Source organism: Elaeis guineensis, chromosome 6 (genome assembly GCF_000442705.2).
Source record: "Elaeis guineensis isolate ETL-2024a chromosome 6, EG11, whole genome shotgun sequence".
Lineage (NCBI taxonomy): Eukaryota > Viridiplantae > Streptophyta > Magnoliopsida > Arecales > Arecaceae > Elaeis > Elaeis guineensis.
The window spans coordinates 45,796,052-45,868,140 of NC_025998.2; the positions used below are offsets into that span (position 1 = coordinate 45,796,052).

At 43.1% G+C, this 72,089-nt stretch overlaps 1 pseudogene; it reads left to right on the forward strand.

Annotated features, from left to right (window-relative positions):
• The first annotated feature begins 15,671 nt into the window (after positions 1-15,671).
• LOC105035514 (uncharacterized) lies at positions 15,672-20,593 on the forward strand (annotated as a pseudogene).
• The last annotated feature ends 51,496 nt before the right edge of the window (positions 20,594-72,089 follow it).

Here is a 72,089-nt window from a genome sequence, read left to right on the forward strand (position 1 = left end):
GTTGCTTGGACAAATGCTTGGACTTATCCACCCTAGCAAGGAGATCTAGGTGTTTGGATTTCTTCATCTAAAGCCTAGAACTTTTCCTTTTAGCTATGGTCCAGTTCAATCTACCCGTCTTCCAAAAATTGTGGTTGTTAGTAGGCTTGACCTAACCATACTTTAAGGGATGCAATCCGATCTACTTGAGCATGAATCTCATCTAGAACCACTTTATATACATTCGAAGCATTTGTTTTCTTCTTCTAGGAAAGCAACTTTAGCTACCAATCCATTTATCTAGGATGTCAGGGTGTCAATTTCTCAGTCAGACTAGAAGTGTGGTGGACGAGCAAGATGTAGATCAGTTTTTCTTGAAGATCAGAGGTTTGGTCCACTAAAAGATAGCCTGAACACTGCATAGATATGATTGCATTCAGAAATTTAGCCATCCTTGCAAGAGAAACAAATTACAATACTTTGCACTAGTCTCTTGGCCTTCTATATCTTGGTTGAAACTTGGAGAGGGGGAATTCGAAGGGATTTTGGTCAAATGAGCTAATAGCCTAGTTTTAGTATAGAGTTGACCATGGGCTAAGCTTGGGCACAAAAAATATCAAAAATTTTAAATAGGCTTAGCCTCAAGTCCAACTAAAAAATATAGTTTAAGCCCAAGGCCCACTAAATGATCAGCTCCATCATAATGATGTGCAGAGACTAGAAGATTAACTACTCATAGCTTATAAAAGTAGATTAAGCTAGAAAAACACACTTGGCTATTGAGAAGACATAATTAATGCTTCATGGCTAGCATCTGAAGAGCTAGAGGGTGTCGCTTTAGGAGAGAAAATTAAAGGTTGTATTAATGGAATTCTAATTAACTCTTTGTGTGATTGGAACTCCTTGATCATTGTATCGATGGTAGGAATTGAGGGATGTATTGGCACTTAGAGGAGGCTCCTGCAAACTTTTAAAATGAAGGGGGTGAGGAAATGATCAAGAAGGATGAGTCAATTTCTTTATCTGATCGATGATTTAGACCTCTTAAGGACTCAATTTGTAGTGAATCAGCAATATCAGCACATAGCACCCTCATTGAGCCATCCATCCTTTGAGTCCTTGCTGATATCTAGCTCTATCATCAATTTGAAAGATCCAGCTTTGCTTGTCCCTATTAAGCACCTTGTTCTACTACTTCTTAGTCGCAGTAGGAGAGGAGGAGATGGCTTGGATTTATAAATCACTACCTTTCTGCTCTTCAATCTTTATTGGTGTTCTTTGAACTAAGAGAGTTTTTTGGAGCTACAAGCTATAAGAATTGATCAAGTATAATTTGAAAATGTACATGATTTACATTTAAACAAATTAGATCAATTTGGTCAGAAGCAAATAGATATTTTACTTTTGACAGAAAATATAAACTTGCATGCTAATGGTGAGGAAGATATGTCATTGGTCAGCTAGAACTAGAAGGAAGATCAATTACCAAGTCATGAGATGAGGAGATGTTGATTCGAACCAAGATAGTGATAACACTCTCAGAATAGAGCTTGATGATATAAGCATTCCATTAATCCACAAATTATCTGATCATGGCAGACCAAAGGTTGAAGGGGGCGAAATTATAATCCATACACAATTACTCATAAAAGAAGTCAACTAGTGAGATCAAATGCTCCTTGAAATAAGTAGCCAATCAAAAATTGAATTCAAAGAATAGAAGGGCAATCTAGGAAAGCCTTGGAATAAGGCTGAACTGGTTGGCAAATAAATTGGGATAAAAATACTCAACCAAGCATTTATTCTTCACCGATCTTTCTATAATTGATCCAATGTGAAGATCTCTAGGAACTAAGAAATCTCTCTAGAGAATCCCCATAGTTTTGGTTTGTTTTACGAACATGTCGACTTGTAGGAATACGTGCACTTACCTAATGCTGCCAGTTGGAGTGGAAGAAAACAATGCTGCATAGCCCTATTTATGAAGGAGGATGAGTTCATAGCATGTTTAGCTGCAATGCAAAAGGTAGTTTGACTAAGAAAATTTCTACGAGATTTGGAAGTTATTGTTAATATTTCATAATCAATAAATTTATTATGATAGTGAAGCAACTCTAACAATCTCAAATATCATAGCAAGTTGAAGAATGTTGATATTAGATATAACTTCGTTAAAGATGGCATAGTGTAAGAGGTAGTCTTACTGTATATTTCTATGCAATGAACAGTTTCATATACCCCAAATAGATATAGCCCTAGATGTATATTTGTTACACATTAGATCTCTAGGATTGCATAAAATATGATTTATGTTATTTTGGGTCACTATGATATGTGTACATTGTATATGCATTATTATTAAGATCAGTAATATTTATTCAGTATATCTTCTGATATGTTTATAATATGCATGATTGAAACAATATATGAAGAAATTAGCACATGCGCATGCATATGTAACATAAAAGGTATGTCATGCATGTTAAGATTGGCTTTCTAATATGACTAATTGCTTGTAGAATTTGATAAGCAAGTAAAGATGAGACAATTTAAGCAAATGCCCTCTAGAAAGGGTGCATAGATTAAGTAGAAAGTCTCCTTGGTAATTGATCAAAATGAGATCCTAGTGATAATAAAGAGTCCTATGTAGATGCCCCACTATCCATATAACACATATAAAAGCCAGATGCAAGTTCTTAGTTTGGCACCTAAGAAAGGTGAGAAATTAGAACACTCAAGTTAGGTGCTAAATAGCAACTAAACTACAATCTATATGGTGTTTATCAGAGCTTCATATATATTTCTTTGAGGAGAAAGTAGATTGTAATATATGAATATCACACCACATGTGCTAAAGCAACCAAGAAGGGGAATGAGTAAATTTATCTTTATATCCTCACTATGTGAGACCCTTGATTGCTGCTTTAGCATATTAACAACAATATGAATTATTCAACTTGCAGGATGTTAATTCAAGGATTGATTGTAATGATAATAAAATATTGAGTACAAACAGTATTAATTGTATATTTCAAGAATGATTGTAGGCTTTCTTAAGTGCTCACAAAGATACTGTTGGTGCAAAAATCCGCCTGCGCCGGAGAAGCTGGAGATGAGGAAGCCGTGGTCGCCGCCGGGACCTGCAAGGGAAGTCTAAACCGGAGGTGGGGTTGCTCCGGCAAGACCCTCCGACGCTCAAGTCAGTTCTCTGCCTCAACAAGAATGGAGTGCTCGAACGGAGAATTTAGCAGAGTTTTTAGATAAGGCAAAAGAGCTTAAAAAATAACGTATCTGAGTCTCCCCTTTTATAGGCGGGGGAGGCAACGGACTGATGGCGACGTGTGTAACCGCCTGGTAGTGGGCCGCCCACGGTCAGGAGAATTGATTGCGAAAGATAATGGAGCAGACATGTGGGCATCACCTCGACTTGCCACGTGGAATCCGTTATGAGGGGTGGAGCAGCGTCCGTCGTCAGGAGAATCGCATGGTATCCGTCGCAGGAGGTGGAGCAGGTTCGTGGCCGTTACTGTGGCCTGCCAGAGGGATAATGGAGCTGTGCGGAGTCCGCCACAGGAAGTGGAGCAGGGCGGCTATGGCTGCTGCGGCTGCTGCGGCTTGTCAGGGAATGATGATACTGCGTGGAGTCCGCCACAGGAGGTGGAGCAGGGTCACGGCCGTTTTGAGGTCCTGTCAGGGGGCGTGGATCTGTCGATTGAAGCTCGACAATGGTCGGAGCCGTCGTGAGCGGAGCCCGGCTCCCGTAGGAGTCCGGGCGGAGCTGTGCTGATGGCGGCAGAGCCCGGCTCCCATAGGAGTCCGGGCGAAGCTGTGCTGATGTCGTCGGTGGAGCCCGGCTCCCGTAGGAGTCCGGGCGGAGCTGCGCTGCAAACAAAGTCAAGGGTGAAGTCCGACCCTGATAGGAGTCCGGATTGAGCTTACCAGCAATTGATATTGAAAGCGGAGCCCGGCTCCCGTAGGAGTTCGGGCGGAGCTGTTTTGATGTTGGCGGCGGAGTCCGGCTCCCGTGGGAGTCCGGACGGAGCTGTACTTGCTGATGGCGGTGGAGCCCGGCTCCCGTAGGAGTCCGGGCGGAGCTGCGCTTGCAGATGGCGGTGGAGCCCGGCTCCCGTAGGAGTCCGGGCGGAGCTGCGCTGATGTCGTCGGTGGAGCCCGGCTCCCGTAGGAGTCCGGGCGGAGCTGCACTTGCTGATGGCGGTGGAGCCCGGCTCCCGCAGGAGTCCGGGCGGAGCTGCGCTTGCTGATGGCGGCGGAGCCCGGCTCCCGTAGGAGTCCGGGCGGAGCTGCGCTGATGTCGTCGGTGGAGCCCGGCTCCCGTAGGAGTCCGGGCGGAGCTGCGCTGCAAACAAAGTCAAGGGTGAAGTCCGGCTCTGATAAGAGTCCGGATTGAGCTTACCAGCAATTGATATTGAGAGCGGAGCCCGGCTCCCGTAGGAGTCTGGGCGGAGCTGTTTTGATGTTGGCGGCAGAGTCCGGCTCCCGTGGGAGTCCGGACGGAGCTGTACTTGCTGATGGCGGTGGAGCCCGGCTCCCGTAGGAGTCCGGGCGGAGCTGCGCTTGCTGATGGCGGTGGAGTCCGGCTCCCGTAGGAGTCCGGGCGGAGCTGCGCTGATGTCGTCGGTGGAGCCCGGCTCCCGTAGGAGTCCGGGCGGAGCTGCACTTGCTGATGGCGGTGGAGCCCGGCTCCCGTAGGAGTCCGGGCGGAGCTGCACTTGCTGATGACGGCGGAGCCCGGCTCCCGTAGGAGTCCGGGCGGAGCTGCGCTGATGTCGTCGGTGGAGCCCGGCTCCCGTAGGAGTCCGGGCGGAGCTGCGCTGCAAACAAAGTCAAGGGTGAAGTCCGGCTCTGATAAGAGTCCGGATTGAGCTTAGCAGCAGTTGATACTGAGAGCGGAGCCCGGCTCCCGTGGGAGTCCGGGCGGAGCTGCACTTGCTGATGGCGGTGGAGCCCGGCTCCCGTAGGAGTCCGGGCGGAGCTGCACTTGCTGATGGCAGTGGAGCCCGGCTCCCGTAGGAGTCCGGGCGGAGCTGCACTTGCTGATGGCGGTTCCGTCGTGGGTTCCGACTGTGGGTATTTTATACCCAACACCAGTCCCCCTACATCCGAGTTTTGAATTTCAAACGAAGGAAGTACACAGAAGTATAGTCGGAACCGTCCCTTCGAATCCCGCTGCCGCAGTCGCACCCCCCGCGTCGGGCTCTCCACCCCCTGCCCCTGAGGTCTGAGACCTCCGACCTTGTATCTTTCTTTTGTCGCCATATTTTCTTTCCGCTTGTCTTCAAAATTAATCAATAAAGTCGAACTTCTTATTGTGGATGGCCTTTCCTTCCCCCTGCTTCTTCTTTTCTGCCTTTCTTCTTGTAAAGAGTTGGTCTCTGACGTTTGCATCTTCCGATGGCAGTGTCCTGCCGAAGCACTTCCCTTGCCCCTGGGGGTCCCGCTGAAGTCAACTATCCAACGACTAAAAAAGGAGGTCCTCCACCTGACGAAGAAGTTGAAAAAGTCGGAGGGCGAGCTCTGCCAAGCAAAAAAATGCTACTCCGAGGCCGCCGCTGAGGCCGCCCACTTCAGGAGTCTTCAAGTGAAGGCAATCATGGACTACAGCCGGAGGAAGGCGAACTTTGCGAAGGAGCTCGAAGAATGCACGAAGAGCGCCAGCGACCGAACTTGGGCTCAAGAAGCCAGGATCAGCGCCCTTAAAGTGGAGCTGTCGGCTGCTAAGAGGAGGATCGGCCAGCTGGAAGAAAACTCATCCCGGCTCACAGCGCGGGATGAGCAGATATGGTCACAAAAAGTTTCCGACCTCCAGAGGCAGCTTCAAGACGCTGAGATGAGCCACGATGTGCAGCGGGCCAGCTGGCGCCGACAGGTAGAGGAGCACAAAGGGAGATTCCGTCGAGCGGCGGACGAGGTAGTCCGTCTCCAGAGGCAGTTGGTTACTAGGGCGCAGCTTGCTAACGCCCAAGATAACGAAGAGCTCCAAGCCTTGAGAGGCTCTGTCGAAGGGATTTCTGTCTCCCTTGGGGAGAAGACAGCTGAGCTTCAACAAGTAAAAATCCAACTGAGACTTGAGCGGAAGGCCGTCGCGGACGCAGAGGCGGAGTCCGATGTTTTGCGGAAGTGGCATCGGGAAGCGGAGGCTGAGAGCCGGCGACTTCGTCAGGCGCTCCAGGATATGCTGCAAAAGAAGGAAGAACTAGAGAAAACGGTGGAGACCCTGAGGCAGTCCTGGTCGGGGGATGGAGGTGATCACCTTATGTTAGAGGGAGCAGGACCTCCTTAGAGTTCTTTTGTAGTCACCTCTTTTTTGTAGCTGCCCCCCTTTTCTTTTCTTGTCATTTTGTCCCTCTTTTTCTGGCCGTCCTGACCCTGTAGTACATATATCAGAAATGAGAAAAAAGCATTTTGTGTTACCTTATCCGTGCGTAGCACCAATATTGTCGTTCGTTGACCCTTTCTCGTTGTTTGGCCTGTTTGGCTTAGAGGTCGTCGTGGGAAAGAGCTCTTCCCTTCCATCCGATCTCGTCATGTGGCCGAGCCTCGCCACCGTTTTTAACCCTTGCTGGCGAAGCGGCGGATGGAGCCCGGCTTTCTTAGGAGCCCGGGCGAAGTCTTTCTTGGGGATGGAACCCGGCTCCCGTAGGAGTCCGGGTGAAGTTTACCGTGGCGGCGGAATCTGGCTCCCGTAGGAGTCCGGGTGAAGCTTTCCTGGCGGTGGAACCCGGCTCCCGTAGGAGTCCGGGTGAAGCTTTACATGGCGGCGGAACCCGGCTCCCGTAGGAGTCCGGGTGAAGCTTTACATGGCGGCGGAACCCGGCTCCCGTAGGAGTCCGGGTGAAGCTTTTCATGGCGGCGGAACCCGGTTCCCGTAGGAGTCCGGGTGAAGCTTTACCTTGGCGGCGAAACCCGGCTCCCGTAGGAGTCCGGGTGAAGCTTTACATGGCGGCGGAACCCGGCTCCCGTAGGAGTCCGGGTGAAGCTTTACCTTGGCGGCGGAACCCGACTCCCGTAGGAGTCCGGGTGAAGCTTTACCTTGGCGGCGAAACCCGGCTCCCGTAGGAGTCCGGGTGAAGCTTTACATGGCGGCGGAACCCGGCTCCCGTAGGAGTCCGGGTGAAGCTTTAACTTGGCGGCGGAACCCGGCTTGAAGGAACCAGATCTAGGGTTTCAGGGTTAGATCTTGAAACTTTTTCAAGATCATACAGCGGAAGACTAAAATAAATCAAAATTTATTTTCTAAGATCAAAAAATCCCTAGATCTAAGATCCTATTACATGATTATTACATGGTATTAAATCAGAAATTAAAATATATATAAATATAGTATGAACTACATGTTGATCATATCAACATGTTTCTATACTAGCTACATCTAATGTATGTATTAAATAATAGATCAGATCTATTACCTTGCAAGTTAGACGCTCTAACCTCACTGATCCGGGCTTAAGGATGATGTTTCAAGCCGCACACGCGTCCGGCCTCTAGGAGTCGTCCACACGAGCCCACGAATCTCGATCAGAAGTCCTGCTTCAGGAAATCAGCACAGTATGCTAGTACTGCGCTGATCCTTCTTTGATGGTTGATCAAGTGCCTCCTTCTTCTTGATTTGGACTCTTCCAAAGATGGAAAGTAGAAGGAGGAGTTTCAGATCTGAGACGCTCTCAGGAAACTCAAGATGGAAGGAGGAAAGATATGAAAATAAAAACCCTAGAAGAAGACCCTCTTCTTCTTCACGTTTTTCTCTCTAGACACCCAAACTTGTGTCTTTTATATCTCCACGACCCAAAGGTATTTCTCTCTGATTTTTGGATGGCAGAAAGGCCTCTCAAATATCTATCTCCCCTTAAAATTTCATAAAGAAACTCGTCTTATATAGAGAGATATGATAGAGTCCTTGTCTCGGTCAAACACCTAGTCAAGGCTTATCCAAACATGGCAAGTAAAGGGACGCCCAACTCTTGAGCACCTCCTTCATATTTTCGTGGATGGATCAACAGAAAAGGGTACACAATGTAAACCCTAAAAGCCACGAAAATTCCAAAAAAAAATTTGGATAAATTCGGTGCAAAATTGAAAGAGTTTTGGATTTCTAAAACTCTATCTCATAGAATTCGAAATCCAAACTTATTCCTTTTAGATTTGATCCAAATCACCTTCCATGTAAGAAAGAAGAGAGGAGACCTTTTGTGAACGTGGGAGAGATCTGGGAGAGGGCTTTTGTCGCACAAAATAAGTGGAGATTGGCGTTGAATAAGAGAGAGGGCGTGGAGAAGGTTTTTGTGGTGCAAGGTGGAATCCTAGTCCTACTAGGATTCTGTCTCATAACTTGTTTTAATTTGGTTTCCCAAACCAAATCAAATCAAAATTAGATCAACCCAATTAAAATAGGTCTTAACCTAATTAAGAACTTAATTTAATCAGATTAAATTAGATTTAAATCTGATTTAATTTTCTAATCAAATTAGAAATTAGATTGACCCAAGTCCTAGTTGAACTAGGACTAGTCTTTCCTTGCACTTGGCTTATCCAATAAACCAATTGGACTTGATCCAATCAAGCCCAAATCAAATCTAATTAAATCATATTTAATTAGACTTAATCTCAGCCCATTGGCTTAATCAAATTAAGCTAATTAGCAATCGAATTGCTAATCGATCCTCCTGCAACACTTGCACTGGGTTAAATGTCAATCGTATTGATTATTTAACCCTATAATGATTCTTAATCGTTGATCAACCATCCGATCGGATCATGAACTCTAATGTGTGTGACCTCATAGGTCCGAACCTAAGCCGGTAGCATAGAAATAAATTCCTATACCAATCGAAGTGACCATCTAGCAATGGTACCCGACGTCCGGATAGGTCGAATGTGTAGAACAACATCCTTAGAACCCATGCGGATATAGTTTTCATATAATTCATCCCCTTGACCAAAATGATCATAGGACACCCCAGAGCTCAACTGTCAACTCTGATCAGGTTGTCCACATTGTATTTCAAAATATCAAATCCATCTGATGGATTACCCTGGCCAAGGTTTTGCTAAATTGAAATACAACGACTCATTCTTCTCCAACTCTTGGAGTGGTCAATCCCATCTCGATCACACTCTGACTTCGCAAGTACTTGACTGTGCCCAGAAGCCTTCCTTCCCTGAATTAGAAATTCAGTTAGTCCAGTACCAAAGCACAGTGAGTTGCTTGCAAGTCACTGAGGTGATCTCAAGTCTAAGGGACACTTATACCTATATCCCATCAGAGACATTCTCGACAGTAGAATGCTCTGGAGTTGGTCACGTTCAATGACGATGTACCCTTACATCTCACCTGTATGCCATACCAGTGTCTCCACACTCCTTGGTTAAGAGGACAACCAACCCATATGGCCTACAGCGACCTATGCTTGATAGAAGCTGTCGTCCTTATTAACAGCCTATCATTTGGTCGTGAACAGTTTTAAGGACTAATCGATAAATCCTCTCTTTATCGAACTTAAATAGTCCTAAGAACTTCATCATAACAACGGAGTTCATTAGAAGATGAAAGCTTATGATGAAAATGCCAAATATATTTTATTTATTAACAAATCAATTACAATACTTGGTTGCTCAACCGTCAACAGCTTGACGATTGGCTTTTTGGGACACATTTCCCAACACGGCTCCCGTAGGAGTCCGGGTGAAGCTTTACCTGGCGGCGGAACCCGGCTCCCGTAGGAGTCCGGGTGGAGTTTACCTTGGCGGTGGAACCTGGCTCCCGTAGGAGTCCGGGTCTTCCATTTTGCTTGAGCCGGCGCGAGGTTCTCGTTATCAGCCTGACTTGTGGGGGCGCGTTAGGGCGCTGTAAGGCCTCTCCCCCCTCCGGTCTAAAAGAACCGGGCCTTCAACTTTGCTCATGCCAGGACGAGGTTCTCCTCCTGTTCCTGACATGGCTATGGGGGCACATTAGGGCGTTGCAAGGCCTCTCCCCCCATCCGGTCTAAAAGAACCGGGCCTTTGACTTTGCTCAAGTTAGGGCGAGGTTTTCCTCCTGTCCCTAACAGGGCTGTGGGGGCACATTAGGGCGTTGTAAGGCCTCTCCCCCCATCCGGTCTAAAAGAACCGGGCCTTTGACTTTGCTCAAGTTAGGGCGAGGTTTTTCTCCTGTCCCTAACAGGGCTGTGGGGGCACATTAGGGTGTTGTAAGGCCTCTCCCCCCATCCGGTCTAAAAGAACCGGGCCTTTGACTTTGCTCATGTCAGGACGAGGTTCTCCTCCTGTTCCTGACATGACCGTTGTTTTTTGGAGAGGTCATATCCAGTCATAATACATCCGCGTTAAGCAGGAGGAGTGCGTTAGCTAGAAAGAAAAGTAGATTCAAAATGAAACAGTAAGCAATACATTTACAGTTCTCCCGCTCCTCCTTGAGGCCCTCCGGCGATGGAGTCGATGGTCCCGATAGGAGGCCGATCCCCGGGCTGCTCCTCCCTCTTCTGCGGTTCGGGCGGTGGGAGGGCTCTTGGCCGATCTCCTCTACCCTCAGGCCTGCGGCGGATGAATCTGTCGAGCCGACCTCGCCGGATGAGCTCCTCGATCTCGTCCTGGAGCTGGATGCACTCTTCGGTGTCGTGGCCGTGGTCGCGGTGGTAGAGGCAGAACTTGTTGGGGTTGCGCTTCCCGGGGTGCGTGCGCATCCTCTCCGGCCTAGGGATCAGCTCCCTGACCTTCATCAGTACCTGGGTCTTCGAGGCGTTGAGGGGGGCGTAGCTGCGGAACTTCCCTGGCGGGGAACCCCGCCGAAACCTGTTGTCCGGGCTTCTCTGCCTGCGTGCCCGGGGTGGAGTATGGGCGCGCTTGTGCCCAGGAGGGGATCGGGAGCGAGGCCGGACTTCCCTTGGCCTCTTCTCAACTGCGGGCTTGCCAGAATCTCCCACCTGACGCTCCCCCGCAGTCTCTTCATCCTTCATTTTGAAGGCCTCTTCCGCTCGGGCATATCCTTCAGCCCGAGCCAGCAGATCAGCAAAATCCCTGGGGTACTTCTTCTCCAGGGAGTACAAGAGATCATTCTTCTGAAGGCCACCTTTCAGGGTGGCCATGGCAACCGACTGGTCCAAGTTCCGGACCTCCAACGCCGCGATGTTGAAGCGGTTGATGTAGGCTCGTATGGACTCCCCTTCCCTCTGCTTGATGTTGATGAGGGACTCCGAACCTTTTCGGGGATGTCGGCTGCTGACAAAATGGGCCACGAATTGGTGGCTCATTTGGTCGAAGGAGAAGATGGTACCCGGCTTCAGTGCCGAGTACCAGTTTCTTGCTGCTCCCTTCAAAGTAGACGGGAAAGCCCGGCACAAGATGGCGTCGGGGGCACCATGAAGCAGCATCATCGTTCGGAAGGCCTCCAGGTGGTCCACCGGGTCCGACGTCCCGTCGTAGCTTTCAAACTGGGGGAGCTTGAAATTCGGCGGGATCGGTTCCTGCATAATCATTTGGGAGAAGGGAGGGTCAGTGCAGATATCCTCACCATAAGCGGGAGGCGCATGGCGGAGTTCTTCGATCCGTCGGTTCATCTCCTGGAGCCTCCGGTCCAGGAAATCCTCTCGACTTCGAGTCTCGAGGGTTCTTTGGCAGAACGGGGGCAGGGATCTCCCAGGGGTGGAGTCGTGGTCCGACTGAGGGCTCTCCACCCTTGGATTCGCCTTCTCGGGAAGGATGGGGCGGCTGGCCCAGGTGGCCCGCCCCACCGTCGGGTTCTGGCATTCCGGAGATGCCCCTTCCGGATGCGCTGACGCCTGCGGCGGCTGCTGCTGCATCGCCTGTACGGCCTCGATGAGGCCCTTGACCTGCTGCGCCAGCAAGTCAAACTGCTCCGCGCCGACCGCCGTCGCCGGAGGGGGAGGAGGAGCTGGCTGAGAAACGGGAGGGGAGGCCGGAGCCTGAGATCTGGCCGTGGAGGCCGTGGACCGCCGGGTGGACGCCCTGCGCGGAGGCATCGGGTGTCGATCTCGCATGGGAGGATTAGAAGTAGATGACGGAGAGATGGCCGGAGGTGGCTCCGTTGAGCGCTCCTTCAAGAACAAGGGTGCTGCGAAGACACAGGGCCCCTTCCTCTAGCGCCAATCCTGTTGGTGCAAAAATCCGCCTGCGCCGGAGAAGCTGGAGATGAAGAAGCCACGGTCGCCGCCGGGACCTGCAAGGGAAGTCTAAACCGGAGGTGGGGTTGCTCCGGCAAGACCCTCCGATGCTCAAGTCAGTTCTCTGCCTCAACAAGAATGGAGTGCTCGAACGGAGAATTTAGCAGAGTTTTTAGATAAGGCAAAAGAGCTTAAAAAATAATGTATCTGAGTCCCCCCTTTTATAGGCGGGGGAGGCAACGGACTGATGGCGACGTGTGTAACTGCCTGGTAGTGGGCCGCCCACGGTCAGGGGAATTGATTGTGAAAGATAATGGAGCAGACACGTGGGCATCACCTCGACTTGCCATGTGGAATCCGTTATGAGGGGTGGAGCAGCGTCCGTCGTCAGGAGAATCGCATGGTATCCGTCGCAGGAGGTGGAGCAGGTTCGTGGCCGTTACTGTGGCCTGCCAGAGGGATAATGGAGCTGTGCGGAGTCTGCCACAGGAAGTGGAGCAGGGCGGCTATAGCTGCTGCGGCTTGTCAGGGAATGATGATACTGCGTGGAGTCCGCCACAGGAGGTGGAGCAGGGTCGCGGCCGTTTTGAGGTCCTGTCAGGGGGCGTGGATCTGTCGATTGAAGCTCGGCAATGGTCGGAGCCGTCGTGAGCGGAGCCCGGCTCCCATAGGAGTCCGGGCGGAGCTGTGCTGATGTCGTCGGTGGAGTCCGGCTCCCGTAGGAGTCTGGGCGGAGCTGCACTGCAAACAAAGTCAAGGGTGAAGTCCGGCCCTGATAGGAGTCCGGATTGAGCTTACCAGCAATTGATATTGAGAGCGGAGCTCGGCTCCCGTAGGAGTCCGGGCGGAGCTGTTTTGATGTTGGCGGCGGAGTCCGGCTCCCGTGGGAGTCCGGGCGGAGCTGTACTTGCTGATGGCGGTGGAGCCCGGCTCCCGTAGGAGTCCGGGCGGAGCTGCGCTTGCTGATGGCGGCGGAGCCCGGCTCCCGTAGGAGTCCGGGCGGAGCTGCGCTGATGTCGTCGGTGGAGCCCGGCTCCCGTAGAAGTCCGGGCGGAGCTGCACTTGCTGATGGCGGCGGAGCCCGGCTCCCGTAGGAGTCCGGGCGGAGCTGCGCTGATGTCGTCGGTGGAGCCCGGCTCCCGTAGGAGTCCGGGCGGAGCTGCGCTGCAAACAAAGTCAAGGGTGAAGTCCGGCTCTGATAAGAGTCCGGATTGAGCTTACCAGCAATTGATATTGAGAGCGGAGCCCGGCTCCCGTAGGAGTCCGGGCGGAGCTGTTTTGATGTTGGCGGCGGAGTCCGGCTCCCGTGGGAGTCTGGGCAGAGCTGTACTTGCTGATGGCGGTGGAGCCCGGCTCCCGTAGGAGTCCGGGCGGAGCTGCGCTTGCTGATGGCGGCGGAGCCCGGCTCCCGTAGGAGTCCGAGCGGAGCTGCGCTGATGTCGTCGGTGGAGCCCGGCTCCCGTAGGAGTCCGGGCAGAGCTGCACTTGCTGATGGTGGTGGAGTCCGGCTCCCGTAGGAGTCCGGGCGGAGCTGCGCTTGCTGATGGCGGTGGAGCCCGGCTCCCGTAGGAGTCTGGGCGGAGCTGCGCTGATGTCGTCGGTGGAGCTCGGCTCCCGTAGGAGTCCGGGCGGAGCTGTGCTGCAAACAAAGTCAAGGGTGAAGTCTGGCTCTGATAAGAGTCCGGATTGAGCTTACCAGCAGTTGATACTGAGAGCGGGGCCCGGCTCCCGTGGGAGTCCGGGCGGAGCTGTTCTTGCTGATGGCGGTGGAGCCCGGCTCCCGTAGGAGTCCGGGCGGAGCTGCACTTGCTGATGGCGGTGGAGCCCGGCTCCCGTAGGAGTCCGGGCGGAGCTGCACTTGCTGATGGCGGTTCCGCCGTGGGTTCCGGCTGTGGGTATTTTATACCCAACAGATACATTAAGTCAAAAAAAAAGATCTTCTCAAAGAAATCAAGTCAAAAAAATTTTCAAGATGAATTACAAAAGTTTGAAAGGCCACGTTATGAAGAAAATAAATCTAGAAATATATTTACAAAAATATATCAAGTCAAGGAAGAAATTTTTTCAAAAAAATCAAGCCAAAAGACTTTTCAAGATGAATTATATATGTTTGAGATAGCACACTATGAAGAAAGTTAAGTTAGAAGTAATAAGTCAATAACACCATGAGCTTAAAAGTTTAGAAAAATATGGAGAAGCCTAGAATAAGCAATTTCAATATTAGAAAGTTTTTGAAGTATTTTAGGAGTATTGAGATCAAGAAATATAAGTTTGAGATGCCAAATTTTAAAGAAAATAAAGTTGGAAGTCATGAATTGATCCTAAGTTTTATGAGCCATCTTTGGCACGCTTGAAAGAATTTAGCACACTTGTTAACCGACTAAGATAGAATTTAAGCCAACTCAATTAGGCAAACGAACAAAAATAAAAGCTATAATTTTTTCTTAGCCGATTTAGAGTTTGAATGAGCCGACTCAACATTCTAACAGCATAACGGCTAATTTTTTTTTTACTATTTTTAATAGATAAAAATTATGTCTAATAGCTATTTTGGCTTTTGTAATGGCTAGTATATGTGCTCAAACCAATTTTAAGGTTATCTAAGACTTGGAATTCAATTGAAAAGCAAGAGAAAGATTGAAAAAGAAAAAAACTTTACTTTTTATTGAATGCATTGGGAGATAAAGAGAAGTTAAGAGATTTGATTGTATAGGTAACCAACTGAAAAATCCTTCGTGTATCCATTCAAGCCTCTCTCATCATTAAAAAAAAAGTCAAGTCTATAAAGAGCATCAATCAACGACTTCTCCAAGCTTCAATGATTTTTATTTTTTTGAGCTTTAGCTCATTTTTTCTGTACTCAATTATTTTATTATTTTTTTATAAGTTTCTTTGAGGAAAAAAAAATTGAGTTGAGGCCTGTTCAAGTCTGAAATTGGATGATATAGGATTTTACTTGATGAACTCGGAAAAATCAAAACCAACTGGGTTGATTGTAAACTCGTGAAGACAATCGATATAAGATTTTGATTGATAAGCTCGAAAAAATCAACTGAATTTGACTGTGAGTCTAGTAAAATAATTACATTATAATCAAGTAAATTGTAGTAGAATTTTCAAGAAGACTTACGGAGTGAACGTAGGTATTGAATTTGGCACCAAACCACTATAAATTTTATGTGCTTGTGATTATATTTTATATTTATTTTTTATTTTTTATTATATATTTATTTTTTATATAGTATTCTATAAATATACTTAAATTTATTTTTGTATACAATACTATAAAAAAAATCACATGCATCCATGCTTTTTAGTCACACATACATGGATAAAAAATTAAATTTTAAAAAAAAAATTATATATACTCATATTTATCAAATATGAAAATATGATAATTAATTTTTAATTTATATTTTAATAATTAAATATAAATAAATTAAATTTGTTAATAATAATTTAAATTTATTAAAAAATATATTAAATATTGATGAATCGTATTCTAAAGTACATGATCTATCTTAAGTAAAACAATAAAATTATCCTTCTCTCTTTTATTTCTCCCAAATTGACGTGTTCTAATCCTGTTTTGTTTTCTGAACCCTAAATCCCCCAAAGCCTGTGATCCTCCATGCTCTTACCCTCGGTTGGGCTCCGATTCGCGCCCCTCCCACTCACCAATCTCGCCTGCTGGTTCTCCTTCGCGTCTCCTCTCCATCCATTCCGTTCTTCACCGCCGAAGATGGCGAGCAACGTCTCCAGTGTCTACATCCATGTGGTGGATGATGTCATCAACAAGGTCCATGATGAGTTTATCAATTTCAGCGTCGAGGAGAACGTCTTGACCGAGCTCCAAGCGGTGATTTTTTCTTCTCCCCTTTCCGCTACCAAAATCCGCTCCCCCCCCCACCCCAACCCCTCAAAAAAAAAAAAAAAAATTTTTTTTAATCCGCCCTTTTTCTGGAGTTTTGATTTTTTTTGGTGCTTGGATTTTGTTTCTTTGATTTGGTTTACATGTTTCGACTTACAAATGGATTCTTGGAAAAATAAATCCAGCTCTGGGAGATGAAGATGTTGCAGTGCGGAGCCATCAGCGGGACGATAGAGAGGCCGCCACCTGCCCAGAAGCATGCCGGACCGATCACGCCCGTCCATGATCTGAATGTACCATATGAAGGGCCTGCGGAGGAGTACGAGACCCCGACGGCTGAGATGCTCTTTCCACCGGTGAGCTCTTGGCTTCCCTTGTGCATTTGACTGCGTAATGACACTTTCGACGAAACCCTCGTTTCGTAGCGTTATCTGCGCCTGATCTTCTTTTCCTTTTTCTTTTCTTTTCTTTTTTTTTTTCAATTTTCCATTTTCTTTGGGCTTTGGCTGCAGACTCCTCTACGAACCCCCATTCAAACTCCGTTGCCAAGAACAGATCAGTCGATGTATAACATCCCTACAGCCCCCTCTGATTATGCTCCATCTCCAACAACTGATATCAGAAATGGTGTTGATTTAAAAGCTGGAAGGCCTAGCCCATACATGGTATGCTAATACATAAATGAATTATCTAGGTTATATAATTTGTTCAGCAAGATAAACTGTCATTATTCATTTAATCTAGTTAATGTGGTAAACGATAGTGTTACTTTGGGATGCTCGATGTCGTGAACATATGCGACAGTTCCAAAGATCACCAATTTATTAGTATTTCAAAAGGTTTACGTCATAGATGGTATTGATGCAATAAGATCCTCCTGAACTTTGCTCATGAATTTTGCAGCAACCACCCTCCTCTTGGATGACTCAAAGACCCTGGGTGTTGATGTCAATGTGGGTAAGCACAGGGAACTTGGTACTACTTGCTTGAGCATGCTGGTGGTAGTTTTGTCAACCAAGTAATATTATATGAACAAGTTGATAGTAAAAGATTGATGCGCTTTATGTGGTGTTGTGTCCTGAAGCTTACGTGGAAGGACGTGATGAGGTGGATAGAGGAGCTTCTGATAAACCCATGACCCAGGTTTACTATTTGTTGAGTATGACATTTGGGTTGCTAATTTATTGTTCATGCACATGAACACATTTTTATAGATATTTGAAAAAGCTTGTTCATCATAGGGAATTGTGTGTACAAGCTGTGCATACCTATTGGACTGTTATCTAGTTTCTATTTGCGTTGTGTATTGCTTGAGGAAACATTTCAATGCATTTCCAGCATATTCCATATGATTGCGCATTTGTGAATTACAATTTTTTTCGTTTTCTATGATGTATTGGTATACATCTTTTGTCTTTTGAAGTATGCTGTCAATTCCCACAAAAGGGTGTGAAGTGGTGAAAAGTTGAGTCTGGAGCTAAAAAGGTCGGTTTGGATTTTCAGGACTTCTTCACGGTCTCCTCTGGAAAACGCAAAAGGGACGATTATGTGTCCCAGTTAACTTCTGGAGGTTATATGCCGCAACAAGATGGAAGTGGAGATGTGATGATAGAATTTCTTCCACCGGAGGTGAATTGTAAAACTTACAAAATCATGACCTGCTTTCTTGTTTTTTCTCCTACTTTAATTGCAGTAGAGATTAATTTGTTGTTGATGCCACCAGACTTACTAAGGTTAGTTCAGTCTGTCAACTGATTATGTTTGTGAAGGTGGAAAGTGCCCTGTGCTTTGTTGATATCTCAAAACTCCAATTAGTGATGGTTGGCTGGAAATGCTATGTGATATGGATAATTATCATTTCCAACTATAACCACAATGAACATGCTTTAACTTATCAATTTGGTCTGCAGTAATTTTGCCCACTAGTTCCTCGAATCTCTCTAGTGACTTTTCTAGTCCTTTTTTTTTTTGGGAAGTATTGCATATTCAGGTGCATGAGATTAGTGTCATCATAAAAATAATCGTTAAAAAATTATAACATCTATTTCTTACATTTTGGATGGATAAATATTTCATAATTTTCGTGTGGATGTCAAACATTGTAAATTTATGAAGTGCCTTTTTTGAGCATGTCCTTTGTGGGCCAACTAGAATGATCTAATGTTAAATTAAGTGGACAAAGAAATATATTGAAACCCAATAACCTTCTGCATCGAGACTTATGTAAAGTTTTGTCATTATTGTATTCGCTTTTGCCAATGTTAAGCCTACCTATGTTTTCTACAATGATGGTATAGTTGCAGAATCAATGGGGTTAGGCTTGCAACTCTATAACAACAAATGTTCATTTCAGATGTGTCAAGGATATGCTTAAATTTTCATTGTAAAGCATTATTATAATTATCAAACATTGAGACATGTTTGCAGTGTTGGCTTTGTGAGTCCTTCTTGCTAATTCCTATATATAAAGCATGCCATGTAATGTACCCCAAGCATTTTGTGTAATCTTTCTCATAACATCCATTCATGTTTTTTTTGGTAAGCACAATGATGCAACTCCATATAATTTATGGTAAAATTGTCGACTTATTTCGTTGCACTTGTTCTGCATACCTATCAGAAGAGACAAGATTTTATGTTGGTTATGTCAAGTGGGTATCATGGTAATCTTCAAAAGTGGGGATCTTCATAGATAAAGTGGACCCAACTGGAGAAGATGCCTTATAAGCTTCTTTATTTCCTGGCTCTTTATAAATATCTTGAGGTCATCAAAAACAATTTCATCATAAGATGGATCAACAATGGGCATCCCTTGTCATTCAATTGGATGTTACTTTATAAGATATTTGACATTGAAGACCACCTCCATTTACTTCATTGATCTTTCAAACCTTGGACCTCTGTGCCCTTTTTTCATGTGATTGTCTTTTCATGTGGTTTCTTCTCTTCCGTAACTTCATAAAATTCTACTTTTGAGCTTCTCGCTGTTGTTGCTCAATTTTTTCATAACAAATTTAACATTTTTTTGTTATAAATAAACTATCTTACCATTTTCTCTACTCAAGTCTCAGTTGACAGTAATGTGTTATTTAATTGACACAGCATTCAAATTTAACGATTTAAGAGTACAAATTTTATTTGTTTTCATTTTATTGTTTTGAAGGACCAGTAGTTTACAAAAATAGAATTTTAAATTTGATTTCTATTATCCAGGTTGTAGTATGCTGCAGTCTACTGTGTATTATAATTATGTTATTAATAAAAGATTCTGGCTGGAGGACTTGTACATTTTATATTTCTATTCTTTCTGTTTGATCAATTTCTGTAAAACATTGGTATTGCAATAAAAGAATAATACTGGATTTCAAACATTGGTAAATTTTAATCATAAATTACACACTTCAGAGCCTTTTGTATTAGCTAATCAAGTGGAGCAGGTATGGTATGTAAAAGATCCAAAAGAAAGTGGATGGCATGTGGTTAGAAAGACAAAGCCAAGGGATTACTTTGATATGAACGAGGACTTTAATGAGGCTGATGAAGGGTTGGAAATTGAGCAACAAATAGATCTTCATGCTAGCAATTATGACAATGAGACTGATGTGGAGGATGAGCATAATGTAATATAGAAAAGAGATGATATTGAAGGAATTGAGATTGTAACCTAGTAATAATAATATATTTCTATGCATATATGAATAATATTTCTATTTATTTCTTGGTTTTATGGTACTAACATTATTCCTTTTAATTATAGGTGTTGTAATTATACGTGTTACCTCAACTAAAAGTATATGTAAGTGACATAGTTTTTAATCATGCAGTAGTGGCTATTATAATGATCCACTGACATGTATCTTTCTATCTAACCCTACTTTTGTATGGAGTCTGAAAATGCTTACAAGTTACAATGTTGGCCAGCTTCTGTCCAGTAAACGAACTCCATCCTTTTTGAGTCATTTATTTGTTATTGTATTGGTCTCTTTTGTTTACCTTTTCCTTGTTGCATCTGCTGGATCTTTGTATTCACAAATATATTTAGATTTTTGCTGTTATTGACTCACTTAAGCATCTTGTTTCTATTTGATGCCTGATATAGTTTGGATGTCATGATTGAAAATAATTGACTTTGTATATCACTTTGAAATAACTATCCAAGGCATTGATTGACGATGAGGCCTTTTATGAGATCAAATATTTTGGTGTAGCTGGGGGCATCTCAGGCATTACTAGCAAACTATTAGGGTATGTATAGGTTCATAAATTCATGAAAGTATTTAACAGATGCATGTTAATGATATTTAGTGATTCACTTTGAACAGAAGGTTTAGAAACACAAATCTTCATGACTATATTAAAGTAATTATTTTTTTTTTTTTTTGCAGATTCAGGTTGGAGATATGATGGATGGTGCCAAGGAAAGATAGAGTTTGTCTTGCTGATGGTTTCATAGGTTGATGAACTTTCAGATTTTACAAAGTTAATTTTTTGATGTCATCAATTTAAATTTACTTTATTTTCCTTTTGGTGTAACAAAAGTGAGCTTAGAACTTATGTATAAAGTGCAAGAGATCAGCTGAAATTTGTTTATTCCATGTTTTAAGTTCTAGTATTTATTTTTTTTTATATTCAAAAATTTGATGGCGTATGGTCTTGTTCTTTAGATTTTGATGAAATTAAAAAGATTGTTGGGATAATTTTTTTGAGACTATCACTATGTATGTTCAGTTCTCTTTAATACAATAGTGAAGATTATCTTATTTGCAGTTGTTTCATCTTGTTAAAGCTATTAATCTTCATATATTGTTTCGTGATATATGTGCTTAAATAAATTATTAATATATTATTTTTATTTTTATTTATTATTACAGGTGATCTATATTTTGAAATTGAACAAGGCAGTAACGTCCAAAAGTTGATTGCATATCCATATTTTATTATTGATAGTAGAGGTCCATTTATATCCACGTTTTGGTAACTCTCACGTATTCTGATTCGTGTATATTTAGTTATCCATGTTTAATAAAGGGTGTATGTTAGGTCTATGTCTACGTATACACTCTCACCTACGTTGGATGTTACGTGGGTAAAGCAGATGATATATATACGGAAAGAAATAATGTGAGTATAAGCTATATCCACGTTGGACATATCTATGTTTAACCAAATGTGTGTATCAATATGGATGTGGGCATATCCCTAAATTTTTAGGCTTTTATCCTTGTATTTTTCATGTGGGTGTATTTTAGTTTTTTTGTAGTGCAAGTTATAAAATTTACTTTTAAGAAATCCAGTTTATCCCGCCTCCCCCCCCCTTTGTCTCCTCTTGAAAATATGGGATATTTCTATAAAAATAGTTTATTTGAATCCAAGTAGTAGAAGTATAAAAGAAAGATCATTTTGTTTTATGTTTACTACATGTATTCACCAATTGAATTGTTATATCGCTTATTATGGCCAGGATATAATTGCAGGTGCATAATGAGGCAAGAAGAGTTAAGTATAGCTCTTTGAAGGATTATATATGCTTCGTACCAAAAAAAAAAGCGATTATATATGCTTGGACTGACGCAACAAGATGGATCTAGTCTGCAGCAAGATATGTTTTGAGATTGTAGCCATTATATCATCCTTAATTGGTGTATAGTGTCAACCTCCCAAGTGCAAGTATACTCATAGAATAACTTATTATTGGGTGGATAGATGTAGAAGATGGTTTGATTGGATACTACACTAATTTATTGAAATAGCAACATAATTTTACTAGCATATACAGAAAATTCTATGATTTTAAAATTTTATTAAATATTTTATAATTTTTTGTTGGAATTACTTATATAGTATCATTTCTTAATAAACATGATATCATTGTAGCAGCATGAGAAAAATATATGCTGGTAATAACCATATCCAAGTTTTTTTATTAAAAAATTAATTCCCACATATGTCATTGCCAATTATGATTTTTTTCTTATGACCGATGAAAGATCGCAATCCACTTAAAAAGATCATACTGATATTTCTATCGCATCCTCTCTGTCTTCCACACATATCTACCACCAGTGTTTTAACTTAGTAAGATGCTGGTAAAATCTTCTATCCACAACATGATCTTAAAATTTTTTCCATCTATGCACAAAAGCTAATGTACAATATCCATCCTTGTGGGCTTTTTATACTGCCACTGGCTGATTTGGCATCCTTTTTAATTGAAACTTGAAAACAAAAAGCCATGAGGCCTCTCTGTTGCTAATCTCTCTCCAAAAAATACAATTCATCATATGTAAAGGTTAAATTATCTTTTTGCTGCTGCATCATAGGAATCACTCCCCTTTGACTCTTTATAATGGTAGATGACCCTTACAGGAGTCGTTTGAGTTGAAAACAAGATTCTTCCCTAGTGCCTATTTCAAGTTCAAGAATTTAGGGATTAAGCTAATATCGGGTTATATTGTGTCTCTTATGAAGGGGGATGGCATATGGGATTCAATTTCATTGATGTTGGTGGAATAGACATACTATGATTCAACATTGTTATTATCAAGACCAAAGATGGGAATTTGGAGGCTAGAAATAGCTATTTATGTGTTTGTTGTAGTGTTCTTGTGCTGGCTCAAGAAGACTTGATGGTTATAATCACGACCAAGGAGGTATGCAGGAATTTTTTTAAAGATCAGTGTAGTGCAATCTGTTAGGAAATATGTCTTAAAGCCAATTGTTTAGACGATTGTGCTCATTTTGTAATATGTATATGAATTATTTATCAATAAATAAAAATTATTTTGATATTTTTCATCACAAAGTTATATCTTCCTTGCTAGAACTCTTGTGTTGTGATGAAGTCCTTAGAACTATAATGTAATCGATAAAGGAGGATTTATCATATAGTTCTTAAACATATTTACGACCAAATGATACATCATTAAAAGACGATGATATTTATCGAGTGAAGGTCATTGTGTACCATATAGATTAGTTATCCTCTTAACCAAGGAGTATGGAGATACTGATATGACATACAGATGAGATATAGGAGTACATCATCACTGAACAAATGTCTCATCTGCTGAGCACTCTGCTATCGAGAGCAGCTCACGATGTGTATTGACATAAGTATCCTTCAGACCTGAGATCACCATAGTGACTTGCAAGCAATTCACTATGCTTTAGTGTCGGACTATCAATGTTTCTAAATAGTGATGAAAAGTTATTGGGTACAGTCAAATACTTGCGAAGTCTGTGTGTGGATCAAGATGGGATCGATTTCTTCAGATTATAGGAGCTAATACATCACTGTATTTCAATTTATTAAAATATTGACCAAGGTAATCCATATGATGGATTGGAAAGATTGGAATACAATGTGGATGATTCTTTCAGGATTGACAGTTTAACCCTAGATCATCCTAGAGTATTCATAGACAAAGGGATAAATTATGCGGTAACCATATATATAGATTCTTGAATATTATTTTGTAAATATTTGACCTATCTGGACATTGAGAACCATTGCTAGATGGTAACTTCAATTAGTACAGAAAATGATTCCTATGCTATCGACTTAGTATTCGAACCTATGGAGTTACGTACAAAGTCAAGCGATGTAGAAAAAGATTGACCTAAGTCTATATGTTCAATTTGAAAGTACATGATTTGATTGAACAAATAGATTGACTAGATTAAGAATTAAGTTATGGGTCATACGGGATTAAATAGTTAACTACATCTAGCTAACACTAGACATGATGTTCAAATTCAATTCTGAGAATGAACAAGATTTGATCTATGATCTAAGAAATCTATGAGAGATTGAATTTAAGTACTAATTAATTTTAAATTAGATCTAATTTAATTAGACTTAATTGGATAAAAAAAATTTATGTTAGACTTGATCTTAAATTCTAAATAGTTTGGAATCGACAGTCTATTCGAAATTGGTTTGAATCAGGTTCGAATTGAATTTGAATTGACCCATATTTGGATTGGATCCTTAGAGTCCACTTTCGCTAGGGCTCTTTCTTCTCATGGCCAACCAAAGGAGGGTGGGGTGCTGGTTTTGCCACCCCACTCTTGGGTGTAGGCGTGGATGCATGGGGGCGCTTAGTTAGATGCTTATCTTATCTCAAATAGAACTCCTTAGATGAGAGATGGATTAATTCAAAGCTGATTTGAATTAGGACTCCTAGTCTATTGGGTCATGAAAAATCATCTATAAAAAAGAAGGACCTCTAACCATCAAAGAATAATAATTAAATTGTATGCTAAGGTGAGAAAGAGAGAGAGAGATGGCATGCAGGAGAAGAGAGGCATCTCTTCTCCTTGGCATACTTGATTTGGGCGTCCAACCCCTCTTGGCATGAGGAGGCCCTTGCATCCCATTTCTAGATGTGAGGCATCACACCAAAGCTTTTCATCCTCCCTCCCTTGCTGCCTTAAGAAGAAATGAGGATTTGAGGCTTCATCCTGCTTTTTTGCAAAACTTGACATGCACGCAAAGTAGAGGATTTATACGTTCAAACCTTTGCGAGACTTTGGATTCAAAAAATCTTTTTGAATTTAATCTCTATTTCATTGTATATCAGATAAAAGATAAAATTTTTGTTAGCTTATTATAAAAAAACTTTTAGATGCTCCCTGACGATCCGATCCTGAATCGAATTTTTTCCTACAATTGGTATCAGAGCCAGATTTTGATATATGGATGCATAACTAATTTTTTCTGATAGATTTACATATGGTATGTGATTAGAATTTTATGTTGGACATTAAATATGATTTAGATCTGTTTAAATAAAATTTATGATTTAATTTTGATTAGATTTTATGAACCTAATCAATGGTTGGTTAAGGTTTGTTATAAATCTGTTATAATAGAATTTTATTGTTGTAGATTTTTATTGAAAGAACACCTCTTTTAAAATCTATTTTAAAACAGCTTTAATAAAATTTTATGTTGTTATTTTGGATTAGAAGTTAGACTTACTTTAGATCTAAATTGAATCTATTTTGATAGATTTTTAGATATGATTTCTATCAAAATTATGTACAACATCGAAATAGATCTAATCAAAAATTTAATTTTTATGTGTTCATATGTGCATCTAAATATTTTTCTATATAATTTCAGATCTGAATTTAATATTTTATATCCTATATAAATTAAATTTTAGATCTGATATGATGTATGTGATGCATTAAGTTTAATTAGATTAGATAAAAAATATGGTTGATATGATCAAAGTCATGTTCCCGCTTACTTTGTTTTGACAATTACATGTAGATGTAATTTTTATTTGAAATCAGATTTCAGATCTTAGTAGTTCAGTACTCAGATTGATGAGATCACTAGACCATCTGATCACAAGAAGAAGTAGAGATTGATGTCTCTCTCTTGTCTATTCGATGGGTTCTCTTATGACGTGTAGGAGTATCATTGTGATCCTATTTCATGAAGAAGAATAGTGAATAGATTTTTATGAATTATTTTGATCATAAATAAGTTTAGATTAGATTTAAAGTAATTTATGACTCATTACAATAAGATAAATTCAGATATAAAGATTATTTTAAAATTTGAATAGCATGTTATATTAGATGTAATTGGTAGTGATCTAAAAGCAGTCATGATATATGTAATGTATATATGAAGTTTAGAATATATTTATATATATTTAATCGTTAAACATAGATATAAAAATTAGTTTTTATGATATAAAATATATGGTATGCTTCACTATAAATTCTAGTAGAATAGTTCTACAAACTGAAATATACATTTCACACACTTAATTTGGAATTAAGTTTTAAAATGATCTAGATTGGAGAATTAAAGATTTTAAGACACCACATAAATCGATGGACAATAGGTTAGCATGAATTAGGTCCTCCTATTAGGTTAGACCTAGGGTTAGAAACATATATAGACTAAATAGAGAAATTGGTTAAATATAATCAAGAGTTGAATTAGATTAGGTCAGAATTTTTCTAGATCAACCTCAATAGTTGAAGCTTGATCAAGTTTATAGTTTTGGCCTTACAAAATGGACCATGATCATAGCTCAATGGTTGAGCTCGAATCTTCTGATGGATCAAATTGAAATTAATTAATCAGTTGGTGTCTAAGATAAGTTTGATAGTTTTGATCGGTGGTCATTAATTGAGAGCTACTCACCTAGATGGCGTCTATGGCGAGTTAATGGCATATCCCTCCCACCAATCTCACTTACTTGACCAATATGGTAGATTATATTTTAATTAGGTTACTAATCGATTCGAGCTAACCCATGCCATTAAGGTAAATCAGTATGACTAATTTAGATGTCTTTAGATCAGCTTGTATAAAGTCCTCTTCATGACTTGATGAAGTCAGTGGAAGGATTTACGACTTGCAGGTCAATTTCTTCTCTCATTCTCAAATCATTAAATCAAATCTTCTAAATTATTAGGTTCATAAAATAAATAGTTATGGGGATAACTAGTTCATAGCCTCCCATCAAGGTACGTGATAATGAGTATATTTTAAATAGGCATTGGAGGCACCACACGTCTGGTGTCTATTGGGTATTAAAATTATTATTCATCATATGATCATTTTATTGTGCCTTTCAGATCAATGCTCAAGTTGGTGAAGCCATAGTCAGGCTTGGATATTCATTTATTGGATGCACTTGATGTAATCACGTTAATAATTGGACCTAACCAGGATTTTCAATAGAGACGCTACACACCTGCTGAAGAGATGCTTGGGGCAAAACCTAACTGCTAGAAGTTGTTTAAAAAAATAATTGATTAGAAACCAACCCATGCATACACTAGGATTGGCCGAGCCATACTCGGATCCGAATGCAGTCTATGTGGATTCTAGTACCCATTAAAGAATTAATGTAATTTGTCAAATTGGAGGTAGAGACTATCAATTCATATAAAATAGTGAGAGTACCTTTAGACTAAAATCCATATATTTAGGATTAAAATAATTTATATACTAATAGGTTTATGTTTCTTCTTTTTAGCTATGGCCAACACACTATCGCTCTATTCGCTGTTGGACAGTGACAAGCTTATCGGATCCAACTTTGATAGCTGGTATCGAAAGTTGAAGATCGTTCTAAAAGCATGAAAAGATCTTGTACGTGCTTACGGATCTAGCATCTGAAAAATCTACTACCAACACACCCCGTGTAGCGAGAGATACTTATTTGAAGTGGCTCAATGACCACATGATTGTGCATTGCATCATGAGGGCAGTCATGAATAACAAACTTAGCCGTAAGTTTGAAGATGCGCAACCAGAGAATACGATTCAAATATTGAATGAGTCCTTCGACATCCCTGAGGATGCGGAGAGATATAAAATCTCCTGTGTTGTGTTCAAAGCCCGTATGCGAGAGGAGACATCAGTCACCGATCATGTATGGTACATGATCGAGCAGATTGAATGCTTAAGTAAACTTGACTTTTTGTTACATGAATAGTTGGACAAAGATACTATCCTGAACTCGCTACCAAAATCCTACCTACCCTTCTTGAGTCATTACAGAATGACCAAGCCTGCAGTGAACTATCATGGTTTGTTAGGATTGCTGCAGACATTCTAGAAGGACCATCAGCTCCAAAAAGAGTTAGTACATATAATGGGAGGTTCGTCTGCAGGTCATCGATCCTTTAAGAGAGAAAAGAAGAAAAAGATGCAAAAAAATTATGCCACTAATCTAAAGCTAAAGCACAGTAAAAAGTCGAAAGTCGATAAGAGTCAGGCAGCATGCTTTTTTTGTAAGAAGCTAGATCATTGAAAAAAAATTATCCAGCATATATAGCTTCTCTTGACCCAAACAGACCAAAAAGCAAAAGAAATAAGCAATCAATTGCTTCGCAAGGTACTTATATGATAACTCCTTGTAATTTTTCTATTTGTGATACTACTATCTGGATATTGGATACCAAAAGTCCAATTAATATTTGCAATTCATTGCAGGGATTGCAGGTTAGTAGAAATTTTAGAGAAGATGAGCGGTTCCTAAATGTTAGAGATAGAATCCTTATTCTAGTTCTGACTTTAGGAACTATGTAGCTTGTTTTCAAGTCTAATAGTGTCATGTTAGATGAGTGTCATTATTGTTCCTTCTTTTTTATGAATGTCATCTCTGTAGGCCTTTTGACCAAACTTGATTTTAGATTTTTAATAAAGGATGATTTTTATGATATCATTGTGAATGACACTACAATTATGCGTGGACAATTAAAATATAGTATATACATATTATCACAGTTTGTTGCTATAATATACACATCGAGCAAACATCTTAGGATAGATAATGTTAGTGATTCTTATCTTTGGTATTGTGGCTGGGTTATGTGAACAAAAATAGGATAGACAGGTTAATCAAGGAGGGTGTCTTTGAAATTAATCATTATGAATTATTATCGATTTGTGAATCCTATCTACTTAGTAAGATGACCAAGTCACCTTTTAAAGAAAAAAATAAATGAGCCAATGATGTTTTAGATCTAATATATAGTGATGTATGTGGACCTATGAATATAAGCATCAGAGAAGGATACTATTACTTCATTACATTTACAGACGATCTATCGAGGTATGGATACGTCTACCTTATGAAACATAAATCTAAATCATTTGAAATATTCAAATAATTTCATAGTAAAGTAGAAAAATAGATTGAGAAGAATATTAAAACTCTTCGGTAAGACTGAGGAGGTGAATATCTCATCAGTGATTTTCTGACATATCTAGAAGAGAATGGGATTCTCTCACAGTAGACCCCTCTTGGAATACCACAATATAATGAGATGTCTGAAAGAAAGAATCAAACCTAATTAGACATGATTCGATCCATGATGGGGTTTGCAAATCTGTCAATCTTCTTTTGGGAATACGCTCTTGAAACTGCCTACTATGTACTTAATAAGGTTCTGAGCAAGTCTATCAATAAAAGTCCATATGAGATATGGATAGGGCATAGGTCGGTGCTCTCACACTTTAGAGTTTGGGGGTATCCAACTTATGTCAAGCGTTTAAAGACAGATAAGCTTGGATCAAAGTTCGATAAATGCTTGATTGTAGGATACCCAAAAAAAATTAAAGAGTACTACTTCTACTTCATTGAAGAACAAAAAGTATTCATCAGCAACAAAGAAGTCTTTTTGAAAAAAGAGTTCCATGCAAAAGGAACTAATGCCAGCAAAATTAAATTTGATAAAGTTCATGAGGTAGAAGAACCGATACACATAAAATCAGATTTGATTGGAGAATCAAATTCAAGGCCTGTAGAGGCACCATTAAGGAGATCTGATAGAGTACCATGTTAACCGGATAGATACTATAATTTTTTGGTCCGAGATGGTGATCTTATGAAACTAGATGAGAATGATGAGAATCCGATCACCTATTGAACGTCATGCAAAGGTCTAACTCCCAAAAATGACCTGAGACCATGAAATCCGAGATGGAGGCCATCGAGATTAATACTGTATGGACACTAATTGATCTATCCGAAGGAATAAAACCCATAGGATGTAAGTGGATTTTCAAAAGAAAATGAAGAGTGGATGGGAAGGTGGAGATCTATAAAGCCTGTCTAGTTTTCAAGAGTTACCATCAATATTATGGTATTGACTATGATGAGACATTTTCACCTGTGGCAATACTCAAGTCCATTCAGATTATACTTACAATAGCAGCACATTTAGATTATGAGATCTGGCAAATGGATGTCAAAATTATTTTTTTTAATGGAGAGCTGGAAGAAGAGGTGTATATAATACAACCTGAAGGGTTCACATCTACAGACAAATCTAGGATGTGCAAACTAAATAGGTCACCTATGGACTGAAGCAGGTATCTAAGAGTTGGAATATGCATTTTGATAAAGTGATCAAAACGTATGGCTTCATTAGGAACGAAGAAGAGCCTTACATCTACAAATGGACTAAAAATTCTGTAGTCATCTTCCTTGTACTGTATGTAGATGATAAATTGTTAATAGAAAATAACATCCCAGTTTTATAAAGTGTAAAGCTGTGGCTCTCATCACAGTTCTCTATGAAAGATTTGGGAGAAGCATCCTATATCCTAAGGATGAAGATCTATAGAAATAGATCTAGAAGGTTGCTTGGATTATTTCAATCCATGTACATCGATATCATATTGAAACGATTCAACATGGAGAATTCTAAGAAAGACTATCTTTCAATAACCTCTCTGGAGAGAGAGCATATGAGTAGGATCTCATATGCTTCGACAGTGGGATCTATCATGTACACCATGACATATATGAAATTGGATGTGGCCTATTCACTAGAGGTAGTGAGTAGGTATTAATCTGATTCGGATGAGAACCATTAGAAGGTTGTAAAGACAATCCTTAAGTATTTGAAAAATACTAAGAACTAATGACTTATCTTTGGGGACACTGATTTGAAACTTGTGAGATATACTAACTCTAATTTTCAATCAAACTATGACGATAGCAGAAGCGTATCAGGCTACGTATTTTTTTAAATGGAGGAGTAATATGCTGGAAGAGTTTCAAATAACATACTGTTTCGATTCTGTATGTGAAGCAGAATATATTGCTGCATCCGATACTGCAAAGGAGACGGTATGGTTACGAAAGTTCATCATCGAACTTGAAATGATATCCTCAATTGATGGTCCTATTCTGCTGTATTATGATAGCACTAGAGCCATAGCTCAAGTGAAAGAATCAAAATCACACCAGCATACCAAACATATTTTGTATCGCTATCACCTTATCTGTGAGATCATGGATCGAGACAACGTCGAGCTTCAGAAGATTGATGAAAAAGAGAACATAGCTGACTCCTTCACTAAAGATTTCGAGATCTAAGAGTTTGATGATCACAAGTGGAAGATGGATATAAGATACTGTCCTGATTGACTTTAGTTCAAGTGAAAGTTATTAAAAAATATGTCTAAAGCCAATCATTTTAGATGATTGTGCTCATTTTGTAATATGTATATAAATTATTTATCAATGAATAAAAGTTATTTTAGTATTTTTCATCATAAAATTATAACTTCTTTGCTAGAACTCTTACGTTGTGATGAAGTCCTTAGAATTATAATGCAATCGATAAAGAAGGATTTATTGAATAGTTCTTAAACATATTCACGATCAAATGATATGTTATTAAAAGATGATAATGTTTATTGTGTGAAGGTCATTGTGTACCATATAGGTTGGTTGTCTTTTTAACCAAGGAGTATGGAGATACTAGTATGGCATACAGGTGATATATAAGAGTACATCATCACTGAACAAGTGACTCATCTGTTGGGTACTCTACTGTCGAGAGTAGCTCGTGATGCATATGGACATAAGTGTCCCTCAAATCTGAGATCACCATAATGACTTGCAAGCAATTCACTGTACTTTGGTGTTGGATTATATGCATTTCTAATATAGTGACAGAAAGCTACTGGGTACAGTCAAGTACTTGCAAAGTCTGTGTGAATCAAGATGGAATTGATCTCTTCAAATTATAGGAGCTAATACATCACTGTATTTCAATTTAGTAAAATCTTAGTTTGACTAATCCATATGATGTATTTGAAAAATTGAAATATAATGTAGATGTAACATCCAGCCCATTGGGCCTTAAACCCAGCCCATAAAAAATAAAATAAAATAAAGAAGACTCCCGCAGGGAGTCTTCTTCTCCCGACCGGCTCCTAATCGAAGTCGGAAACCTCATCGGAGAGGAGTCAAACTCCTCTCCTCCAGTTCTATTTAAAGGGGAGACCCTTCTCCCTTCTTCCTACCAAAGAATCCTAGAGCGAAACGGCGAAGATCGTCGGAAATCGCTCGCAGAAACCGTCACCGTGCCCACCGCAATTCCTCGCCGGAGAGGTCGCCGGAGCTCGAGGTAAGCATGTGGTTCTCTTCCTCTTTTCTCTCCTTTCCTTCCCATGCCGGTGTGCATGCTCGTCGGTGATCGGAGTCGCCGAATTTTGTCGTGGGAGAGGTTTCAATTTTTTTTGATTTTCGGACGTCGGTGGTTGTCGTCGGCCACCGGTTTGGGATCCTTGGGATAGCGGTGCACTCTCCTTCGACTACCAGTCATTCCCATGCCGACCAATCGTCGGTCGGCCAACCGTATGAGGGGACCATTCGGTCCCCTGTTTCATTTTTTTTCACCCAGGAGAGGCCACGGGAAGAAGTAGAAGAAGGAAGAAAAAAAGAAAAAGAAAAGAAAAAAGGAAAAAGAAAAGAAAAAAAAGAAAAAAGGAAAAAAGAAAAAAGAAAAAAAAAGGAAAAGAAAAGAAAAAATAAATAAATAAATAAATAATAAAATAAAAATGAGAGAGAGTTTCTCTCTCTTCTTTCAGTCTAAACCCTTACTTTCTCTCTCTAGAATTAGACTTTCTCTCTCTACTTTCTCTCTCTAAATTTTTTTCTTTCTAGATTATTTCTCTCTCCAAAGTTATCCTTCTAAGATTAGCATAGTGAAAGGCTTCATTTTGATGATTTTGATCGAGTTTAGGGAAGAGTCTGATTTTAAGTGAGGTTTTGATTTGGAATTTGTTTAGATTTAATTTTGAATTAAAATTAATATAAAAATATAATTTTGGATAATAGACACTGAAAAATCTTCTAGAAGTTAGTCGATCTATTTATTCAGTGCTCTGTGAAAGATAAGTAATGATCATCTTCTCGAGATATTTCATATTTATTCTGAAAATAAATAATTATTCTCTAAAATTATGCATGATTTATGAAATTATGTTTTAAAAGAAAAGTACTTTTGAAATATTATGGTACGTCGATTATACACATATTTAGTAAAAAATTATGATATATTATGATACAAAAGTATTTTGATACAGATCGGATTTATGCTCTTAGCCTAACTATGTTTCAGTGGACTCCGCCAATGGGGATTATACGTTGGTATTTAGTGGACCCTACCAGTGAGGGTTGTGTGCTGGTGTTTGTGGACCCTGCCAGTGGAGGTTGTGTACTGGTATTCAGTGGACCCCGCCAATGGAGGTTAAACGTTGGTCATAGTCGAGGCTGTTGAGTTGCGAGTATTTTGAATCGAATCGGATTTATGATTATATTATATGTGAATATTTGAAAAGATTGGATTTGTATAAAATCAGCATGAAATATATTTTTATGTTTATTTGCAGCATTGTTCTTGAAAATTATATAATATCTGAAATATCTAGTTGAGATATTTGTTACTTATTGGGCTGTCTAGCTCATTACCTTTCATTCTATTTTTCAGATTCAGATAATTAATTACGAGCGTGGGAAGAAATATTGGGACAGAGCTTTTAGAGGCAAGATTTAGTATTGTCAACTTCATTGAACTTAGATCTATTATTTTATTTTTAGTAAAATTTTATTGGATGTAAGATATTTGATTTAATTACTTGAATTAAAATTGAATAATAATTATTTGAATTTATTTCGCTGTGATGCATTGATATCATGATGAGATGCCTTGCATGCTTATGGAGAGAGTTCTTCATAAGTATGCGACGGTTGCCGCGACCTCCTGCTTGCGATCTTGGGTCAGGGGCGTGACAATTAATATGGTATCAGAGCATAAGTGGATAAATTATGACATATAGAATTAGACATAGTATGAGTGTAGGAGGGTAAACATTAGAAATATTGAGATATTAAAGTATGAGCATCATAATAAACCCATCCTAACAAATAGATAAATGAATCTAATAAGGTTTTACTACTACAAGGTTATCATGCCTCCCCATAGAATGACAAGAACTACTCAAGAAATTGTAAGAGAGACATCACAACCACGGAATGGTAGAACTCCCCATCTGACCAGTGGCACCTCTCAGGAGAAGGGAGTCGTAGATCCTAATGGAAATACTTCGAGAGCACGTCAGGAATCAGATATGGCTCAGTTAATGCAGACCCTAATCAAGATGGTACAAATACAACAATAAATACAACAGCAAATGCTTGAACAATAGCAGATACAACGAGATACACAACAACATCAGCATCCACCACCACAACATGGAGAGCAACCAGTACAACAGAAGAACATTTCAGAATTTAAAAAGCTTGCTCCTCCAGCTTTTAAGGGGACTACTGAACCTTTGGAGACTGATAACTGGATAATGGAGATGGAGAAGGCCTTCGCTGTCCAAGAGTGTCTTGATGAAGAAAAAATTCGATATGCAGCTTATTTACTACAAGGAGAAGCATACAACTGGTGTCAGCGACTACAGTGCAAGTATGAACAAGACGGCGAAATACTTACCTGAGAAAGATTTCAGATTGCATTCTATGATCAGTATTTTCCTCAGAGTATAAGGATCCAGAAAGATCAAGAGTTTATTTATTTGAAGCAAAAGGGTATGAGTGTGACTGAATATGAAGCAAAATTTATAGAGTTAGCAAAATTTGCTCCGAGATTAGTGGATGGTGAGCAAGAACATGTTCACAAGTTTGAGATGGGACTGAGAACTGAGATTCGAAAATAAGTGGTTCCATATGAATTGACAACTTATGTAGATGTGGTAAACAAAGCACTGATAATTGAAAGAGAAGTCAATGAGGAATGCATGGAAAGGGAAAGAAAGCAAAGAAAGAGAGCAAAATCAAATGATATACAAAGGCAGAATAATAAAAACATCAAAAGTTCAGCTAAGGGAGCAATAGATAATAAGACTCAACAGATTGATGGTGAGCAGTGCTCCAGATATGGCAAAAATCATGCATACAAGGATTGCCATTGAAATATAGGTGCTTGTTTCAAATGTGGTCAGATGGATCATAAAATGCTAGCTGCCCGCTAAATACTAAAAATCAAGTTGGCCAAAGAACTTATGAAGGACAACATAAGGGTGGTGGACAGATTTCTAAAATCCAGGGAAGAGTTTATGCGCTTACTCAACAAAATGCACAGGCTTCCAATACAATAGTGACAGGTAAGAAAAATTTTAAGGATGAAATTTATTTTTAGGAGGAAAGAATGTAACATCCAGCCCATTGGGCCTTAAACCCAGTCCACAAAAAAAAAAATGAAGAAGACTCCCGCAAGGAGTCTTCTTCTCCCGACCGGCTCCTAATCGGAGTCGAAAACCTCATCGGAGAGGAGTCAAACTCCTCTCCTTCGGTTCTATTTAAAGGGGAGACCCTTCTCCCTTCTTCCTACCAAAGAATCCTGGAGCGAAACAGTGAAGATCGTCGGAAATCGCTCGCAGAAACCATCACCGTGCCCGTCGCAATTCCTCGCCAAAGAGGTCGTCGGAGCTCGAGGTAAGCATGTGGTTCTCTTCCTCTTTTCTCTCCCTTCCTTTTCGTACCGGTGTGCACGCTCGTCGGTGATCGGAGTCATCGAATTTTATCGTGGGAGAGGTTTCAATTTTTTTTGATTTTCGGACGTCGGTGGTCATCGCCGGCCACCGGTTTGGGACCCTTAAGATGGCGGTGCACTCTCCTTCGGCTGCCAGCCATTCCCGTGCCGGTCGATCATCGGTAGGCCAACCATATGAGGGGACCATTCGGTCCCCTATTTCATTTTTTTTCACCCAAGGGAGGCCACGGAAAGAAGTAGAAGAAGGAAGAAAAAAAGAAAAAGAAAAGAAAAAAGGAAAAAGAAAAGAAAAAAAAAGAAAAAAAGAAAAAGAAAAAAGAAAAGAAAAAGGAAAAGAAAAAAAAATAAATAATAAATTAAAAATGAGAGAGAGTTTCTCTCTCTTCTCTCTCTTCTTTCAGTCTGAACCCTTACTTTCTCTCTCTAGAATTGGATTTTTTCTCTCTACTTTCTCTCTCTAGAATTTTTTCTCTTTAGATTGTTTCTCTCTCTTGATGGATTTTTCTCTCCAAAGTTATCCTTCTAAGATTAGCATAGTGAAAGGCTTCATTTTGATGATTTTGATCGAGTTTAGGGAAGAGTCTGATTCTAAGTGAGATTTTGATTTGGAATTTGTTTAGATTTAATTTTGAATTAAAATTAATATAAAAATATAATTTTGGATAATAGGTACTGAAGAATCTCCTAGAAGTTAGTCGATCTATTCATTCAGTGCTCTGTGAAAGGTAAGTAATGATTATCTTCTCGAGATATTTTATATTTATTCTAAAAATAAATAATTATTCTCTGAAATTATGCATGATTTATGAAATTATGTTTTGAAAGAAAAGTGCTTTTGAAATATTATGGTACGTCGATTATGCACATGTTCAGTGAAAAATTATGATATATTATGATACAAAAGTATTTTGATACAGATCGAATTTATGCTCTCAGCCTAACTATGTTTTAGTGGGCCCCGCCAATGGGGATTATACGTGTTGGTATTTAGTGGACCCTACCAGTGGGGGTTGTGCGCTGGTGTTTGTGGACCCTACCAGTGGGGGTTGTGCGCTGGTATTCTGTGGACCCCACCAATGGGAGTTAAACGTTGGTCATAGTCGAGGCTGTTGAGTTACGAGTGTTTTGAATCGAATCGGATTTGTGATTATATTATATGTGAATATTTGAAAAGATTGGATTTGTATAAAATCAGCATGAAATATATTTTTATGTTTATTTGCAGCATTGTTCTTAAAAATTATATAATATCTGAAATATCTAGTTGAGATATTTGTTACTTACTGGGCTGTCTAGCTCATTACCTTTCTTTCTATTTTTCAGATTCAGATAATTAATTACGAGCGTGGGAAGAAATATTGGGACAGAGCTTTTAGAGGCGAGATTTAGCATTGTCAACTTCATTGAACTTAGATCTATTGTTTTATTTTTAGTAAAATTTTATTGGATATAAGATATTTGATTTAATTACTTGAATTAAAGTTGAATAATAATTATTTGAATTTATTTCGCTGTGATGCATTGATATCGTGATGAGATGCCTTGCATACTTATGAAGAGAGTTCTTCATAAGTATGTGGCAGTTGCCGCGACCTCCTGCTCGCAATCTCGGACCGAGGGCGTGACAGTAGATGATTCTTTCAGGGTTGAAGTTTAACCTTAGATCATCCTAGAGCATTCAAGATCAAGGAGATGAATTATGTGGTAACCATTTGCATAGGTTCTTGAATATTATTTTATAAATATTCAATCTATCCAAATGTCAGAAATTATTGTTAGATTGTAACTTCGATTAGTACAAGAAATACTTTTTATACTATCGACTTAGTGTTCGAACCTATAGAGTCACGCACAAAGTCAAACAACATAGAAAAAGATTGACCTAAGTCTATATGTTTAATTTGAAAGTACATAACTTGACTGAATAAATAGATTGACTTAATTAAGAATTAAGTTATGGATCATACGGGATTAAATAGTTGATTATGTTTGACTAGCACTAGATATGAGGTTCAAGTTCAATTTCGGAGATGAACAAGATTTGATCTATGATCTAAGGAGTCTATGAAAGATTGGATTTAAGTGCTAAATTTTAAATTAGATCTGATTTAATTAGACTTAATTGGATTGAAAATTCAAGTTAGACTTGATCCTAAATCCTAAATAGTTTGGGATTGACAGTTTATTCAAAATTGATTCGAATCAGGTTCAAATTGGATTCGAATTTATCCATATTTGGATTGGATCCTTAGAGTCTACTTTTGCTGGGACTCTCTCTCCTCATGGCCGACCAAAGGAGAGTGGGGTGCTAGTTTTGCTGCCCCACTCTTGGGTGTAGGTGTGGATGCATGGGGGCGCCTAGTTAGATGCCTATCCTATCTCAAATAGAACTCCTTCATAGATAAGGGATGGATTAATTCAAAGCTGATTTGAATTAAAACTCCTAGTCTATTGGCTCATGGGGAATCATCTATAAATAGGGAGAATCTCTAACCATCAAAGCATAACAATTAGATTGTGTGCTAAGATGAGAAAGAGAGTGAGAGAGAGGTGGTGTGCAAGAGAAGAGAGGTGTCTCTTCTCCTTAGCATGCTTGATTTGGGCGTCCAACCCCTCTGGCATGAAGAGGCCCTGGTGTCCCACTTCTAGGTGTGAGGCATACACCAAAGCTCTTTATCCTCTCTCTCTTGCTGTCTGGAGAAAGAACGAGGATCTCAGGCTTCATTCCACTTTTCTATGAAGCTTGGCGTACGCATGAAGTAAAAGATTTGTACGTTCAAACCTTTGCGAAGCTTCGGATTCAATTTTTTTTTTTTAGATTTGATCTTTATTCCGCTGCGTATCAGGTAAAAGATAAAATCTTTGTTAGCTTTTATAAAAAAAATTTTAGATGCTTTCTGATGATCCGATCTTGAATCAGATTTTTTCCCACGGTGCAACTAGTATTCATCTAAAGGATAAGTGTAGAGCCATATTAGTAACCATCTCCGCAACCACGTGTACCTAACCAATTGCATCCACTTTAAGAACCACATGCGCCACCACAGCCTTAAACTGGCTGAGAGGTCCCTCATAAGGCAAAATTTTCATGTTCAAGTTTCTAATATCGCTACTATATATATATATATATATATATATATATATATATATATATATACACACCTAGCTTCGTGTGATTTGGCATCGAGAAATTTGGTCAAATGGACCCCTAGTTGATTTCACATTTAGGTATTTTACTTGAAGGACTCCAACCAAATACGGGGAGACTCTTAAAAGGAGTCTTATTGAGCTGGGAAATAGGCAAATCCAAAGAACATGAATCCCCAATCTCTATTGCATAAAAGAGGAGTTTGAAAATGCCGATAGAAACTCCCATCCACGCTTAACACATGATATCCATCTTTCATAGGCACCCAGCTCCTTTGAGATTTGGCGTTGTGAAGGGCTCCAAGCTTCCATGTTATTTGGCGTTGAGGAATCGATTGCTTAAAGGACTTCAAGCAAATTAATGCGAGGAGACTCCTAAAAGGTGTCTTATTGAGCTGGACAGCGTTTTAACCAATTAAGAGTTTTAGAAGAAAAAAAGAAAAGCTATACCATCCACATGCAAGATGAATTCCATCCTCCAAACATCCTGTGCATTTCTGCTGAAATCATTAAGGAGTCTGAGTTTGTGAAGGACTCCATGAGAAGTCCTCTCTCAAGTGCAATGCCTTAAGAGTTTGAGTTTGTCAAGGATTTTCCAATATTGTTTGAAAACCAGCAAATCCCAGAGATGCTCCAAGAGGTGCAAATTCCCCTCTCTAGCACAATGCCCCTCTAAAGCATAATGCTGCTTATGTATCCCCCAATAGGCTGACTTGACCCAATGTAATACTATCCCCAGCTAGGAGGATGGGCCCTATATTATAGGGTCTTGCACTATAGTAAGAGTGCTTTTCTACTACATGAGTGCATTCTTGATTGTGACATCTTGCAAGTAATTCAACCTAGATGTCCTAGACAAGATGTGTAGATGTGTTCACACATCTACAAGGTATGGTTCATGTAAATTTTTAATAGCTATATCAAGATAGATGACCTTGATATTACACAATCAAATTTGCATCTTTTCCTTGAACGTACATTGTTAATATGGAACATCTTCTTTAAGCTAAATTTGCTATATATTCCTTCATTTTTTGCGAAGCATATAGACTTCAACTATGTGAGAGGCAAGGCTAGTTTGGTGTCTGTTTGAGCAAGATACTCACACACATAGTGGCTATGACAAATGAAGTTTCAAAAAATACAATGCACTCAAGCCTTAGTGACACTATAGTAAAGGTGTTTTACCGACGCTTTTTAAATCACCTGCCAATGCTTATACGTATTGTAGAAAGTGGACTAGACGCTTTAAAAAGCATTAAAATAGAGTAGGCAATGCAAGAGTGGAAAATAGTTTCCAATGCTTTTATTTTGTATTGTAATGTTTATCCTAACGATGCTTTTAAGCATCATTTTGAAGCATCACTAAGTGATGATGCTTATTAAAAGCATCGCCAAGTGAGGTAGGCAGGCTAGATGATGCTTTAATGAAACACCAAATGTAATATTTTGATAACACTTTTTTTTTGGTAGAATATGATGACACTTTAAAGCATTGCTAAGGATGATGCTTTTTAAAAGCATCATTAAGTGAGGCAATTGTGAACCAAATGATGCTTTAAGGAGGCATCATAACGTATAATAAATGATGTTATTTTGATGATGCTTTAAAGCATCGTTGTATTAAACCCTTTTCAAGAAAAAAATTAATGAATAAAATCTATATAAAAATTAACCAAACACATAAATCTATATAAAATCTAAATATAAATCAAACGCATGTCAATAAAAAGTCATATAATAACATAATATATCATATTCAAAAATAGAAACATACATTGTCAATCATGTCCGTTACAACTCATACAATATATATATATATATATATACAACTCAAGAAAAAGGCCATCGAGCTATCAATGGCACATAGAGCATGATTGTCATTATCTTTATGACTGTTAAAAGTTTTAGGAACCTATAAGCAAAATATAGAAACTTTAGAAATTGAGAATGAAGAAATTTTTAGGTTTATTGCACATATTTTAATTAATCAAATTAATTAAAAATAACATCATATGCTTTCAATTAATCATATTAATTAAGTAGAGTTAGAAAGAGAGAAATAGATCTAATCTATTCTATCAGCACATTAGAAATAAAAATTACCTATCTAATATTTCATGTGAAAGAGAAAATCTATCCCCAAAAATCTAATATGCAAAGGATAAAAAGAATCGAAGAATAAGAAAAACAACTTTTTCTTTTCATACCTTTGTACAGATAGATGAATTCCATAATTGTATAATGTGGATTTACTCCTTTTCTTGTAGCCACGCAGGTGCTTAATCTCCATGAGTATCCACACAGAGATCCAGATAATCAGCAACTTCCCCGAGATGCTAGCTCCTTTGCAGAATCTTTACTTGATGGTAGAGGGTTTTCAACTCCTTGAGAACTGCAATAGGACAATGGCTTCCTTGAGATTTTTTTTGCCGAAATTTCAAATTTCAAGAGGCAAGAAAGAAGAAGGAGAAGCCCTTGGGCGTGAAGAGGAAGAAGGAGAGAGAGCTTGGGCGGCAGCCTTAGTGCTAGAGGAGAGAACCTTTGGGGCATTGGGATGCCTTTGATCCTTGGGACATGGCCACCCTTTTATAAGCTCAAAACCCTAAGGTGCTGCCTCACCTTTCATGGAAAGAATCTCCTTTCCCAAAGAGGACTAGCGGTTATGATTATTGGAGAGAGACTCTCAGTGTTGCCGTCCCATATAACTTAGCCAAAAAGATTTTTTATTTTGGCTTGGGTGGCTAGGATTTCAAATACCCAAATGATGCCGCCTCGTACTTTTCCTAATTTGCTCCCTTGTTGTGGCACCTAAGGTTTCATGCAAGAAATCCTAGGGTGTGGACCCTGTTGACTGGTCAAAGATTAAGTCAATTAGGAGAGGCTAGGTTTAATTGTCATACAATTGATGCATCCAAATCCTTTTGGGTGCATGTGACCTAAGCTCCAATTAACCTAAGTTTTGACCCAAATTTAATTGAGCCCAAATCCCTATTTGATTCAACTTGAATTCAGCCATAATTAATTTGGTCCAATCAAATTAAGACATGCAATATTTTCACATTAGTCCTCCTCGAACTTTACCAACTATTAGCAAGTAAGTTCCTGCTACTTGTAACAATTACAAGTTAGTCCAATTATCAATCACATTGATCATTTGGATCCTATAATGATTCATAATCATCATCCAACCATCTGATTAGTTTCAATCTCTTTATGTATATAATTCTATAGGTTCTATTCTATCTGATAGTGAGATATATTGAGATTTCTATCACAACAACATTAAAACTCCTTTCAATAGATTGGAATACTTTCAATTCTTTTCAATAAGAATTATTTGATCACCTATCTAATTCTCTATGGGTCTCACAATCCACAAGTAATATCTAGCAGTATATAGTGGCAGGCCAGTAAAATGAAATAGGATGAACCTTTAGGTATAGTTAGCATATGATACAGTCCTTCTCTCATGAGTTCCGACAAGATAGAGGTTATAGATTATTTATCAAACTACATCATCTGTCATATGTAAAATTTTCTCAACTTGAGTTTCTAATGTGAAGTATGTGAAAACTCTTTTTCACTATTCACATTGCCTTGGCTAAGATCTTCTGAACTTAGTTTTATAAATTATATAGGACCATCTTCTTTATCTACCAAGGATGATATATTCTATCTTGGTGCATATCCTATTCCTACAATGAATCTACTACAACCAACATGTATTGCAAGGATCCATATGGTTAGGGACCAAGTTTATGTATAATCAAATTATAGCGAGCTCATTGTGAACAGCCAAGGTACCTCAGGTCAAAGGGTTAGTCACACAATTATAGTATTAAGCAAGTCACTGATGAGTAGGCAGCTATCCAAATGATTTCTTGTAATGATCACGTTCGGTACCCTTATTCTATAACAACCATCTGCACTCTTACTTCAGTGTCCTCACACTGTAGACTTGAGATCTGTCTATCCTAAAAGAAGAGATCCATGCATCAATCTTATCAGATCAATCATCGTCCCCATAATGATCCATTGATCGAAAGTAATTTAAAAATTAATCATCAATGACATATATCTCAAATTCTCAGCACTTGAGAGTATGTGTTATCATCTTATTAATCTCTTGGACGATTCATGGACACACAATACAACATGAATGAAAAAATAATTTAATTTTATTGATTTTAATAATTTAAATATAAAATTATGCTTCAAAAAAATTTACATGTGTTAGTCTAATTGGCTTCTAGGGCATACATTTAATAATCTTTCACTTGTACTAAAGCTACATTGTCCATGGAGTCTACTCTTTGTACCTCGATATACTTTCTTTTAAGATACTTGTGAATCAGGTGGAATCATCGCTTTATGTGCTTGGACCTCTGGGAGACTTGAATTTTGTTAGATTTATGCCCTAAAAACTAATTATTGACTGACACATTATGTAATTTTAGGGCTTAAACTTGTACTTGTAACTTTTCATTATTAATAAAGGGCTTTTTCATTCTAATCATGTTTATGTGCCCATGATTTATCTTAAAAATTAACAAAGATAATTTTTGTATATTCTTAAACTATTAAGAATTTGAAACATACATTAATTAGTGGTGAATTTCTAAATACTCTCGATCAAAAGATCGTTATGGAGGATAGTGATCAATCTATTTAAGATCGGTGCATGGTTCACCTCCCTTGTGGGTAGATGAGTCTCGGATCTGTGGTATAGAGACACTGGGATAAAGGTATAGATGGTTGTTAGAGAATAACTTGCACTGAGCATGATCAATATGAGAACCATATGAATATCTACTCATTCGTCAGTAATTTTTTCGATGCTGCAGTGGTGTGAGTGGTCCTTTGACCTGCAGTGTCATTGGCTATTCGCAGCGAAACTACTGAGTTTGATTGCACATTCTCTTGGTCCCTAGCTATTTGGATCCTTATTGTATATGTTGGCTACAATAGGTTTAGATTCACTGTTTGGAGTAGGATGCACCTAGATGGAATCTATCGATCTTGGTAGAAAAGGAGAAGTCCTATACGATTTGCGAGACTGAATTTAAAAATTTTTTAGCTAAAGCAAGTATGAATATTAGAAAAAAAATTTTACAGCATTCACAAATAAACTCGAGTCGAGACAATCTAGCATATGACTGATGATAGAGTCTAACGAGTTCTCCATAACCTCTGTCAAGTCGGGACTCATAATAGAAGGACTGAATCATATGATAACTGCACTTAGGAGTTCATACTTTTATTCTACTGAGTTATCACTATATACTGTTACGTATCACTGGTGGATTGTGAGACTCATTGGGCATCGTCTTCATGATTGATGACCATCGAAGGGTAGAATTGAAAATATTTCAATCCATCAAAAAAAATTTCGATGATATTGTGATGGAGATCATAATATATCTCACTATCAGATAGAATGGAACCTATGGGATCATACATTAAGAGATTTAATCTCAAATTTGCCAATTAAATTTATGAAGTTTCAATTGGGTTAGGATTTATTGAAATCCTATTAGGTTTATAAGAACCATGCTAGTATATGATTAAACCTAATTCTTCTCAAAATTTTGATTTAATCAAGTCCATAGTCTTGAACCTAACCTAAATCCATTTGAGTTTAATTGGGTTCTTAATTTTGATATCAAGAAGATTAAATTATGTCAATGAGTTGGTATAAATTATTTTAATATTATCTCTTCATTATTTTCTAATTATCTCTAAGAGTGCATGTGGAATAAATGGAAAGATGGGAGGTGCCTACTTCCCTTTTTGGCAAGACCAAGGGCCACCAACCCCCTGGATATGGCAAGAGGGGCCCACCCCCTTCTTATGGATTGGTGTGAAGAAGAGAGAGAGGGGCCACACCCCCTCTCATATGTCAAAAAATCCCTAGGGCGTGCCAAGTGTTGGCACCCCAAACTACCTGACTTATATTCCATGGGGTGCCCCTTGTACCTACCTAAAGGGACTAATAATATGCCAATTATATTTGATTTTATTGAAAAAAAATCAGATTAAAAAGATAGAAGATTTTTATAAAATAAGAATATACCTTTTTAAGATAATTAGATTCTTTTTTTGAGTCAAGGTAGTGCCTATATAAAGAGAATATCTCTAGGATTTCTAGGTGATAGAATTTTGTGAAACCAAAAGTCTCCCACTCCCTTCTCTATGCCTCCCCTCCTCCTTCTCTTCTCTTCCACACCCAAAGGTTGGGCATCTCACTTTCCACATGCCAAGAGTAGAGATGCTGTCCATTTATAGCAAAGAACAAAGAAAAGAAGAAGAAGACTGTAGATCAAGGAGTTGATCTCACAGTCTAAATCAAGGAGTTGATCTGAGCTCTAAGACTAAGATTCTACTTGGAGAAGAAGAATCTACTATAAGAAGATCAGTTTGAGATTGATTCCGATAGATATCCATGGAGGCTGGACACATATGCGGCTCGAGTATCTATGAATTCATGATCATCGATAGCGGTGAATATTTACCTACAAAAAAGGTATTGAGATGCAATCTCATACTTGTTTTAAATTTCAAATTATGTGTATGTTTTCTCCTAGGCTTGGTAGGATTAGATATGATCTTATGCATGTGGGGTTAATGGGTTTAATTTGATTATTTTTCGCTGCATTCAAAAAGAGTTTTGAAATATATACATGCAGCCTATCCGATTTTCTAATAGTGGTATCAGAGCTACTAGTTTATAAAAACACATATGATCTAATTTTTCTATTAGATCTAAAAATTTTAATGATTTAAAATTAATCTTGTACTGATATAATGGTGTCCTAATATAGGGTTTATCCCCTATATTGTAAAGATTGTCCTAGTACAAGATTGATTGATTTTGAAAATTTTTTTCAAAGTAATTAAATTAATCTTTTAGATATAAAAATTGGTATATATGATATATTTAATTTTAAGTTTAGATCTGAAATTAGAATAATTAAAAGTTCACATCAAACTGATATAAGGTTGTCCTGATATAGGGTTTACCCCCTATATTGTAAAGGTTGTCCTAATTTGATGTGAATCAATTTTTAAAAAAATATTTTTAAAATATTTTAATCATTATTTTATTTTTAATTATATATATATATTTGATATATGTAAATTTAGTTTTAGATCTAAAATTTGATGTATATGTGATGCATATTTAATTTAGATGTGACACTACATATATTTGATATATGACATTAGTTATATCTGAAACAGTTTCAAGATCATAAGCCACTAATTGCATGCAATGAAATATAATCTAAAAAATTATTTTTAGATTTAAAATTATGTTATTGCATGTGGGTATGGGTTGAACAAATTAGGTCTAAGTGATCAAACTACAATTAGGATCTAATTGATTAAATCAGGCTAGAACTCATTTTCGATTTTGAGCAGTTGATTAAACCTAATCAATGACTGATTAGGATTAGATCAAAGGAGCTTAAAGTTGTGTTTAGTTGTACTTGGTCACATCGATTCACATTTTGATGTGAGTTGATTGACTCAAGATTGAATTTGACTCAGTGGTTCGGGCCCGTTTTAATAGATTAACCTAATCGATTCTAATCAACCAATTTGATATCTAAGATAAGTACTTAAATGGTAGTTATTTAATTAATTTTATTATCTGATATGATCAATTTTGATTGATGTCTAAAGAAAGCAACAGGGGGACCCCCACACATCTTAACTTACCTGGCCATCTTGGGAGATTCAATTTTGTGTTAGGTTACTTGTTGACTTAAGTTCACTCATACCAACTAGGCTGGTTAGATATGTTAATGTGCTAACTTAAATTTAATTAGTTGGATGTCAAATCTATTGATTTAGAAGAGACCTAAACCTAAATCTCCTCATTAAATATTAAGTCTAGAGGTCTTCCATCATTATAGAGATGCGGGTGCCTTCCTGGCATTGATCATTCTTGACTGGTTACAATGGTTCGATTGCATCGAGAAGGTAAAACCACTCTATTGATATTTGATATCCCAGGGTAGAAATGAGGTTGGATCCAATAACTGTTAGGTGAGGGTCCCAATGATGGCTTTGCGCTTGCTGGTGAATGATGGGTTTAACTTGACTAAAAAATATGTCAATAACTATTAGGTGAGGCCATAGGACTTAGAGACCAAGCCTACTGCATCTTGTTTTGTGAAGCAATAGATAAAGTGTTGTCCACTTATTGATCTATGCTCACCAATAACAGTTAGGTGAGGTATGTATAGATTAATGAGACCGCAGTACCTACTTGAAATCGATCGTGTATAGATTTTTATTTTTTTTACCCGAAGAGTTTGAGATATTCAAAAAAATAGTGAGAGTATTTATTTATTTTTAAAGTCTCTAGAATAAATAATCTTAAAAGTATAAATATCTAACTAAAAACTATTCTCTTTACAGATAACCATGTCGAGTACCAATCTCTTAGCCTGTATTCTCAATACCAATAGGTTGACCGATACCAACTACAAAGACTGACTTCAGAATCTAAGAATTATTCTCAGCTTTGAAAAACTCACATATGTTCTAGATCAGGATGTGCCTGTGTTACTTGCTTGTCCATCCCCTAATCAACGAGCTGCACTTGAGAAGTGGATGGACGAAGATAACAAGGCAAAGTATTACATCTTAGCATCTATGTCCAATGATCTTCAACGATAGCATGAAGACATGAGGACTATCAGAGAGATGTTGACTCATCTGTAAGAGTTGTACGACGAGTAAAGTCGCATGGCTTGCTTTGAGGTCTTTCAGAGATTTTTCAGAGTGAAGATACGTGATGGACAGTCCGTCAATGATCATTGTTTGACAATGATTAAGATATAGAGGAGCTTCAAAAACTCAATATGAATATGGACAAAGAATTATAGGTAGATCTGATCCTCCAGTCTCTTCCTGATTCATATGGGCAGTTCATTATGAACTACCATATGAATAAAATCGATGCCATTTTGTCTGAGTTATTAAATATGCTGGTAATAGCAGAGGGCACCTTAAAGAGTTTAAGGAGAACGGTTCTAGCTGTGAAGTGGGCTTCCTCCAAATGAAAGTCTTCTTTTAAGAAGAAGAAAAAGCCTGCGAAGAAGCAGAAGAATGAGGCCAAGCCCAAGAAATAAGTTTCGAAGAAGACCGACGATAAGAGAAAGTATTTCCATTGCAACGTCGAAGGCCACTAGAGAAGGAACTGTTTGACCCACCTGACAACTGTCAAGAGTAGAAAGAAGGATGGGCCTGCTGAAGGTACATCCAAATTGCTCATTATTGAAACTAATCTAATGGTTTCCTCTTCTTCTAGTTGGGTTCTTGATTCTGATTCAAGTGCTTATTTATGCACTTCTATGCAGGATCTTGAAGAAGTAAGGGGGCTGAGGGAAGACGAGATCACTCTCCAGATCAGCAATGGAGCAAGGGTTGCTACTGTGGCCGTCGAAACCTATCCTCTGTGACTACCGTTAGGACTTAGTTTAATTTTAAAAGACTATTATTATGTACTTATAGCCAGTAAAAATTTAATTTCTATCTCTGCACTGGTATAGGATAACTATAATTTTTATTTCAATAAAGATGTGTTCAATTTATTTCAAAAAAAAATTGTTGCACGCGCCTTTTTGATTGACAATCTTTATTATTTGTGTATGGATGTGAGTGTAAACATTAATAAGCAAGTTGTGAATGCAATAGGGTCTAAGACACCTAGAGATAAGATTAGCCAAAAGTATCTGTGGCACCTTAGGCTAGGTCATATTAGAGAGGACAAACTCAACAAACTGAAGAAAGATGGTCTTCTCAGACCATTGACTTCTAAGTCTTATCTAGTTTGTGAATCATGTCTTCAAAGAAAAATAGCCAAGCTACCCTTTATGGGATAAAGAAAAAGGGCCATTGAGATATTAGTCTTGGTACACACTGACGTATGTGGTCCATTCGATATACAAACTAGGGGTGGCTATATCTACTTCATAACCTTTATCGATGATTATTCATGGTATGGATTTGTGTATCTGATGCACTATAAGTCTGAAGTCTTTGAAAAGTTCATAGAGTTCAAAAATGAAGTAGAAAAATAGATCAAAAAATCCATTAAGATTCTTCGATCAGATTGAAAAAGAGAATACCTCAGTGAGAAATTTTGGGCTTATCTTAAGGATAATGGTATAGTCTCACAGTGGATACCTTCAAGGATACCTCATATTAATGGAGTATCCAAAAGAAAGAATCGGATCCTAGTAGATATGGTTCGGTCCATGATGAGCTTCATAAACCTTTCTATCTTTCTTTGGGGACATGCTTTACTTTCTATGATTCATCTTTTGAATCAAATTTTTTCTAAATCTATTCCTATCACATCATATGAGTTATGGCAAGGTAAGAAACCAACTCTTGGGTACCTCAAGATTTGAAGATATTCGACGCATGTCAAGGGACAACAGGCAGGCAAGTTAGAGGCTAGGTCCTTTAGGACTCACTTTATAGGGTATCCTAAGAAACATGGGATACTACTTTTATCTTTCTGAGGATCACAATGTGATTGTGAGCTATCATGCCATATTCTTGAAAAAAGAGTTTATCTAAGATGGAGGCAGTAGAAGAAAGATTAAGCTCGAAGAGAAAGTCTCTAAAGAGCATTGAGTCCAAGAACCTGAACCCAGTTATGAGTCAGTAGATGTGATACTTCTTCTACCTCATAGATCAAGTAGGGTCTTCCATCATCCTTGTTGGTGCAAAAATCTGCCTACACCGGAGAAGCTGGAGTTGTGGGGGTCGCGGTCGCCGCCGGGACCTGCAAAAGAAGTCTAAACCGGAGGTGGGGTTGCTCCAGCAAGACCCTCCGATGCTCAAGTTAGTTCTCTGCCTCAACAAGAATGGAGTGCTCGAACGGAAATTTTAGCAAAGTTTCTAGGTAGAAATGAGGGCTTAGAGAATAACGTATCTGGGGTCTCCCTTTTATAGGCGGAGGGGGCAACAGACTGATAGCGATGTCTGTAATCGTTTGGCAGTGGGCCGTCCAGAGTCAGGAGGAGTTTGTTGCGAAGAGTAGTGGAGTGGAATCGTGGCTATCACCGGGACATGCCATGTGGAATCTGTCATGGGGAGTGGAGCGGCGTCCATTGTCGTGACTTGCCAGAGGATGGAAGAACCGCGCGGTATCCATCGCAGGAAGTGGAGCAGGATCATGGGCATCATAGAGGTTCGTCAGGGAGTAATGGAGCCGCACGGAATCCATCGTAGGAAGTGGAGCAGAGTCGTGGCCGTTACTGCGGCCACGCCAGGGAGTGCAGGCTTGTCGGCTGAAGCTCAGCTGGAGTGTCTGGCGGGGAGAGGTGGTTAGCTATCCGTTTGAGAGGAGCCCAGAGTCCAGCTCCCGTAGGAGTTCGAACGAAATCTTCCTTCAGTTGAAGTTGGGGACGAGGTCCGGCTCCCACAGGAGTCCGGATGGAGTCTTCCCGCAGCTGGAGCTGGAGACGAGGTCTGGCTCCCGTAGGAGCTCAGGTGAAGTCCACCTGCAATCAAGGTCAGGGGTGAAGTCCGACTCCCTTAGGAGTCTGGACGAAGTTTACCAGCAGTCGGGGTCGAGGACAGAGCCTGGCTCCCGTAGGAGTCTAGGCGAAGCTTTCCCGCAGTCGAGATCGGAGATGAGATCTGGCTTTCGTAGGAGTCCGGGCTGAGTCTACCTGCAATCAAAGTCAGGGATGAAGTTTGGCTCCCTTAGGAGTCCGGACGAAGTTTATCTGTAAGCGAAGTCGTGGGTGGAGCCCGGCTCCCGTAGGAGTCTGGGCGAAGTCCACGTGCAGCCAAAATTGGGAACGAGGTCCGGCTCCCGTAGGAGTCCGGGCGGAGTCTTCTCGCAGCTGGAGCTGGAGACGAGATTTGGCTCCCGTAGGAGCCCGGGTGAAGTCTACCTGCAATCAAAGTCAGGGGCGAAGTCCGGCTCCCTTAGGAGTCCGGACAAAGTTTACAAGCAATCGGGGTTGAGGACGGAGTCTGGACGAAGCCTTTCCGCAGTCGAGGTCGGGGATGAGATCCGGCTCCCATAGGAGTCCGGGCTGCGTCTACCTGCAATCAAGTCAGGGATGAAGTCCGGCTCCCTTAGGAGTCCGTACGAAGTTTACCTGCAATCGGGGTTGAGGACGGAGCCCGACTCCCGTAGGAGTCCGGGCGAAGCCTTTCCACAGTCGAGGTCGGGGATGAGATCCGGCTCCCGTAGGAGTCCGGGCTGAGTCTACCTGCAATCAAAGTCAGGGATGAAGTCCGATTCCCTTAGGAGTCTGGACGAAGTTTACCAGCAATCGGGGTCGAGGACGGAGCCCGGCTCCCGTAGGAGTCCGGGCGAAGCCTTTCCGCAGTCGAGGTCGGGGATGAGATCCGGCTCCCGTAGGAGTCCGGGCTGAAATCTGGTAGTTGTAGGAATCTACCGTCGGAGAAGTTCAGCCATTGGCGAAGTCCGGGATAGTTCGGATTGAAGTTGAACCTGGCTGGAAGAAGTCTGGAAGGGATTCGGAGAATAGCTGGTAGTCGTAGAAAGTCGGCTAGCGGTGGAGCTTAGTGAGCGCTTGGGACGGCTTAATAGATAACTGGGGGAACTCATGTTGAAGGAGCTCGGGTGGTGCAGTGGGAGTTCGTCCGTCGGGGAAATTCAGTCAGCACTGTGGGAATCCGACTGTTGGAGAAGTCCGGAGAGATACCATCTGCGGTCGAAAGCCGGAGGAGTCCTGGGAGGGTCAATCCTGTTAAGAACTTCGGCTGAGGGTATTTTATACCCAACACCAGTCCCCCTACTTTCGAGTTTGAATTTCGAATGAAGAAAGTACAGAAAGATTATCACTGCCGAAGTTGCTCCCTCGATGTCCATGCGCAATCGTCCTCAGATATTTTGGCATTTAATGCGCATGCGCTGGAGTCTTTTCAAATCGAGGTGATCCAAAGAGGCTCTTTTGGAACCTGCAGTGGAATGGTGCTCAAGGCGTGGCGCAATAAAGGCACTATCAGCCGTCTGTCACTTTTTAACCGCCCGCTATGGTTAGTCGGACACGCGGCGAAAAGAGACTGGCTAGAGGGGATTCGCAATCATCATTATGCCGGATCTCAGGGCCTATTTAAACCCGCACTCCTCCAAGAGTCCCGCTCTATCTGATGGTCTCGTTCTGGCGTCCTTCTTCTTCCTGAGAACTTCAATTTTTCTCAGCGCCCTTTCCAGCCTTAGGCATTCCTCGAGCCGTCCCTATTTTCGCACCTTCGTACTTCTCCAAATCGCCTAGGTTAGTCTCGAAACACCTTCCTCTTTTTGTTCTTTCTTTTGCCGTTCGATCTTTCTTCCTCTTGCTCTGCACATCAGTCCCCCGAGATCTTGTCCGTGATTTTCTCCGATTTTTAGGGATTTTGCCTCTGTAAGTGGTCTTCGTATGATTCTAAATGTCTTCCAGGGGTTCTTCTTCTAGTGGCTCTAGGAGTTCGTCTGTCTCGGTCTCCCAGAGTCCTCAGACGATAGATGAACCGGTAGGTAGAGCTGAACCTCGTCTGATTTTTGCATCGGACGCCATTCCTTGTTCTCTGACTCCAGATGAACTCCAACTGATAAGAGTTCAGTATGGGGTTCCTCCGGAGTACGAACTGGAACTTCCTGGCCCATCCGACCGGACTAGTGCCCCTCCCCCCGACTGCTTCTGCCTGTACTAGAAGGCCTTCCGTGCCGGACTCCGGCTTCCTCTTCCATCTTTTGTCATTGCTCTTTTCAGGTTTCTGGACATTTCTCTGGCTTCGGTTGCACCGAACTCCTTTAGGTTTTTGATAGGGTTCCTCTCTCTTTGTCATGTAGTCGAAGTCCAACCCACCCTTTCCTTGTTTAGATACTTCTACACCTTCAAGCGTCATCCCACGATGAAAGATTGATGGTACTTCTCCCCACAGTTCGGTAGGAAGGGGTTACTGAAAGGTGCCCCTTCTTCTATCCATAACTGGAAGGGGAAGTTTCTTTATGTTCGATGTCCGACCCTGAGGCTAGAGTTGCCCCCTTGGGGCTCCCTGAGGGACTCCGTCCGTCGGGCGCCCAGCCTGGGGGGGGACAACCATCAAGCCTCCCAGAAGCTCCTCAAATACCCAACTCTTTCTCTCCCCAACCTCCTGAAGGAGCAGTTTCTGTTCAACGTCAGCCTGAGCCCCCTGGATCCCGCCAGTATTTCATCTCTCCTTTTTTTTCCTTTCTTTTTCTTTCCTCTCTTTCTCTTACTTTTCTTCTTTTCTTCTTTTTCACGCCCTCCTTCTCTTTTCTCTTTCTTTTTTTTCTCTTCTCTTTTTTTTTTTTTTTTAGGCATGGACGTCAAAGAAGCACAGATGCTTGCCAGGGGCCTGAAGGCTCTCAAAAGAAAGGGTGCCGCGGCCTCCGGGCCGGTGAAGAGGGCCAGAGTGGAGGGGACGAGTTCGGCCGCGCCCGCCCAAGCGACCTCAGCCGCCGACATCCTTGCAGACACTGAGCGTCCCACCGCCCGAGCTTCCCCGAGGGGTTTGAGTTCTCCTACCGAGGTCCCTGCTTCGGAGATCCGTCCTGAGGAGGTGCTAGGGGACGAGAGGAGGAAGAGGAGGAAGACCTTGGCCCGCAGGGTCGGCAGTCGTCGGGCTGCCACTAAAGAATCCCGCGGCTCTGAAGAGGAGTAGGGGGATGATCTCTTCAGTGACAGGGATCTAATAAAAAAGCTGGTAGATGGGTGCTCACTGCCCGAAGTCGTCCAAAGGATCGTCCGAGTCGATCCTACACAATGAGTCTGGGACTCACTAGGGGCTTTCCTCGAGGTAAGTAGATTCGTCCTCCTTTTTCCTTTCGCTTCTTCATTTAATTAACTTTCCAGCTCCCATTCTGACCCTCCGATCGCCCTTGCAGCTCGGGCACCAACTCCTCACCAACATCGAGACAACAAATAAGATGGTGGAAGGTCAGCAGGCCAAGGCTGCCCGCCTTAAGGAAATGGCCCTCGAGGTGGCCAGTCTCCGAGAGGCACTTGAGAGAGAGAGATAGACCTCGATGAAACAGAAGGCCGACCTGGAGGAGATGGTGAGGAGGACGGAGGCCAAGGTTGCCAACATGGCGGAACAGATCCCGACCCTGGTCTCAGAGGTCAGGAGTCAAGCGATGGAGGAGTTCAAGACTTCCACCGAAATGAAGAAGTTGAATGTTGAGTTCGGCCAAGCCGCATTCAATAGAGGGTTCGAGCTCTGCCAGGAGAAGATGGTCGTGAAATTTCCCGAGCTCGACCTCAGCTTCTTGGATGAGGCATCCGAGGATGAAGCTGGACCCTCCACCGCCATTGCAGCCATCGTGATCCACCCCTTAGAGGTGCCGAGTCCCCCCATTGATCCAGAGGTCCAAGACCTCTAACCTTGTATTCTTCCTTTATTGCCATTTTTCTTCTTTCTTTTATCTTCAAGAAATGTTGAGTCAATGAAATTGGTCTCCTCCTTGTGGGGGACTTTTCTTCTCTTTTTTTTTCTTTCTTTCTTTCTTCTTCTTTGTAATGGGCTGCATCTTAACGCGTTGACTTTCCGATGGCAGCGCCCTACCGAAGTGCTTCCCTTGCCTCAGGGGATTCCGCTGAAGTCTACAATCCAGCGACTGAAGAAGGAAGTCCTTCATTTAACAAAAAGGTCGAAGAAGATGGAAGGCGAGCTTCACAGGTTGAGGGAGAGTCATTCCGAAGCCACCGCGGAGGCCACCTACTTTCGAAATCTCCACGTGAAGGGGATCATGGAATACAGCCGGAGGAAGGCAAACTTTAAGAAGGAGCTTGAGGAATACAAGAAGTATGCCAGCGATCAAATTTGAGCTCAAGCCACCAAAATCAGTTCCCTTAGGGTGGAGCTGTCGGCTGCCCAGGAGAGGATTGGCCAGCTAGAGGGAAGTTCATCCCGACTTTTGACTCAGGCCGACAGCGATCGAAAGTGGTCGAAGAAGGTCTCTGACCTCCAGCAGCAGCTCCAGGATGCCGAGGCGAGCTACGATGCGTACCGGGCTGGCTGGTGCAAGCAGGTGGATGAATACAAGGGGAGGCTCCGGATGGCGACCGACGAGGTTGCCCACCTTCGAAGGCAGCTAACTCAGGGGGCTTAAACTGCCTCCGCTCGGGATTCCGACGAAGTCCAATCCCTGAGGAGGATCGCGAAGAACTATCCGTTGCTCTTGGGGAGGGGAAGGTCGAGCTACAGCAATTGAAGATCCAGCTGGTATGCGAGTAGTAGGCCGTCAGGGATGCGGAGGTAGAATCTGAGGTCCTGAGAAAAAAGCATCGAGAGGCGGAGAACGAAAGCAAGCGATCTCATCGAAGGTACATGGAGATATTAATGAGAGAGAGAGAATTGGAAGCAAAAGTCGAACGTTTAAGGGATTCCCTGGCGAGGATCGAAGCCGAAAATCCAAGGTCGGAGGAAGTCGGGTCCCCTTAGGACTCTTTTTGTCCTTCCGTCTTCCCATGTATATATTTTTTCTTTTGTTGTTTTATCTTGTTCTTATTGTTTTGCTTTCCTTCCTTTAGCCTGCTGGGCTTTGTAGTGTATATTTTGTGAATGAAATGAAAAGGAGATTTTATGTTACCTCATCCACGTGTCGCATTAAATCGTCATCCATCGAACTTCTTTCATCTCTTGACTTGTTCGATGTCGGTGTCGTTCGGAGGTGCCCAGTCGTTGCCACGTTGATTTGCTTTTCTTGCCGTCCATGGTCATAGGCTCGAGCTCATGGTCTGAACTTTGTATTACCTTGGAGGAGTCATTATTTTCTTGACCCGTGTCGAGAGCCTTCTTAGAGATCGGGGATGCTCAGTAGGAGCTCCTGTCTTTGTTGAGACGAAGTTTTCTATGTTTTTGGTGTAGTTTGTTTTTCATCTGTTGCCGATGTAGTTCATCGCTTTTTCTTTTTAATTTTCCTTCTCTTTTCTGAGTGAGGGTCCTCCCCTTGCTTTTCGTGGGATCGCGTAGAGGTGTGGAGGTGCCATTGAGGGGACTTTTTCCTTTATCCGATCATGTTGGGTGATCAGGTTTTTATCATCGTCAGGATGAGGTCCTCCTTCTATTCTTGACGTAGTCGATCTCAGCTCAGGTTAGGATGAGGTTCTCCTTCTGTTCCCAACGGGGCTGTGGGGGCACATAAAGGTCGTTGCAAGGGCCTCTCCCCCCATCCGGTCTAAAAGAATCGGGTCTTCGACTTTGCTCATGTCAGGATGAGATTTTCCTCTTGTTCCTAACATGGCTGTGGGGGCACATTAGGGCGTTGTAGGGCCTCTCCCTCCATCCGGTCTAAAAGAACCGAGTCTTCGACTTTGCTCATGTTAGGATAAGGTCCTCCTCCTATCCCTAACATGACTGTGGGGGCGCATAAGGGCATTGTAGGGCCTCTCCCCCCATCCGGTCTAAAAGAATCGGACCTTCGACTTTGTTCATGTTAGGGCGAGGTCCTCCTCCTGTCCCTAACATGGCTGTGGGGGCACATAAGGGCGTTGTAGGGCCTCTCCCCCCATCCGATCTAAAAGAACCGGGCCTTTGACTTTGCTCATGTTAGGGCGAGGTTCTCCTCCTGTCCCTAACATGGCTGTGGGGGCACGTAAGGGTATTGTAGGGCCTCTCCCCCCTCCGGTCTAAAAGAATCGGGCCTTTGACTTTGCCTATGTTAGGACGAGGTTCTCCTCCTGTCCCCAACATGGCCCAGGGGGCATCCAAGGGCCGTTATATGGGCCTCTCCCCTGATCCGATCTTAAAATAATCGGACTTTCATTTTGCTCATGTTAGGACGAGGTTCTCCTCCTGTTCCTAACATGACCATGGGGGCACTCAAGGGCCGTTATATGGGTCTCTCTCCTGATCCGATCTTAAAATAATCGGACTTTCATGTTGCTCATGTTAGGATGAGGTTCTCCTCCTGTTCCTAACATGACCATGGGGGCACTCAAGAGCCGTTATATGGGCCTCTCCCCTGATCTGATCTAAAAATAATCAGACTTTCATTTTGCTCATGTTAGGATAAGGTTCTCCTCCTGTTCCTAACATGACCATGGGGGCACTCAAGGGCCGTTATATGGGCCTCTCCCCCGATCCGATCTTAAAATAATCGGACTTTCATTTTGCTCATGTTAGGACGAGGTTCTCCTCCTGTTCCTAACATGACCATGGGGGCACTCAAGGATCGTTATATGGGCCTCTCCCCCGATCCGATCTTAAAATAATCGGACTTTTATTTTACTCATGTTAGGATGAGGTTCTTCTCCTGTTCCTAACATGATCATGGGGGCACTCAAGAGTCGTTATATGGGCCTCTCCCTCGATCCGATCTTAAAATAATCAGACTTTCATTTTGCTCGTGTTAGGACGAGGTTCTCCTCCTGTTCCTAACATGACCTTGTTTTAATTGTTTGAAGGGGTTATCCCCAGTCGTAACAAGTCCGTGCCAAAAGGGAAAGACATGCAAAGTCGAAAAGAATTTTGATTCAAAGCAAAGTCGTGAGTAGTACATTTATAGGTTTCTCGAGTCCCATGGTCGTGGAAGGTCTGCTCCTTTTTGAGGCCCTCCGGTGATGGAGTCGATGGTCCCGATTGGAGGTCGATCTCCTGGCTGCTTCTCCCTCCTTGGTGGTTCAGGTTGCGGCAGGGCCCTTGGCCGATCTTCTCTACCCTTAGGCCGGCGTCGAATGAACCTATCGAGTCGACCTCACCGGAAGAACTCCTCGATTTCGTCTCGGAGCTGGATGCATTCCTCCGTGTCGTGGCCGTGGTCGCGATGGTAGAGACAGAACTTGTTGGGATTGCGCTTTTCGGGGTGTGTGCGCATCCTCTCTGGCCTGGGGAGCTGCTCTCTGACCTCCATCAGCACCTGGGTCTTCGAGGTATTGAGGAGGGCATAGTTGCAGAATCTTTCCGATGGAGAACCCCGCCAAACTCCGTGGTCCGGACTTCTCTGCCTATGTACCCAGGGAGGAGTATGGACACGCTTGTGCCTGGGAGGAGTTCGAGAATGTGGCTGAGCTTCTCTCGGCCCTTTTTCGACTGCGGGCTTACTCGAGTCTCCCGCCTGCCGTTCTCTTACAGTCTCCTCATCCTTCATTTTGAAGGCTTCTTCCGCTCGGGCGTACCCTTCGGCCCGAGCCAACAGATCAGCAAAATTCCTGGGGTACTTCTTCTCCAGGGAGAACAAAAGGTCATTCTTCTAAAGTCCGCCCTTCAGAGCGGCCATTGCTACCAACTGGTCCAAGTTTCGGACCTCCAGTGCAGCGACATTGAAACGGTTGATGTAGGCTCGAATGGACTCCCCCTCCCTCTGCTTGATATTGATGAGGGACTCTGAACCCTTCCGAGGGCACCGGCTGCTGACAAAATGGGCCATAAATTGATGGCTCATCTGATCGAAGGAAAAGATGGCACCTGACTTCAGCGCCGAGTACCAGTTTCTCGCCGCTCCCTTCAAGGTGGATGGGAAGGCTCGGCATAGAATGGCGTCGGGTGCGCCATGAAGCAACATCATCATCCGAAAGACCTCCAGATAATCAATCAGGTCCGAAGTCCCATCGTAGCTTTCGAACTGGGGGAGTTTGAAGTTTGGCGGGATCGGTTCCTGCATGATCATTTGAGAAAAGGGAAGGTCAGTGCAAATATCCTCACCATAAACGGGGGGAGCGTGGCAGAGTTCTTCGATCTGTCGGTTCATCTCCTGGAGCCTTCGATCCAGAAAATCCTCTCGACTACGGGTCTCGAGGGTCCTCTGGCAGAATGGGGGTAGAGATCTTCTAGGGGTGGAGTCGTGATCCGACTGAGGGCTCTCCACCCTCGGGTTCGTCTTTCTGGGAAAGACGGGGCGGCTGGCCCAAGTGGCCCGCCCTACCACCGGATTCTTGTGTTCCGATGACACTCTTTTCAGGCGCACTGATGCCTGTGGCTACTGCTGCTGCTGCATGGCTTGCACAGCTTCAGTGAGGCCTCTGACCTGCTGTGCCAGCAGGTCAAATTGCTCCGTGCCAACCACCATTGCCGGAGGAGGAGGAGGAGGCTGGGAAACTTGAGGTGAGGCTGGAGCCTGAGATCTGGCCACGGAGGCCATGGATCATCACGTGGATGCCTTGCGGGGAGGCATCGGCAAAGACCAAGTGGAGGGAGGAGGAGAGGACACCAGAAAAGATGCCCGGGGGCGGTCCCGTTGAGCGCTCCTTTAAAAACAAGGGTACTGCGAAGACACAGCCCCTTCGTCTAGCGCCAATCCTGTTGGTACAAAAATCCACCTGCATCGGAGAAGCTGGAGTTGTGAGGGTCGCGGTCGCCATCGGGACCTGCAAAAGAAGTCTAAACTGGAGGTGGGGTTGCTCCGGCAAGACCCTCCGACGCTCCGACGCTCAAGTCAGTTCTCTGCCTCAACAAGAATGGAGTGCTCGAACGAAAATTTTAATAGAGTTTCTAGGTAGAAATGATGGCTTAGAGAATAACGTATCTGGGGTCCCCCTTTTATAGGCGGAGGCGGCAACAGACTGATAGCGATGTCTGTAACCGTCTGGCAGTGGGTCGTCCAGAGTCAGGAGGAGTTTGTTGCGAAGAGTAGTGGAGTGGAATCGTGGCTATCACCGGGACATGCCACGTGGAATCTGTCGTGGGGAGTGGAGCGACGTCCGTTGTCGCGACTTGCCAGAGGATGGAAGAACCGTGCGGTATCCATCGCAGGAAGTGGAGCAGGATTGTGGGAATCATAGCGGTTGGCCAGGGAGTAATGGAGCCGCACGAAATCCATCGCAGGAAGTGGAGCAGAGTCATGGTCGTTACTGCGGGCACGCCAGGGAGTGCAGGCTTGTCGGCTGAAGCTCGGCTGGAGTGTCTGGCGGGGAGAGGTGGTTAGCTACCTGTTTGAGAGGAGCCCAGAGTCCAGCTCCCGTAGGAGTTCAGACGAAGTCTTCCTTCAGTTGAAGTCGGGGATGAGGTTCGGCTCCCACAGGAGTCCGGACAGAGTCTTCCCGCAGCTGGAGCTGGAGACAAGGTCTGGCTTTTGTAGGAGCTCGAGCGAAGTCCACCTGCAATCAAGGTCAGGGGTGAAGTCCGGCTCCCTTAGGAGTCCGGACGAAGTTTACTAGCAGTCGGGGTCGAGGACGGAGCCCAGCTCCCGTAGGAGTCCGGGCGAAGCTTTCTCGCAATCGAGATCGGGGTTGAGATCCGGCTCCCGTAGGAGTCCGGGCTGAGTCTACCTGCAATCAAAGTCAGGGATGAAGTCCGGCTCCCTTAGGAGTTCGGACGAAGTTTACTTGTAAGCAAAGTCGTGGGTGGAGCCCGGCTCCCGTAGGAGTCCGGGCGAAGTCTGCGTGCAGTCGAAATTGGGAATGAGGTCTGGCTCCCGTAGGAGTTCGGGCAGAGTCTTCTCACAGCTGGAGCTGGAGACGAGATCTGACTCCCGTAGGAGCCCGGGTGAAATCTATCTGCAATCAAAGTCAGGGGCGAAGTCCGGCTCCCTTAGGAGTTCGGACGAAGTTTACCAGCAATCGGGGTCGAGGACGGAGCCCGGCTCCCGTAGGAGTCCGGGTGAAGCCTTTTCATAGTCGAGGTCGAGGATGAGATCCGACTCCTGTAGGAGTCCAGGCTGAGTCTACCTGCAATCAAAGTCAGGGATGAAGTCCGGCTCCCTTAGGAGTCCGGACGAAGTTTACCTGCAATCGGGGTCGAGGACGGAGCCCGACTCCCGTAGGAGTCCGGGCGAAGCCTTTTCGCAGTCGAGGTCGGGGATGAGATCCGGCTCCCATAGGAGTCTGGGCTGAGTCTACCTGCAATCAAAGTTAGGGATGAAGTCCGGTTCCCTTAGAAGTCTGGATGAAGTTTACCAGCAATCGGGGTCGAGGATGGAGCCCGGCTCCCGTAGGAGTCCGGGCGAAGCCTTTCCGCAGTCGAGGTCGGGGATGAGATCTGACTTCCGTAGGAGTCCGGGCTGAAATCTGGTAGTTGTAGGAATCTACCGTCGGAGAAGTTCAGCCATTGGCGAAGTCCGGGGTAGTTCGGATTGGAGTTGAACCTGGCTGGAAGAAGTCTGGAAGGGATTCGGGGAATAGCTAATAGTCGTAGAAAGTCGGCTGGCGGCGGAGCTTAGTGAGCGCTTGGGGCGGCTTAATAGATAACTGGGAGAACTCATGTTGAAGGAGCTCGGGTGGTGCAGTGGGAGTTCGTCTGTCGGGGGAATTCAGTCAGCACTGTGGGAATCCGACTGTTGGAGAAGTCCGGAGAGATACCATCTGCGGTCGAAAGTCGGAGGAGTCCTGGGAGGGTCAATCCCGTTAAGAACTTTGGCTGAGGATATTTTATACCCAACAATCCTAAAAGGTACTTAGATATTCTTACAGAGGATTTAGAGGAAGTTTTCCTTATGGGAGATAGGAATAATAGGAATGATCTCAAGACCTACAATGAGGCAATATTAGATATAGACTCCGAGAAATGGATGAAAGCGATGAAGTCAGAAATAGACTCCATGCATTTTAACCAGGTTTGGTCCTTAGTAGATCCATCTGAAGGTATTATACCTATTGGATGTAAATGAATTTATAAAAAAAATATTGGGTCAGATGGTAAGGTAGAGACCTATAAGGCAAAGCTAGTTGCAAAAGGTTATAGTCAATGCGAAGGCATGGACTATCATAAAATTTTTTCGCCCGTAGCTATGCTAAAATTTATCTGTACTCTACTTGCTATAGTAGTCTTTCATGACTATAAAATTTGACAGATGGATGTGAAAACTGCCTTTCTGAATAGATATCTTGAGGAAGATATCTATATAGAGCAGTCTCTGAATTTTACATCCAGTGATAGTGATCACAAGGTCTGCAAGCTGCAAAAGTTCATATATAAACTCAAGCAAGCATCACGAAGTTGGAACACTCATTTTAATGATGTGATCAAAATATTTGATTTCATCAAAAATGAAGAGCCATGTGTATACAAAAAGGTCAGTGAGAGCGCTGTCACATTCCTTGTATTATATGTGGATGACATCCTCCTGATTGAAAATGATATTTTCATGCTGACATCGGTCAAAGTATGATTGTCAAAGGAGTTCGCCATGAAAGACCTAGGAGAAGCTTCCTACATTTTTGGTATAAAGGTCTATAGAGATAGATCTAAGAGAATGATAGGATTCTCATAGTGAATATACATAGAGGAGGTACTGAAGAGGTTCAGCATGAAAAACTTCAAGAGAGATCTTTTACTCCTCAAACATGGCATTCATCTTTCCAAGAAAATATGTCCTGACACATCTAAGAAGATCCAGCGCATGAGCAAGATCCCTTATGCATCGACAATAAGCAGCTTTATGTACGTCATATTATGTACATGCCCTGATATAGCACTTACCGTGAGTGTCATGAGCAGATATTAGGTGAATCCAGATGAAGAACACTGGATTGCTATTAAAAATATTCTTAAGTACTTGAGAAGAACTAAAGATTTGATGTTAGTCTTTGCTGGAGAATCGAAGCTGAAAGTTGAGGGATACACCAATTCAAACTTTATGGCTGATGTCGATGACAGAAAGTCTACATCAGAGTGTATTTTCTTGTGCAATGGTGGTATCATTAGTTAGAAAAGTTTCAAACAACCGATCATTGCAGATTCGACCATGAAAGTCAAGTACATCACCACCTCGAAGCTGTTAAAAAAGATTTTTAGTTCAAAAAATTTATTGTGGAGCTAGGTGTGATGCCATTGGATGCCATTGTACTGTACTTTGACAACAACAGCGCCATAGCCCTTGCTAAGGAGCTCAGATCTCACCAGAAGTCCAAGCACATGGAGCGACGATTTTACATCATACGCGAATACCTCGAAAAGAAGTTCGTCGAGGTACAGAGAGTCAACTCCATACTGAATATGGTGGACTCGCTGACCAAGCCTCTCAGCCAGCAGAAGATCGAAGTTTACCTTGAGAAGATAGGTCTTAGGTATATGGCCAATTAGCTTTAGATCAAGTGGGAGTTTGTTAGATTTGTGCCCTAGAAGCCAATTGTAGGCTAACACATTATATAATTGTAGGCTAACACATTAAAAAATGGTAATAAGCCGAATACCCTTCGACCGACTGTAGTCAGGTTAGTACGTCTAGTTATTTGATAATCGATGGCAAGTCGAATATCCTTCGACCGACCGAAGTTAAGTCGGTATAATTTCAATTCGACCTGGATCATATTGGCATAGCATTCTGCTTAATTAAAACTAAGTCGACATAAATAGTCATTCGATTAGAGTCGATTTTTACAGTAGAAACTCGAGATATAGTCGGTACCGAGATACAGTCGATATATTGACTTTTATAGTGAAAGCCTGGATATAGTCGACAATTCGATTTTTATAGTGAAAAACTGAGATATAGTTGATAAGAACTGACCGTCCATCTATCGGTCGACTATCACTTTGTAGTTGGTCGATACTTTTGTAAAACTTTTGGGATTCTGAAATCTAATATTTCATTCTGAATACTGTACATATGAACAACTTTATTGATAATATATTTTTAAGTTGTTAGCATTTCACGTTCGAGGAATAGCTGCTCCTTCAAGGGTTTCAAGTCGATATGCATCCGGTCTAAGTATCTCGATTATTCTATAAGATTCTTCCCAATTCAGAAATAACTTTTTCTGATTCAAAGGTCTTGAAACTTCTGCTTTTCTTAGGACCAGATCTTTTGGATGGAAGATTTTTGACTTAACTTTTGCATTATAATACTGGGCTACTCTTTGCCGATATGCTGTCATTCGAACTTGAGCTTGTTGTCGAATTTTTGGAAGTAGATCTAAATTGGCTCTCTGATATTCTAAATTGCTCAACTCATTGTATTGTTCTACTCTTGTTGATGGTAGTCCAATCTCAAGTGGGATCGTCGCTTCTATTCCATAAGCTAGATTGAATGATGATTCTCCTGTTGGTATACGAGGAGTCGTTCGGTATGCCCATAAGACTATATATAGCTCTTCCACCTAGAGGCCTTTAGCTTCATTCAGTCTGATCTTAAGTCCATGCAAAATTATTCTGTTTGTTATCTCCACCTCTCCGTTGGATTGTGGATGGCTGACTGATGTAAGTTTATACGTAATGTAAAATTTTGCACAGAACTCTTTGAAGTTTTGATTGTCAAATTGCTGACCATTGTCATGATAGCACAGTGAAAGTATGAATTTCATAATTTTACATAATGAAATTATTGGGTATAAAATATCCTCAGCCGAAGTTCTTGACAGGATTGACCCTCCCAGGACTTCTTCGAATTTCGACCGCAGATGGTATCTCTTCGGACTTCTCCGACAGCCGGATTCCCACAGTGCTGACTGAATTTTTCTGACGGACGAACTCCCACTGCACCACCCGAGCTCCTTCAACATGAGTTCCCCCAGTCATCTATTAAGCCACCCCAAGTGCTCACTGAGCTCCACCGCCAGCCGACTTTCTACGACTATCAGCTGTTCCCCGAATCCCTTCCAGACTTCTTCCAGCCAGGTTCAACTCTAATCCAAACTACCACGGACTTCATCAACGACTGAACTTCTCCAACGGTAGATTCCTACAACTACCAGATTTCATCCAGACTCCTACGGGAGCCGGACCTCGATCCCAACTCTGGCTGCTGGCGGACTTCTCTCGGACTCCTATGGGAGCTGAGCTCTGCCCATGACTTCACTTACAGGTAAACTTCATCCGAACTCCTACGGGAGCCGGACTTCACCCACAACTCCCATTGCAAGAAGACTCAGCCCGGACTCCTACGGGAGCCAGATCTCGTCTCCAGCTCCAACTGCGGGAAGACTCCGCCCGGACTCCTACGGGAGCCGGACCTCGTTCCCTACTCCGGCTGCTGGCGGACTTCGCCTGGACTCCTACGGGAGTCGGGCTCCGCCCATGACTTCGCTTATAGATAAACTTCATCCGGACTCCTACGGGAGCCGGACTTCACCCACAACTCCCATCACAGGAAGACTCAGCCCGGGCTCCTACGGGAGCCAGATCTCGTCTCCAGCTCCAGCTGCGGGAAGACTCCGCCCGGACTCCTACGGGAGCCAGACCTCGTTCCCTACTCCGACTGCGGGCGGACTTCGCCCGGACTCCTACGGGAGCTGAGCTCCGCCCACGACTTCGCTCACAGGTAAACTTCGTCCGGACTCCTACGGGAGCCGGACTTCACCCACAACTCCCATTGCAGGAAGACTCAGCCCGGGCTCCTACGGGAGCCGGACCTCGTCTCCGACTCGGGCCGAAGGAAGACTCTATCCGGACTTCATCCCCGACCTCGATCGCTGGAAGGCTTCGCCCGGACTCCTATGAGAGCCGGGCTTCATCCCCGACCTCGACCGCTGGAAGGCTTCGCCCGGACTCCTACGAGAGCCGGGCTCCGTCCCCGACCCCGACTGTTAGTAAGCTTCGTCCAGACTCCTAAGGGAGCCAGATTTTGCCCCTGACTTTGATTGCAGGCAGACTTCGCCCGGACTCCTACAGGAGCCAGACTCCGCCCACGATTCCAATTGCAAAAATACTCAGCCCAGACTCCTATGGAAGCCGGATCTCGTCTCTGGCTCCGATCGCAGGAAGACTCCGTCCGGACCTCATCCCCGACCTCAACTGCTGGAAGGCTCCGCCCGGACTCCTACAGGAGCCGGGCTCCACCCTCGACCTTGGCTGCTGGTAAACTCCGTCCGAACTCCTAAGGGAGCCAGACTTCGCCTCTGACTTTGATTGCAGGCAGACTTCGCTCGGACTCCTATGGGAGCCGAACTCCGCCCACGACTCCAATTACGGGAAGACTCAGCCCGGACTCCTATGGAAGCCGGATCTCATCTCCGGCTCCGGCCACAAGAAGACTCCGTCCGAACCTCATCCCCGACCTCAACTGCTGGAAGGCTTCGCCCGGACTCCTACGGGAGCCGGGCTCCACCCTCGACCTTGGCTGCTGGTAAACTCCGTCCGGACTCCTAAGGGAGTCGGACTTCACCCCTGACTTTGATTGCAGGTGGACCTCACCCGGGCTCCTACGGGAGCCAGATCTCATCTCTGACTCTGGCTGCGGGAAGGCTCCGTCCGGACTCTCACGGGAGCCGGACCTCATCCTCAACCTCGACTGAAGGAGGACTTCGTCCGGACTCCCATGGGAGCCAGACTCTGGGCTCCTCTCGAGCAGGTAGCTAACCACCTCTCTCCACCAGACACTCCAGCCGAACTTCAACCGACAGGCCTGCACTCCCTGGCGTGGCTGCAGTAACGGCCACGACTCTGCTCCACTTTCTGCGATGGATTTCGTGCGGCTTCATTACTCCCTGGCAGACCGCTATGATGCCCACGATCCTGCTCCACTTCCTGCGATGGATACCGCGCGATTCTTCCATTCTCTGGCAAGTCGCGACAACGGACGCCGCTCCACCCCTCGCGACAGACCCCACGTGGCGTGTCCCGACAATAGCCATGATTCCACTCCACTACTCTTCGCAACAAACTCCTCCTGACTGTGGGCAGTCCATTACCAGATGGTTACAAACATCGCTATCAGTCTGTTGCTCCCTCTGCCTATAAAAGGGGGGACCCCAGATACGTTATTCTCTAAGCTCTCATTTTTACCTAGAAATTCTGCTAAAATTTTCGTTCGAGCACTCCATTCTTGTTGAGGCAGAGAACTGACTTGAGCATCGGAGGGTCTTGCCGGAGCAACCCCACCTTCGGTTTAGACTTCTTTTGTAGGTCCTGGCGGCAACCGCGGCTCCCTCGACTCCAGCTTCTCCAATGCGGGCAGATTTTTGCACCAACAGGATCGACGCTAGAGGAAGGGGCTGTGTCTTCGTAGTACCCTTGTTCTTAAAGGAGCACTCAACGGGACTACCCCCGGGCATCTTTTTCGACATCCTCTCCTCCTTCCTCCACTAGGTCTTTGCCCGATGCCTCCCCGTAGGGCATCCACGTGACGATCCACGACCTCCGTGGCCAAATCTCAGGCTCCGGCCTCATCTCTAGTTTTCCAGCCTCCTCCTCCTCCTCCGGCAATGGCGGTTGGCGTGGAGCAATTTGACCTGCTGGCGCAGCAGGTCAGAGGCCTCACTGAAGCTGTGCAGGCCATACAGTAGCAGCAGCAGCCGCAGGCATCAGTGCACCTGGAAAGAGCATCACCGAAACACCAAAATCCGGTGGTAGGGAGCCACCCCGTCTTTCTCGGAAAGATGAATCCGAGGGTGGAGAGCCCTCAATCGGATCATGATTCCACCCCGGGAAGATCTCTACCCCCATTCTGCCAGAGGACCCTCGAGACCCGTAGTCGAGAGGATTTCTTGGACCGGAGGCTCTAGGAGATGAACCGACAGATCGAAGAACTCCACCACGCTCCCCCCACTTATGGTGAGGATTTTTGCACTGACCCTCCCTTTTCTCAAATGATCATGCAGGAACCGATCCCGCCAAACTTCGAACTCTCCAGTTTGAAAGCTACGACAGAACTTCGAACCCGGTTGATCATCTGGAGGCCTTCCGGATGATGATGCTGCTTCATGGTGCACCCGACACCATTCTATGCCGAGCCTTCCCATCCACCTTGAAGGGAGTGGCGAGAAACTGATACTCAGCACTGAAGTCGGGTACCATCTTTTTCTTCGATCAGATGAGCCACCAACTTGTGGCCCATTTTGTCAGCAGCCGGTGCCCCCAGAAGGGTTCGGAGTCCCTCATCAATATCGAGCAGAGGGAGAGGGAGTCCATTTGGGCCTACATCAACCGTTTCAATGTCGCCGCACTGGAGGTTCGGAACTTGGACCAGTCGGTAGCAATGGCCGCTCTGAAGGGCGGCCTTCAGAAGAATGATCTTTTGTTCTCCCTGGAGAAGAAGTACCCCAGAGATTTTGCTGATCTGTTGGCTCGGGCCGAAGGGTACGTCCGAGCGAAAGAAGCCTTCAAAATGAAGGATGAAAAGACTGTGAGAGAGCGGCAGGCGGGAGCCTCGAGTAAGCCCACAGTCGAAAAAGGGGTAAGAGAAGCTCGGCCATGTTCTCGAACTCCTCTCGAGCACAAGCATGTCCATACTCCTCCCCGGGTACGTAGGCAGAGAAGTCTGGACCGCGGAGTTCGACGGGGTTCTCCACCAGGAAGATTCCGCAACTGTGCCCCCCTTAATGCCTCGAAAACCCAAGTGCTGATGGAGGTCAGGGAGCAGCTGCCAAGGCCGGAAAGGATGCGCACACACCCTGGGAAGCGCAATCCTAACAAGTTCTGCCTCTACCATCGTGACCACGGCCACGATACAAAGGAGTGCATTCAGCTCCGGGACGAGATCGAGGAGCTCATTAGACGAGGTCGGCTCGACATGTTCATTCGACGCCAACCTGAAGGCAGAGAGGATCGGCCAAGGGCCCTGCCGCAACCTGAACCGCCAAGGAGGGAGGAGCAGCCCGAAGATCGGCCTCCAATCGGGACCATCGACTCCATCACCGGAGGACCTTAAGGAGGAGCAGACCTTCCACGACCACGAGACTTGAAAAACCTGTAAACGTACTACTAACGACTTTGCTTTAAATCAAAATTCCTTTCGACTTTGCATGTCTTTTCCTTTTGGCATGGACTTGTTACGACTGGGGATAACCCCTTCGAACAATTAAAACAAGGTCATGTTAGGAACAGGAGGAGAACCTCATCCTAACATGAGCAAAATAAAAGTCTGATTATTTTAAGATCGAATAAGGGGAGAGGCCCATATAACGGTCCTTGAGTGCCCCCATGGTCATGTTAGGAACAGGAGGAGAACCTCATCCTAACATGAGCAAAATGATAGTCTGATTATTTTAAGATCAGATCGGGGGAGAGGCCCATATAACGGCCCTTGAGTGCCCCCATGGTCATGTTAGGAACAGAAGGAGAACCTCGTCCTAACATGAGCAAAATGAAAGTTTGATTATTTTAAGATCGGATCGAGGGAGAGGCCCATATAAAGGCCTTTGAGTGCCCCCAGGGCCATGTTAGGGACAGGAGGAGAACCTCGCCCTAACATAGGTAAAGTCAAAGGCCTGATTCTTTTAGACCGGATGGGGGAAGAGGCCCAACAACGCCCTTATGCGCCCCCACATCCATGTTAGGGACAGGAGGAGAACCTCATCCTAACATGAGCAAAGTCAAAGGCCCGGTTCTTTTAGATCGGATGGGGAGAGAGGCCCTACAACGTCCTTATGCGCCCCCACAGCCATGTTAAAGATAGGAGGAGAATCTCGCCCTAACATGAGCAAAGTCAAAGGCCCAGTTCTTTTAGACCGGATGGGGGGAGAGGCCCTACAACACCCTAATGTGCCCCCACAGCCATGTTAGGAACAGGAGAAAAACCTCGTCCTGACATGAGCAAAGTTGAAGATCCGATTCTTTTAGACCGGATGGGGGGAGAGGCCCTCGCAACGACCTTTATGTGCCCCCACAGCCCCATTGGGAATAGAAGGAGAACCTCATCCTAACCTGAGCTGAGATCGACTGCGTCAAGAATAGAAGGAGGACCTCATCCTGACGATGATAAAAACCCGATCGCCCAACATGATCGGATAAAGGGAAAAGTCCCCTCAACGGCACCTCTACACCTCTATGCGACCCCGCGAAAAGCAAGGGGAGGACCCTCACTCAGAAAAGAGGAGAAAAATTAAAAAGAAAGGCGACGAACTACATCGACAATAGATGAAAAACAAACTACACCAAAAATATAGGGGACTTCATCTCAGCAAAGATGGGAGCTCCTACCAAACATCCCCGGTCTCTAAGAAGGCTCTCGATACGGGCCAAAAAAATAATGATCCCTTCAAGGTAATGCGAAGTTCAGACCACGAGCTCGAGCCTATGACCATGGACGACAATAAAAACAAATCAACGTGGCGACGACTGGACACCTCCGAACGACACCGACGTCGAACAAGTCGAGAGACAAAAGAAGTTCGACGGACGACGATTTAATGCAATACGTGGATGAGGTAACATAAAATCCTCTTTTCATTTCATTCACAAAATATACACTACAAAGCCCAGCAGGCTAAAGAAAGAAAAGCAAAACAACAAGAACAAGACAAAACAACAAAAGAAAAAATATATACATGGGAAGACGGAAGGACAAAAAGAGCCCTAAGGGGACCCAACTTCCTTCGACCTTGGATTTTCGGCATCGATCCTCGCCAGGGAACCCCTTAAACATTCGACTTCTGCTTCCAATTCCCTCTCTTTCATTAATATCTTCATGTATCTTCGATGAAATCGCTGGCTTTCGTTCTCTGCCTCTCGATGCCTTTTTCTTAGGACCTCGGATTCTGCCTCCGCATCCTTGACGGCCTGCTGCTCGCATACCAGCTGGATCTTCAATTGCTGCAGCTCGGCCTTCCCCTCCTCAAGAGCGATGGATAGTTCTTCTGTGGTTTTCCTCAGGGATTGGAGTTCGTCAGAATCCTGAGCGGAGGCAGATTGAGCCCCCTCAGTTAGCTGCCTTCGAAGGCGGACAACCTCGTCGGTCGCCATCCGCAGCCTCCCCTTGTATTTGTCCACCTGCTTGCGCCAGCCAGCTCGGTACGCATCGTAGCTCGCCTCGACATCCTAGAGCTGTTGCTGGATGTCGGAGACTTTCTTCGACCACTCCCGATCGCTGTCGGCCTGAGTCAAAAGTCGGGATGAACTTCCCTCCAGCTGGCCAATCCTCTCCTGGGCAGCCGACAGCTCCACCCTGAGGGAATTGATCTTGGCAGCTTGAGCCCAAATTTGATCACTGGCACGCTTCTTGTGTTCCTCAAGCTCCTTCTCAAAGTTTGCCTTCCTCCGGCTGTACTCCATGATCCCCTTCACGTGGAGATTTCGAAAGTAGGTGGCCTCCGCGGTGGCTTCAGAATGACTCTCCCTCAACCTGCGAAGCTCGCCTTCCGCCTTCTTCGACTTTTTTATTAAATGGAGGACTTCCTTCTTCAGTCGCTGGATTGTAGACTTCAGCAGAATCCCCTGAGGTAAGGGAAGCACTTCGACAGGGCGCTGCCATCGGGAGGTCAGCGCATTAAGATGCAGCTCATTACAAAGAAGAAGAAAGAAAGAAAAAGAAGAGAAGAAAAGTCCCCCGCAAGGAGGAGACTAATTTTATTGACTAAACATTTCTTGAAGACAAAAGAAAGAAGAAAAATGGCAACAAAAGAAGAATACAAGGTTAGAGGTCTCGGACCTCTGGATCAACGGGGGGACTCGGTACCTCTGGGGGGTGGTCCGCGGTGGCTGCGACGGCGGTGGAGGGTCCGGCTTCATCCTCAGATGCCTCATCCAAGAAGCTGAGGTCGAGCTCGGGGAATTTCATGACCATCTTCTCCTGGTAGAGCTCGAACCCTCTATTGAATGCAGCTTGGCCGAACTCAACCTTCAACTTCTTCATTTCGGTGGAAGCCTTGAACTCCTCCACCGCTTTACCCCTGGCCTCTGAGACCAGGGTCGGGATCTGTTCCGCCATGTTGGCAACCTCGGCCTCTGCCCTCCTCACCATCTCCTCCAAGTCGGCCTTCTGTTCTGCCGAGGTCTGTCTCTCTCTCTCAAGCACCTCTCGGAGACCGGCCGCCTCGAGGGCCATTTCCTTAAGGCGGGCAGCCTCGGCCTGCTGACCTTCCACTGCCTTGTTTGTCATCTCGATGTTGGTGAGGAGTTGGTGCCCGAGCTACAAAGATGACCGGAGGGTCAGAATGGGAGCTGAGAAGTTAATTAAATGAAGAAGCGAAAGGAAGAAAGGAAGATGAATCTGCTTACCTCGAGGAAGGCCCCCAGCGAGTCCCAGACTCATTGTGTGGGATCGATGCGGACGATCCTCTGGACGACTTCGGGTAGTGAGCACCCATCTACCAGCTTTTTTATTAGGTCTCTGTCACTAAAGGGATCATCCCCCTGCTCCTCTTCAGAGCCGCGAGATTTTTCAGTGGCAGCCTGGCGACTGCCGACCCTACGGGCCAAGGTCTTCCTCCTCTTCCTCCTCTCACCCCCTGGCACCTCCTCGGGATGGGTCTCCAAGGTGGGGACCTCGGTAGGAGAACTCAAACCCCTCAAGGAAGCCCGGGTGGCTGGAAGCTCAGCATCTGCAAGGACATCGACGGCTGAGGTCGCTTGGGCGGGCGCGGCCGAACTCATCCCCTCCACTCTGGTCTTCTTCGCCGGCCCGGAGGCCGCGGTGCCCTTTCTTTTGAGAGCCTTCAGGCCCCTGGTAAGCATCTGTGCTTCTTCGGCATCCATACCTAAAAAAAAAAAAAAAAAAGAGAGAGAGAAGAGAGAAAAAGAAGAAAAAGAGAAAGAGGGCGTGAAAAAGAAGAAAAGAAAAGGAGAGATGAAATACTGGCGAGATCCAGGGGGCTCAAGCCGATGTTGAACAGAAACTGCTCCTTCAAGAGGTTGGGGAGAGAAAGAGTTGGATATTTGAGGAGTTTCTGGGAGGCTTGATGATCGTCCCCCCCAAGGCTGGGCACCCGACGGACAGAGTCCCTCAGGGAGCCCTAGGGGGGCAACTCTAGCCTCAAGGTTGGGCATCGAACATAAAGGAACTTCCCTTTCTAGTTATGGATAGAAGAAGGGGCACCTTTCAGTAACCCCTTTTTACTGAACTATGGGGACAAGTA